Source organism: Amphiura filiformis, chromosome 19 (assembly GCF_039555335.1).
Source record: "Amphiura filiformis chromosome 19, Afil_fr2py, whole genome shotgun sequence".
Taxonomy (NCBI): Eukaryota; Metazoa; Echinodermata; class Ophiuroidea; order Amphilepidida; family Amphiuridae; genus Amphiura; species Amphiura filiformis.
The window spans coordinates 32,531,136-32,603,224 of NC_092646.1; the positions used below are offsets into that span (position 1 = coordinate 32,531,136).

Here is a 72,089-nt window from a genome sequence, read left to right on the forward strand (position 1 = left end):
CAAAGGTCGTGGTGAATTCTACTGTAGACATGACTGCATCATGAGTATATTTTGGAAAAAATATGTAGAACATACATTGGCCCATGGCTTTCTACCTCATGTCAACCAATGATTGAATCCTTTCCTCCCCCGAACAAGCAATCAAAAACCCACCCTGGATAACCGACAGAGGCAAAAACATTTTAACATACACATTAAAAAAAAAATTATGAAAAAAAGCGTGTGTGCTGCATGGTGCTACCAACCTGAAGTGTCAACCAAACACTAACACGCCCCAACACACACCCTAGTCATTCATTATGACGTAACATAAAGAAAAAATATACGAAAATTCGCTCAAACACACATATTTTCATTTACCTTCATAGCCAGCTGAGCAGCCAAACAAATCAAGCTGAGTATTTCCTCTTCATTCATTACTTTACTGGTTGTTGTATCTTTTGTCACTTGGCACAGCTTCTCTATGCATTCTATTGCTGTAAAAATACAGGCAAATATGATATAGAAGTGAGGAACAGTTCAGATCACTTTACACTGACACAGAGTGAGATTACATGTGCATAATGTAACTTGCAAAATGCAGGTCTGGTGTCCAAGTTCCCACACAGGTAAGTATGTCCAGAGTTTTTCTCTGGCTTATCTGCCTATGGGTGTGAAATGGCACAGTCACGCGCAACCAGCTACTCCTTGAGTGGGCGGGTACCTAGCCGCAATGCGGAAAGGAGGGTCTTACATCATAAATCCCTACCTTGGTACTGTATAGCTTAAGGACTGTGCAAATGTCTAGTTCCTTCCTCCAAGTGGTGCACCCCGGTAACTGCTCACCAAAGAGCAGGCAGATAGGGAGAGACGACTGGGTTCCGCTTGCTCAGGATAATTTATATAGCGGTTGGGCGTGGGGTTAGCTACCCTGCCCTGTGAAAAATCTTTTGGCTACAGAAAGCGTTAACAAGTGAACTTAGAGAAACTATCTTGGAAGAGGAAGGTTCTCCAACTGGAAGATTTATGGCTGCGTAGTGAAAGCTGGAAGTATCCGGAAGCTGCACGGTTGATTCCCTTCTCTCAACCAGGAACACAATTAATATTGGAACATGGAATGTTCAGACTATGTATCAGACTGGCAAAACAGCTCAAATAGCAGCAGAAATGCAAAACTATAAGATCACATTGCTTGGTTTAAGTGAAACCAGATGGATTCAATCAGGACAGAAAAGACTGATAAGCGGGGAACTACTGCTCTACTCAGGGCATGAAAATGATGATGCCCATCACACAGAGGGCGTTGGATTTATGCTTTCTAAACAGGCTCAGAACTCACTAATAGGTTGGGAAGCTCATGGATCAAGAATTATCAGGGCTGCATTCAGGACAACAGAGAAGAAAATCAAGTTGAATGTTATACAGTGTTACTCACCAACGAATGAGAGTGAGGACGAAGTCAAGGAAGAATTTTATGATCATATGCAGAGTGTCCTAGACAAGTGCTCAGAGAAAGATGTCAACATCATCATGGGAGATTTTAATGCAAAAATTGGAAATGACAACACTGGTTATGAGGATATTATGGGAAGACATGGAATTGGAGATATGAGCGAAAATGGAGAGAGGTTTCTCAACACATGTGCATTAAATAAATTTGTAATAGGAGGCAGCGTCTTTCCACACAAGAGAATCCACAAGGCAACATGGGTATCACCAGACCACAAGACTGAAAATCAAATTGACCACTTCTGCATTGGCAAGAAGTTTAGAAGATCATTACAAGATGTAAGAGTGAAAAGAGGGGCAGATGTAGCATCAGATCATCACTTACTGATTGCCAAAATACAACTCAAGTTAAAGAAGCACAAGGAAACAACTATAAAGAGACAGAAGTACAATGTAGACCTCCTGAAAGATGAACAAACAAGAAAAGACTTTGGCTTGAAACTTTCCAACAGGTTTCAGGCATTGCAGGATTTACACCATGAAGAAGAAAATACCGTTGAAAACCAGTGGCAAAGCATCAAAGAGACAATAACATCTACTTGTAAAGAAGTAGTGGGACACAAGAAGCATCAGCAGAAAGACTGGATTACAGCGCAAACACTTAAGAAGCTAGAAGTAAGGAAACAGAAGAAATCAGTTGTGAATAATAGCCGTACTAGACAGTCAAAGGCTTTGGCAAAGGAAGAATATGCAAGGGCAAACAGGGAGGTTAAGAAAAGCATCAAAGCTGATAAGAGGAAGTACATAGATAAGATGGCAGATGAAGCAGAGGCTGCAGCAAACAATGGAAATATGAAACATCTTTATGACACTACAAGAAGGTTGGCAGGCAAATATAGTAAACCGGAACGACCAGTGAAAGACAAGACAGGGACAAAAATTTTGGACAAGGAACAGCAACTGGACAGATGGGCTGAACATTTTGAGGAGTTGCTCAACAGACCAACACCACCAAATCCACCAGACATTGAACCAGCAAAATCAGATCTCAACATCAACTGTGAAAGACCAAGTAAATTTGAAATCAGAAAGGCAATCCTCCATCTGAAAAATGGTAAAGCAACAGGACCTGATGATATCCCTGCTGAAGCACTCAAGGCAGATATTGACACCACAACTGAGCTATTGTACACACTGTTTGGAAAAATCTGGGATGAAGACAAAGTTCCATCAGACTGGAAGGAAGGCTACCTCATCAAACTCCCAAAGAAAGGAGATCTCAGTAATTGCGCTAACTACAGAGGAATTACACTCCTGTCAGTGCCTGGAAAAGTTTTCAACAGAGTCATCCTCGAAAGAATTAAAAATGCAGTGGATCCACAACTTAGAGATCAACAAGCAGGTTTTCGCAAGAACCGATCTTGTATAGACCAGATTGCAACTCTTGGTATCATAATAGAGCAATCCTTAGAATGGAATTCATCAATATATGTAAACTTTGTTGATTACGAGAAAGCATTTGACAGTGTGAACAGAGAGACTCTTTGGCAACTTCTACGACACTATGGCATACCCACCAAACTAGTCAATCTAATAAAAAATAGCTATGATGGTATTCGCTGCAGGGTCTTACACGAAGGGCAGTTCACCAGACAATTTGAAGTGAAAACTGGTGTCAGGCAAGGATGTCTGCTCTCCCCTTTCCTGTTTCTTCTAGTCATCGACTGGATAATGAAGACAACAACGAAACAGAAAAGAAATGGAGTTCAGTGGACATTGTGGGAACAACTAGAGGACCTGGATTTTGCTGATGACCTGGCATTACTGTCGCATACTAGACATCAGATGCAAGATAAGACCAACACACTTGCAGCCATCTCACATTCAACAGGACTCAATATACACAAAGGGAAAACAAAAGTAATGAAAGTAAATGCAAGTAGTACTGAACCAGTTACATTGGAGGGTGCTGCTCTGGAAGAGGTAGAGTCATTTACATACCTTGGCAGCATCATTGATAAGAAAGGAGGCTCAGATGCCGATGTTAAGGCTAGGATTGGAAAGGCAAGAACATCATTCATGCAGCTTAAAAATATCTGGAACTCAAAACTATTGTCTGGCGCAAAACTCAGGCTTTTCAATGCAATAGTCAAATCAGTACTGTTGTATGGTGCGGAGACATGGAGAATGACGAAGAGCAATACACACAAAGTGCAGACATTTATACATAGGTGATTAAGACGACTTGTCCAGATACATTGGCCAGACAAGATCAGTAATTCTGACTTGTGGAAGAAATCCCATCAAGAACCAGTGAAAGAAACAATAGGCAGAAGGAGATGGAGTTGGATAGGACATACGCTTAGGAAACCAAGAAGTAACACAACAAGACAGGCACTCACCTGGAACCCTCAGGGAAAGCGGAGTATAGGCCGACCAAGAAACAGTTGGCGAAGGGACTTACAGACTGACACTAAAAAGATGGGATACAGCTGGAGTGAGATTGAAGTCAAAGCCCAAGACAGGCAGATCTGGAGAACACTTGTTGGCGGCCTATACCCCGGGAAGGGGTGAAAGGCGATAAGTAATAAGTAAGTTATCTGCCTATGTTGCTATGTTTGCATTCCAAGGCCTAAATAAAAATTCCTTTAAAAAAGGAATGTGGCGCCCAATGTGAGCTGGACGGGATATGGTGAATTCCATGGTGATTAGATTTGGTATTATAATGATTTTTTAGGGAAGAGTAGAAGATGATCAAATCTGAGAGAAATGCTTCATGGAATGAAGCTTTCGTGTCAATTTGCGATTATGTGTGGTCGGAGTTCTGTTTTGGGACCTAGTGAGGATATTGCTTTGGATATTGAATATTGTTGAATTTCGTTATGCAGGGCCTAGGGTATATGATGGATAACTAGAAGACACAAATAAGTAAGCTTCCCCCTAGTCATCTATACACTCATTCTTGTCACACGACGAATTTCGACAAAGTCATGTAAACGTAATTTCGTTTTTTCACCCGACCTGCGTCCAGAAACAATCCTGAAATGTTGAAAACTTGGGGTCGGCGCACTCATGCCAGTTTATCCTAAGGTATACTCTGTGTCTTTTGTAGCCAACCATGTGGCTAAGAGAGGCTAGGAAATACTTAAGCTAATACAAAACAATCATACCCTCCTTTCATATCAAACAATACCAAGAAATTGACAGGCCTGTTAAATCAAGGGTAAGATCGATCGTTATTCTTCATGAAACGGGCACTGCCCATTTTTATGTTATTAATTCTGCTAAAAATTAATTAATAAATAACAAAATTACGTCATGGAACTCTATTTTAAACAGACAAAATAGCCAGTGGGGTTTCTTTCACTTAACCTTGCTAGGAAACCTTCCCAGCAGTTAGGCATTACAATGAATATTATTTTTGCAAATACACTTCTGACCTTCAACACAGTCATGTCTTCCGAATTTATTCCTTTCTCTGCTGACCAGAACTGATTTTCGTTAATTAATGTTTTTTATCAGAGATAGTCACCACAAAGATACTGAGCTTCTAATATCTTTGGTCACAATCAGTTAGCAGTCGATTCAAGCACATAAAGACATAAACCAATTAGTGATTTCATGATTGGTCAGTGGTTGTGTTGGTCAACTATAATTAATTGGTGTTGGTTTAAGGATTAGGTGCACCGTGTGCAATCACTATGGACCACAATGGCCTCATTCCAGTGGCATATTATCAATAACCTCAATTAAACAATCATAGTGCAAAATTTGACCTTAAGTTGCAAAGTATGACTTTTTGTACTCACATTTTCAAAGGTCATTCAATGAATGCACAAATGTATTGGGGTTAAAGAACTGTGCCCTGATAGATGAGCATGTTGTAGATTCTTCACACTGTAAACAACTAGTTCATGTGCAAACATGTTCAAAACATACATAATTAGAATGGTCAAATGTCACCGTCTATCGCGTTCTAAGAGGCGGTAAACTGGTTTAAACCATACAAAGGTCACGGGTTATTTGGTGTTTTTATAAGTCCATTAATTTTGTATTTTAAACAAAGAATATACACACATCATTTTATCCCGTGCATATCAGAAAACAATAATAAAATAAAATCCTAGCATATTGTGGTTTTATTTCTGAGCTGGGCATAATTTTAGCAAAACAATTAAGGAGTAAATCTAGCAAGAGTGAAATTAGAAGCTTTTCACAAAGTACATGCCTATATGTGGCCCCTCCGTGAGGCCACAAAAAATATTTTCTTATTTTTTGCAAAAATATTAATTTTAAAAATTAAAAAAAAAAAAAGAAAATTAAAAAAAAAAAAATCAAAGGCCTTTATCATACGCAATTTACAGCTTAAACCGACCTATCCTAATTTCTTTTTTATGTTACACCAATTTTTTAGGTCTAATTTCATGTTAAAGTGTTCTAATGTGCAATGCATGGTTCTTCTTTCCCCTGTGTATCAGGTCATAGTCATATGAGCATGGTAAGGGCATAGGGAAAATCTTTAGTGCCCATTTTCAGACCTGAAACTTATAAAAAGAGGGAAAAAGCTGAAAATGCTCCAAAAATGCTGGAAAAACAGTGTACAATTTGGGGAAAATGGATCAAATTGGGCTGAAAATAAAAGAAAATGTGTAAATTTTAGGACTAAAAAAAGAGGGAATCAGCTAAAAAGGGGAAAAGTTTCAGGTCTGCATTTTCTTTGGTTGCACGGGTTAGCATGACTTGCTCTGGAAATTCTTTTTTACAATTTTGCAAATGTGTTTTGAAAAATGACTTCTTTCTTGTCTATTTTGCAAATCGCGTTTCATCAACATACATCACCCCATATTTCGTGAGGTATCTGACGAGCATGAATACACACGGACACATGGAACCAGTGCAGGGGTACGAGAGCTGCCGAGTCGAGCTACCATCACTTGCACAGAAAATGATAACAGAAATAATTATATACTTTAATGATATACCCACAGACAACTAGACCAATCTCAACCAGCCAAAGTCCCTGTGTTTTGCATGCTGTGAATTCTCATATATTCAAGAGAGCCGATTGTTCCATCTTCGCGTATATGCAATAGAGCTTTGCATGCAAAGTAATTAGACTGGAGGTACGAGAATAATCATTTCAGTAAAATGCCTGTGTAAATGCTTCTTTGGTGCGCCAACTGCTGCCCGATTTGAACTTGCTGAGTGCACCACGCTCTTTATGCACCACATTTTTAATACGCAGTACGTACGTGACGCAAAGCATCAACCCCCGATGCCACAGATTTACTTTGTACTTCTGAGTTGACGGACTATAGCAGTTTTGCCTGTTGCATTTCATGGAACAATCGGCCCTCATTATCGGGTAATGCTGAGATTTGACTGATTGCAATTGGTCTGTTATCTTTTTCGTTCATGGACACACCTCTCTCATCATGCTTTCTATGCATTGCCACTTTGAAGCACATATACTGTGTCAAGGCACTGTCAGGATCATGCTTCTCTGCTTCTTGCGCTGCCTCTTCTGCCTAGTTTATTACGAAAAAGAAAACACAAAATAAGTAATTTGGGGGACTCATTTGAGAGATTCCCATGAAGACCATCTAGAAATTAAAAATCATGTTTTCTATGCATTGCCACTTTGAAGCACATAAACAAAAAAGATCTTATGGGGATAAATCTTTTTCTGTTCAAGGACCTAGGTTATGGAACAATTTGCCTACCAATTTGCGCAAGATTCCTAATGTGCAATCTTTTAAGAAACTTTTAAAAACGTATCTTTTTCCAAAATATTAGGTCTTTGTTATGTTTTTTGGTTTTTTACCATTTTGTATTTTCATAGACCTCTTTATAGATATTCACCCAGCAAACACAAAACGTTTTCGACATCATTCGCAAAAGGTTATAAAAGGTTGTCAGAAAACGTTTAAATGTCGGGTTATATAAAGGGTATCTTAAGAGTATCAAACGTTTTCTTTACCTTAAAAAACATTTTTTGATAATCTACTGCTCAGCAAACAGAAATAATTTATAGAAAACGTTTAAATGTCGGGTTATATAAAGGGTATAAAAACGTTTTAACGCGGCTGTGTACTCTAGACATGGTTTCTTTCGCAAAATTGAGCTTTTTTGATAAGTTTGTACTTTGTTATGTTTTTTATAAATACAAGGAATGAAAATCCAGATTTGTAAACTCCAACTGCAATATTTTAAGGATTTTATTTCACTATTCCACTCGTATTTGAAATTGAAAAGGAAAGAAAATCTTTGTTGTACCAGCAGGGTACACGCAGCAGCATAACCAGCGCATCGCGTTCGCGTGTCGCGCAATTTGTTAACGCACAAATCGCTACATATGCATAGCAGCGTATCTACATCTTGTGGCGCATCTTATGGAAGCTTTCCACGGAAGCACTGATTTCACAAAAACCTAGCGGTCAAATGGCTCCGTTTTAGCTGATAAAATGTGGGTTTTTTTCAAGTTCTTTCCCCCGATTTAAATATCAAGTTATGAATGGATTTACTCAAACCTCTCAAGGGCTGTGGATTTACCCGATGTTCACGTTATATAAGGTAGAAAAAGCGAAAACTGCCGCATTCTCCTGTAAGATTCGATGAAAGTGCATAATGTGACCACTTTAAACTTCAACGGCCATTATTTCAATGTTCATTTTCTCGGTAAAATGACGATTTAGGTACACGATAACTCAATAAATACAACATCTATAGGTAAGCAAATATGATCATCGTAAAAAGCATGATCGGCTCAAGAAACGGTTTTCTCATTTTTTTATATTTTGGTCTATTTATGATTTTAGGCATCATTTTGTGCAAATAGGCGTTTGTTAATTTTAAAAAGTTCAATTTGATGCCTTATATGGTCAATATCTCAAAAAATAAGGCCAATATCAAAAAAATAAAAAACCGTTTTTTGGAATGGAGCCTCAAGATTGAGCTAAAAACAAAATAAAATATTTTGGAAAGAGTGTTTTTTGTTATGATGTACCTAACAAATATTGCCAAAAACTCACTTTTTGTGATTTTCTTCATAATTGTTGTTTTTACCCCAAATCTGTATTTATATTAAGATTTATTGATGTCTTGCCTTCATAAAAATGTATACTTTTACATATCTTGCGCGAATAATTACAAAGTTATTGCACTTTTACTACATGCATATCTGAGAGTACACAGCCACCTTAATAACATTCCAAAAACATTCTTGAAAACTTGATACAAAACATTCTAAACAGAATGTTATTTTGGGGAGTTGAAAAAATATTTTATGCGAAAAATGTTTGCCCAAAATATTTGCAATAACGTTTTAAAAACGTTTTCATGACCTTTATATAACCCAACATTTAAATGTTATTAAAAGATTTTGAAAAGAACATTTTAAGAACATTTCTGTGTTTGCTGGGTTCAAATATTTTAACATAATGTTATTTAAGTATTGACAAAATATTTTGGCGAAAATGTTTGCAAAAATAGTTTAAAATAACATTTTTTGAAAACATTTAAAAAATATTGTTGTAGTGTGTTTTCATACAAAACGTTTTAAAACGTTATCATGACCTTTATATAACCCGACATTTTAATATTATTAAAACGTATTTACCTAAACCAAAAGCCAAAATATAACTTATTTAAAACATTTTTAAAACGTTTTTGTGTTTGCTGGGTCACTCCTGTTGTGTACAGATAGTAATATGTATTTTATAATGATATATGTCCCTAATTGGGTTCAAGTGTCTTTTTAACTATTCTAATTGTGCTTCAGATTGCTGCGCGTATCGGTTTTAATCAAATTTTTTGATGTAATTAGGAATATATTTTACCACGTTGTGATATATTGCCATGCTGTGTATTTTTGGTATTGACACTGTGTATTTTTAATTATTCTAATTGTGCTTCAGATTGCTGCGCATATCTGTTTTAATCAAATTTTTGAAGTAATTAGGAGTATATTTTACCACATTGTGTTATATTGTTGTTCTTAATGCCATGCTGTGTATTTTTGATGTATTTTTATTTTCTTTGTACAGCGCATTGGTCCATGGGAAATGCACTTTATTAAGTTCTTTGAAATAATAATATTAATAAAAATAATAAATGTTTCATAATATTTTCTTCAGCCAATATGTGACCATCCACCACGAAATGGTAGTAAAGTCGGCTCTAGGTCATTTTCTGTTTATTGCAGATTTTGAAAGAATGCATTTTCAGCTTTAAAATGACACCTCAACAAGCTTCATCGGACATTATGGTTCATCAAAGGTCAAATTCCTGATATATTTTACATAGAAATCCATTACTGTTTTTGATTGTATCTCAAAATGGAAAATGCTGACTTTACGACCAGTTTGTGGTGTATGGGCACATATAAGCAAGATTTTTGAACAAAACTACCCTAGCCTGTGTAAAATCATAATTTTTGTCGACAGAGAATGTCTTCACCAGATGCTTTCACCTGTACTTAAAGCATGTGTGGCCCACATAATTTGCTAAAAGAATATATTTTAGATATATAGATGGATGAGGATGATACTCTCAAAATGACAGATGCATTATGTGACCTTATCTGGTCCATGGGGGCCAAAGGCGGCAAATTTGAAACTAAGATAAAGGTAAAAATATGGAGTAAAAAACAACAAAATACATAAGAAAATAGACATTAAAAAACTTCGTAACTTTAGAACCAAGTATGCCAGACCTTTGGTGTTTTCAGTAAATGATCGCCTATTGTATGTATAATGTAATAATTACAGTAACTCAATTTTCAAAGATGCCTCCTTTGGCCCCATGGACCAGATCGTGTCACATATTAAGTTTCATAATTTCATTAATCACTCTCGTTCAAATAAAAAAGTAAAAAAAAAAAAAAACAGAGAAAAAACAACAAAGGTTCAAATTTTGTATGCCTTGTTTCCTGACAAGTGTGTCTGCCAAATGGCAAATTAATTCATATAATTTGAAAATACCGGGCCAGCTGGAATTTTGACAATAATTAAGCCTTGAACAAAGGAAGCTGAAATAGTTCCTATTTGTTGGCACATTGGCACTACCGTAAAAACTCGATGGTTAGATGCTTACTATCGAGCACTTTCGAAACGTGTAAACATGAAGAGCCCATCCACAAAAGTGTAACTAACAAGTTTTGAGCAAATCATTGATATTTATAAACGAACAAATAACCTGCAAATTTGTGTCTCAATGCAATTAGCTCAGTTGGTAAAGAGTCGGACTTTGGTACAAATTCATGTTTTCAAAAGCGCATAATAGTAAGCACTAAATTTTTACGGTTTTGCAAAGAACTCACCCACTTTTGAAGTGTACATATTTATTGAACATACCTTTTCTAGCTGATCCAAGTTAAGAAAGCAGGACGCTCTATTGCGCTGTAATTTTGCATAGTTTTCTGCATCTGTAATGTCCCCATTATCTTCACTTGTGAAAAGGTTAAGAGAGAAGTTGTACCAGATGAGAGCCTCTGCACTATCATTGTTCTGTAATGTAATTTGGACCAATGGAAACAGATTTGAAATTTAGCATAATGTGGACTGTAAAATAGGTTCAAAGTGTCACATGGATATGGACCGTTTTGACATTACAAATTGCCCTTTTCAGCCCTATCACCATTCTTACCATGTTGCTGATTGGCTTAAGAAGGTAGTACTCATGGGTTAATTGACCCTTTTAGTAAACCCCATAATTCATGCAGTTAGACCCCAGATGTTATCATTTGGCGTCACATTGACTTGCCATGCGCAGTAACAATGTTTGCTAAATGATGTGCGCATGCATCAGCGTGACATCATATGAAGGCATCTGGGGTCTCACCGCAAGAAATTATGAGATTTATTAAAATGGTCAATTAACCCACAAGTAATACCTGCTGATCGGTTACATGAAGAGCTATGCAGGCTATTATCATATATCAAGCCTATCAACAACATGGTTAGAATGATGGTAGGGCTGAAAAGGATTGAGCTTATATGAAGAGCTTATTTCCAAACCGTGTTAAGTCCACAAGATTCACTTTGAAGAAAATCAGGAATTTTCTTTATGGCAATGAAAAAAAGTTCGATTTCTATAAAATTACAGTGAAGTTAAGGTGACATATATAGGACCATAAAAACATGTTAAGTTAAAATCTAGAGACTTTTGATTTTTTTTAATGAATTAATTTGTTTTAAAAATAGCATGGACTTAACACGTTTTGACACAAAAGCGCAATTTCTGGCATGGACTTAACACATTTTGACACAAAACATAGTATCTGTAACACAGAACTAACCATATTTTTCTCAAACTAGTCTTAAAAGATAACAAATTTATTAGAAACATACAAAATGTGATTCTCTCTACTATAAAACACAATTTTGCCACAAAACACCTTGCACCTCGAACCCCCTCCTGCTGCCCATTTTTTAACCAAAATTCTACGTTTAAAATAGTTCAAAATTCAAAACTTAGTTGAATTGCATTTCTCAGAATTAAATAAACATCATTTCACTGACAATAAGTGATGACCTGAAATATCCACTTGTTTTAACACATTATCACAAATATTTCCCCCTCCCCATGCTGCCACCCTAATCTCATATTGACAGTCGTAAGTTTTTAAGTCCTAAGTTTTTTATACCTTTAACTTTAAAATTATACCTTGAATTTAGTAGCACATTTTGATAATCATACAAAATAATAATATCAAAAACTAACTCTACCACCATCCTAAACATAAATTCTACCATCACAGCCTCTCCCTCTTCCCCTTCCCAACCTATTCATGTCTTTCTGGAGGTATCTATCAAATATTTCAGAAATCCCATACAAACTAAGCCTACTAATATAAAACAAAAACAACAACAACAACTTTTTATGCAGACCAAATTCATGTATACTAGTCTCAGGACCAAACAAGAAAGTTGGCGATTAACTATTGGAAGCCCTATGCCGTGCTACTTGCCTACAAGCTGCCCATAAGGGCAGTGTTCGTGGACTTAACACAGTTTGCTACAAAACTGGATTGGACTTAACACGTTTTGGAAAAAAATCGATACTTTGTGTGTCAATATTTCTGAACTTGACTAATTTTGGGAAAAAACAAACACATTGCTGGATAGCCCTAGTTACTCAATACCCATTTTCATCAAAATCTCAATTTTGAAGGTGGGTGGACTTAACACGGTTTGGAAATAAGCTCTTCATATATAGGCTGTGTTTTAATTGGTCAATCAGATGAATGTATCGCATTATAGAGGCCCTGCATGCTTTTATTGATTGGCTCCAAAAGATTTGAGCCGGTGTCCTTCACCGTAATTATGGCGCAGTGCAGTCCATTCAATCAAATGTTGTCATCAACATATTTGATCGTAGTGCATTTGTTATGTGTGTGAGACGAACTGTCGTGGTAGATTGCAATCATGCTTTTGTTGAATGCATTTGAGTAGTTCGCCATATTTACGGTATGATACGTCATATGCACAACCTCTATTAACAGAAATGCTGTATGATTGTAACTGTTGCAAAATAAAGTTTTCTAACTCGTGAAACAGTTAGACAACCAATTTGACCCCAAGTAGAGATACTTCCGGGTCGTATTTTGTCAGACCGGAATTCCCCGGGATTTTCCATGGTTGCGATTTTAGCATCGTAGTTTCAGCCAATGAGAGCGATCCTTTCATATGGGTTTGCCCACGGAGATCGCAGATTTTGATCATTGCATTTGTTGACCAGCAACCGGGAGGACGTAAAAAATTTATTTGCACAAATAATATTCTCCATCGTTTAAGCTTTAAGAAAAAAGGGAAGCTTACACCATTCACAAGTACGTGTATAAGACGCAAAGCCATGGGGAAAAGGAAGTCGTCAACTATAAATAGAAAGGCCAAAAAACAGGCAAATTTGAGAACAATTAACACTGCACCGGCGGTAGTGGCGAGTGTTAAATCGGGGAATGCCGTGAGGCAAGCGAGAGCGCAGGCAGCTGCGATAAGGAATTTGATAAACCCAAACCAGCCTGAGCACGTTAACCAGCCTATACCGGGACCTATACCAGTCATGAATACAGAACGTGATGGTGAGGAGGAAGTTGAAATTGAAATTAACCAAGACCATGGCCAAGGTGAACAAGTTGTACCTCCAGTACAGCACCAGCAAATGTTGTTGGATCAGGCGAGAGCAGCTCAAGGCATGTCAACAGCGGACAGGCTGCTAACAGGTAACGGAACAGTGGGGCTGAGTAATAATCACATAAGTGAGAATGCTAATATGCCAGTACATGCCAATAATGCTAATTCGTAGGAATGTTTATGTAAATGTCAATAATCCAATACCAATGCAGTCAAATATTCCTTTGTCACAATCACAATCAATAAATGTACCGATGCAAGTGCAAACAACAAATGGTAATTCATTTGCATCAAATATCCCAATGCCTATTCCCTCGGCAAGTGTTCCAATGCAAAGCGGGTTGGGTCTCAATACGGTAAATGCAAGCGCGGCTTGTACATTTACGCCAATGGCTCAAAACTTAGCAAATTTGCCAGTTGATTCTAATTTTGTAGCTAACACATCAGCTGCTATGGCAGACAAAGTTTATCAGCAGCAACTGGGGTTTACTCCTCTTACTTCAGTTTGCAGTCCTTTGGGATGTACGGTCCCGCAAACAATGAAAACCAAGGTTATAAATGGCGAGTATGTAGACTTAGCTCAACTTTTGTACAAAAGTGATCCAAGCAACCTAATGGATGATGACAAGGGTATGTCATTATGATAAGGATAATGAACTGAGTGCAATGCATTAGTCAAGATAATCGCACGCGCCGTGGAGTTATTGCATTTAGCTCGAGAGCCGATGAGGCTCGAGAGCTAAATCTAATAACTCACGGCAAGTGCAATATCTTGACGAATGCATTTGCACGTGTACATATCCGTCATACACTTTGAGTGTATTAAAACAATAGGCAATATTAATTGCTGCATTCATTATATTAGTTTTAATATTAGGGAAAATATCTTACATTTTAAAAACACCGTCAGGTCATTGACCAGCTAGGTAAAATTTAACTGGTAAAGAAAATCAATCCCTGTATAAGTTAACTATCAATGGTATCGATTAAATCATCGTCATACTTTAGTAACTTATTCACGCATGGTTTGTAACCAATTGACTTTATGTTGTGATCATTTAATATCGTGGTTTCGAACACAGAGAGCACTGAACCAGTTCACCTGGAAGCGATCAATTTAGATGTCCGACTAGTACTACGGTGAATTGAGATGAGAAAAAAAACATATCAACTGGACTTTATAGCTCTATAATTTGAACTTTAAAAAATCTACTTATATTAAAACACACGACATTGGGATTTTACAATTTGTTCAGTATTATAAAGCATGATCATGATATTATGCGCTAGTGTGTTTTTCGGGCCCGGCCATGTTATTTTAGATATAGGCCTACATGTATTTCATTTATAAAATGCTTAATTTTTTTTTTTTGGTGTCATCTTGTATAATTATGATCCACTTGTTTTTGGCCCTTTTAATTAATAGAAGCTCGATTATTCTCATTTGATGTTTGATTTATTTGAGGTCATTTATCATAATTTATGACAATGATATTTGCAAAATAGAACACCGTTTGTAACTATACCATTTTAACACCACAGAATGTATATTCGTACTTTTTTGATGGTATATATGAAGAGCTTATTTCCAAACCGTGTTAAGTCCACCCACCTTCAAAATTGAGATTTTGATGAAAATGGGTAGTGAGTAACTAGGGCTATCCAGCAATGTGTTTGTTTTTTCCCAAAATTAGTCAAGTTCCGAAATATTGACACACAAAGTATCGATTTTTTTCCAAAACATGTTAAGTCCAATCCAGTTTTGTAGCAAACTGTGTTAAGTCCATGAACACTACCCTTGTGGGCAGCTTGTAGGCAAGTAGCACGGCATAGGGCTTCCAATAGTTAATCGCCAACGTTCTTGTTTGGTCCTGAGACTAGTATACATGAATTTGGTCTGCATAAAAAGTTGTTGTTTTTGTTTTATATTAGTAGGCTTAGTTTGTATGGGATTTCTGAAATATTTGATAGATACCTCCAGAAAGACATGAATAGGGTGGGAAGGGGGAGAGGGAGAGGCTGTGATGGTAGAATTAATGTTAGAGGATGGTGGTAGAGTTAGTTTTTGATACTATTATTTTGTATGATTATCAAAATGTGCTACTAAATTCAAGGTATAATTTTAAAGTTAAAGGTATAAAAAAACTTAGGACTTAAAAACTTACGACTGTCAATATGAGATTAGGGTGGCAGCATGGGGGACGGAGGAAATATTTGTGATAATGTCTTAAAACAAGTGGATATTTCAGGTCATCACTTATTGTCAGTGAAATGATGTTTATTTAATTCTGAGAAATGCAATTCAACTAAGTTTTGAATTTTGAACTATTTTAAACGTCGAATTTTGGTAAAAAATGGGCAACAGGAGGGGTTCAAATGCAAGGTGTTTTGTGGCAAAATTGTGTTTTATAGTAGAGAGAATCACATTTTGTATGTTTCTAATAAATTTGTTATCTTTTAAGACTAGTTTGAGAAAAATATGGTTAGTTCTGTGTTACAGATACTATGTTTTGTGTCAAAATGTGTTAAGTCCATGCCAGAAATTGCGTTTTGTGTCAAAACGTTTTAAGTCCATGCTATTTTTAAAACAAATTAATTCATTAAAAAAAATCAAAAGTCTCTAGATTTTAACTTAACATGTTTTTATGGTCCTATATATGTCACCTTCACTTCACTGTAATTTTATAGAAATCGAACTTTGTTTCATTGCCATAAAGAAAATTCCTGATTTTCTTCAAAGTGAATCTTGTGGACTTAACACGGTTTGGAAATAAGCTCTTCATATACCGAACAGACAATTATATAGTTATGTGACCTCTGTGTTGAAAGTGCCACCTAACTCTACTATATAGTTATGTGAAAGTAGTATTTCTAGTATTTGAGCGTGCACGTATTATCTAGAATCTATTGTTTAGCGTGCAGGTTTTAGATAATGCATTGTTTAGCGTGCAGGTTTATATAATTCGGGCTATGAAGGGTAGTTCGCAAAAATAATGCACGGGAGAAGAATACATATCGATGAATAGAAACAGGCACTAGAAGTGTATCAGTGGATAAAGAAGGCCAGATATGCTGGAAAACTACAAAGCATAAATTAGTTATCACTTCAATCCATTCTTGGACTTTGGCCTTTTTAATTTATAGTGCCATATTTTTGCAAGCTCACCCAGATCGTGTCCAAGAGTTTTTGAAATATACAGAGATAATAAGGACAGCAGCCTATAGATTATAAAGATTCCCTTTTTTGGGTTGTAGTGATATCATTTTCACTCTTTGGATTCCGCGTTTTACAGTCGGCTGCATGCTGTAGAATTTAAATTGGGTCCAGTATTCTCACTTGCGCTCTGGAATCCTCCATTTTGATTGTTATGGGATTGGGATTCACGTTCCTCAGTCGGGTGGTCGCTGTAGAATAGAAATTGGGTTGAGCCTTTTCGCTCTTACTTTTGAATCTCCCCTTTTGTCTGTTTTTTCTGGGTTGTGCATAAACCCTGTGCTTTTATGCTTAATGGCTGGAATCTTTAATGGAAAAGTGCATGAAATAAATTTATTGTCTATCCCGATGGTCAATAAGTGGTCCTAAGATATTGCATTCTGTGTGTTTCCTTGTCTCTGTCTGGGGTTAACTCAATATTTATAGATGTGGTTACTCAGTCCACCCAGATTATATTTCGGGTTCCCACAGACATTTTAGGCTTTAAATTGCATGACATTTCCATGACCAAATTATAAAATGTCAACCAGACAGACAGATGACAACTCACTGAGTCAACATTGCATTTTTCTTTTACTTTTTTACACCAGAAATGCCACTCAGTTTCACTAAAAAACACACCGGGTTGAAAATGAATAAAAACGTGGGAATTTGGACTCACAAAAAACTAAAATCTGATTAGTGGCATCTCTGTTACACACATTTTTACACATTTTGCATTCTAATTCATCTTTATACAGAATTGCATGACTTCTAAGGACTTTTAACCTGTCTTAAATTTCAATGAACATTATCTAGAGTCCATGACTTTCTCACAACTTTTGCCATTTTTCAAAATTCCATTACTTTTCAAGAATATGTGCATGTGGAAACCTTGATATTGTTTCTAACTTCCCAAATTCAAACTGGAGTTTGGCAACAGATTATATTGAAAAAAAGATGGCTTAAAAACAAATACAAAAAAATTCAAAATCTTGGACATAAAAAAAGCATGCATCCTCCATAACAACTCCTTGAAATTACCTCAAAGGTCTTTGCTGCTTGCTCCCAAAGCATTGTGTGGATTTGTCTTCTTGAGTCAACATCCAATGCTATTAGACCTGCAGAAAGAATACAACACTTAATGTTATATGTGTCCTGGTTCCACAATAACAGAAAAATGACACAAAAAATATTTATATACATTTTTGACCCATCATTCCAACTTCTAGAATGGGTATGGTATGCACAAGAAAAGCTCTCTTCATACAGCAAATAACAACACAATGCTGTGTGTGTCCCATTAATGCCATAATGTACGATCTTATAATATGAAATTGGTTAATTTTTTTCAAACCTGATTTTTTTGTATATTTGTAATGTTTACACATGTCCCAACTTGCACCTAAATGGAATCGGCCAAATTTGTTGTCTTTGTAGGTCAACAGAGCAAAGTTCGACATATTATCATAATTTAAAAATCAAGATAATATGTCCTCCCATAGAACTGCGTGTTAAATGGCCAAAATAACCAGTGGGGTTTCTTTCACTTTACCTTGTCAGTTATTACTAATATTATTTCAACATTTTGAATAAAGAATAACAAAATCAAAATTTGACGGAAATCGTACATTAAGGCTTTAATTAATCCCCCAACTCATTTTTGGAGGGGGGTTAATCACTTTGCAGCACTTTCAGTATCTCCTATGTCTTTTTGGAGGGCTCTTGAGGGCAAAAAATATTGTTTGTCTGCCCTCCATCGACTGACCCAAAATTGGCCAAAATCAGGATTGGCCCTTTAAAACAATGTTGTTGTTTTTTTAGTTTTTAGTTTTTAGTTTATAATTTTAATGGTTTTTACTACATTTTCTGTGCATAAATTTCATTTCAATGCTTGAGTGCAAGCAAACAATTTTTTGGGGCATGATATTATGAGATAATATCGCAAAGTTTGACATTTTTATGTTGAATCCTAAATGGCCAGAGTGCAAAGCATTATGGATTATGATGTAGTGAAATACAGAGTAACATTGTCCATTACCTGCAGCACAGTCCTCCAGCAACACTTTGGCCTGTTGTGTCCTCTTGTTTCTGATCAGCAAATCTAAATGCAGGACGTACAGCTTGCCCACATCTTTGGTCATTGAGAATCGACGGGTCAGTTGGTGACAAGTCTGGCATGCAATGTCAAGTCTAGAAAAAAATATACAAATTTAGAAGGTATGGAGTGTATGCAATAAACAAACCGGAACGGTATAACAATTGAAATGGCAGCCATGCTAGAGGACAGTTCTAAGATAACTTAAGATGACAGAGGGACAGGTCTCTAGATCGATTCCACAAACATTCATACCTATCACACATTTTATTGTATTATCATGTGAATTTTCCCATGGTACCTTATGGAGGACAGAATTTTATTTAAATGAGGATGACTCTGTTATGAGTGACGTCGTATTGCATACCCTCTATATGGAATCCTTCATCTACCGGAGGAGCCAGCTAGAAAATATGCTCTCTACGTATACAAACTAATGGCAAAAGAAGTCCGGTTGCATTATTACAAGCCGACGACAAAGTCGGCTTGTTCTGTCTTCCGTCAATTCTTTCTTTCTTTCTGGCAACCAGCCTCTTCTTCTACAAACAAAATATGCCAAAGCTCTAATTAATACATGTTGGTCACTAGTGGCATGGGTATTCAGGGTGTTCACAGCTTGACCATTGCTTGACCTTTGACCCCGTATGCAATACAAACTAAATTTGAACAACATGAAATGTCAAATCTTAGTGCTGCATATGATAGACCTTAGTAAAACAAAACAAAAAGTCAATGGTGACCTCCTTGTACAATGTTTACTTTGGGGTCAAAAGGTCAAAATGTGTAAAATTTCAAACAACGAGGTAGGGCAAATCTGAGTGCTGTATATGATAGACCTTGGTGAGACAAAACAAAAAGTCAATGGTGACATCTTTGTACAGTGTTTACTTTGGGGTCAAAAGGTCAAAATGTGTAAAATTTCAAACAACCAGGTATGGCAAATCTGAGTGCTGCATATGATAGACCTTAGTGAGACAAAACAAAAAGTCAATGGTGACCTCTTTGTACTTGGGGTCAAAATGTGTAAAATTTCAAACAGCGAGGTATGGCAAATCTAAGTGCTGCATATGATAGACCTTAGTGAGACAAACCAAAAAGTCAATGGTGACGGACAAAGTTTAGGGGTCGAAGGTCAAATTTTGAAATTGGTCAAAATTGACCCATTAACGTTATATTTACTGCCGGCGGCTTGTACTCAGAATCTATTGACTCTAGTTACATTTTACTTCTTATTTCGCTATTGTGTATCCTATGTATTTGAGGTCAAGCCTGGGGAAGGGTCAAACTTGAGTGACCAAATAAGAAAATCTGGACCTTCTACATCAATATCCATATAACCAGAGACAGTCCAAGGGGCAGGGGGAACACTTGCCCTCCCAAAACTTGTTTTCTCCCCACTCCCCTGAGATCCACTGGTTGCCCATCCCACTCAAATCAATAAAAAAAAACCACTATTTTCGGCATAAAAACCCTCAAAATGTAAGCATCATTGCTCCCCCACCATTTCCCCCTGGAAAACGATTGATAGTGCTACCACTGCATAACTTTTTAACTGTTTTATGTCTGAAATATGCAGAGCATTACAGAACTATTATAAACTATACGTTTTACTTACTTGTCATGTTGTACAAGTAATCTGACTGTCTCTGATGCTATGTCCACACTTAAGTCAGGGTGTTCAGTCAATTCATCCACAGCTAATAAGAAAATCAAAAAAATATGCATTATGCATTGAGTTTAAACTTTGCAAACAAGATCAAATGTTTCAGTTTCAGTTTATTTTCAGCATACAATAGTACTCAACAATTAATACTATAGGCTTGTTTGTACTCATTTTAATGCATTTTTCATGCTGATTCCAAATATGGTCATGAAAATTTACATTTCTGAAATTTTTGAATTTTAAAAACATTTTTGAAACATGTCGTCTTCAGTCGACACTCGTGTGAAGAGAGTTAAAAGAGCAAGGCTCGAAATGTATGGTCAAATGAGAAAACATTGCCTTATTTTGATAGATTGAATACTCAGAGCGCCAACTGAGCAGTAATTTAGAGAGAAAATCTGTAATCATGAAAATGAAAGTTTTGAGTCTGTGCTGACTGAAATTCAATGCTTTTCGCCAGCGCATAGGGCGCTGGTACCTAATTCTGAGATGGGGTTTGTGTTCACTAAAGATTAGCTAAGATTATAGCCTTCTTCTATTGGTATGAATTATTTTTTTTACTTCTCGTGGTGGAAATGTTTTTGATGTCTGCTAAGTCGATTTGCAAGGAAAAGAATGTATGTTTTGCCGTTTCAACGAATCTAAAACGATTGAGTATTGCCAAAGTTATGTTTGAATTAATTATGACTTAAAAAGTTATCATAGGTTAGGCCTACACATATAAACATAAACTTGTTCAGCAATCAGCATATCAAAAAAAATGACATGGTCAAAGCGGGGAATGATCACGAGGTCATATCAGTGGACTACTGATAGCATGATGTTTGGTTGCCTGTGAGTGCATAATTGATATGTTGATAACAGATCTAATAATGTTGTGGAATCAAAATCTTCATTTTATGGACCACATTGAAGTCAAAGTAATTATCTATCCTATCCTGTATCGTTTTATGGATAAAATTGACTCAAAATGTTATTGATGATATTATTGCTATCTTTAACATCAGTTTTGTCTTTTCAACGGAAAAATCCGATTGAAAATAAAGTTTTTAGGGGCTAGCTATAATATTGAACAATATATCCCATATTTTGACATGCACTTATAGAAAATAAATAAATTATTGTCTTACTTTATAAATGATAAATAGGGTAAATTGGGGTAAATGGAACGCTTAAGCAATAAATCACTTTCTGTGGTCAGGAGGGTATCCATATATGATTTTTGTTTGTTTCAATAAGTAGATAATATGTGTACATCCATATCAAAAGGATGCACTTGTCGGCTGCTACATGTGACCCTTTTTACATAATAGCTAGGAATAAAATACCAGACTCATCTCAAGTAAATATCACTTAAATTCATCCGCAAGTCACATGCTGGTTTAGGTTTGTTCTCTGTATTCCTAAACCATGGCTTGGGGATGATTTGAAGTGACCTGCACTTGAGATAAGTCTGGCATTTATTACTACCTGTTATGTTAAAAGAGACACATGTAGCAGCCGACAAGTGCATCCTTTTGATATGGATGTACACATATGTTTTTACAACTTGTTTTAACAGATACACTCCCATTTTATGGCTTTGTTTCTTGTATCGGTCCAAATACATGCATGGTCATGGTGTTCCAGTTACCCCAACAAATTGGGGTAAATGGAACAGTGGGTTGGGTAATTGGAACAAGGGGCATTACTTGCAAGGAGCCTACATTCATAGCTATATTTACATTGAAAAGACATCAGAATAATTTATTTAACATATATTTTGTGACTAAACAAAAGATTAACAAAAATAATTTTGTTTTCATGTTTTTTATAAACATGGTAAATACCACGTAAAAAAACACTTTCTCTCGGTACATAACAGAAAAAAATGGTTTTCATATTTTAAAAAAATCAATAGGAGGCCTAATCTACCACGAATTAGTTATTTGTAATATATAATTTCATAATAATTAAACCAATTAGTAAAAAAAATATTAACATGTTATATATATTTGAAGTCAGTCAACCGTGTTCCATTTACCCCAAGTGGATCTGTTGTGGGGTAAATGGAACACCAAACTAATTAATTAGCTAATTAGCATATTAATTTGCATAATTTCATCATTAAAATCTGCTATTTTATTGTTTAAAACATTTATGTTATTGTAGATAACAAACATATTGCCAATATTGTAAGACAACTCTCAGCACAACATTCAAATATTTAGGACTCAATACCCTTAAATTAGTAATGTTCACTGAACCGTAGCACCACTTCAAGGTCAGTGATAACATTTGAGATTTTCTTCCACTCAAATATCGAGTAAACCCACGCTTGGGGTATGAAACGAAAGCAGAACGTATGGCGTTGGGGTAAATGGAACAGTCGGTATGATTTTGCCCAATTTTTTTCTTGATTGAGGGAATTGTATTCTCAGCGTTCCATTTACCCCACCGTTCCATTTACCCCAATTTACCCTACTGTAAAATGACACATAACTAAAGTGAGGCCAATTTCTATCTTTTTTATTTGATTCATAAAATTACATTCAACAAAATGATTGAAGACTGAGAAAACACACAATGCAGACTACAGAATGGAGTAGGTAAGATGCCATGTCCATAGCTTTGCAGGAGTTTCGGACTAACAATCAACACATTCAAAAAATACAGTTTAAAAGTGAAGATTGTAGTGAATGATCAGTCCTTTATCATGTGCTTGCCACTATCTACTTTATAGTAAACTATACATTGCGAAATAATATAAAATTATTTTAAAATAAAATGTGCATGTAAGTTGAGTTAACATAGCGAATTAACTAACAACTGCAGTGTATTTCCTGATTTTTATAATAAGCATGGGTAAAAAGCAGTAAAGACAAAAATACAGAACAATTTGGAGTAATGAATTAAAGAGTTGACAGGAGTTATAGGAGTTAATGTGTTTTGCTGTTTCAGTGTGCATGTTCTCACCATTGATGGTTTGGTGAACTGTCATGTAACATGGATGTAAGCGTGATCCTAAAAATGCCTTTCACGGTGACCCAAACTATTTACAAGACCTCTTCTGCATTGGCGCTGGCCTTCCCTTTTAAAGGGAATTTTTATTGTAACTAAATGCAGCATTACAAAGCCAGTCGATCGTGCAATAGTTTGGCCAAATTACTAGAATCGGGTTGCATATTTTTGGTGCTAAAACAGAAGAAACGGGGTGGGGGGGGGTATGATCACCAAGTGCCCGCTTATTTTTTCCCAAGAACAAATTTTTCAAAGATGATGTGAACCCTATATTATGTAAGATTTTGAGTAAAAATGCACCTTGATTTCAATACCCTTTCCATGTTACGTATGTGATGTACATACATGTAGCTGATATTGAAAGAAGACCCTATTTACCGGTATTTTTATTCAATGAAAATCCCAGGGGGACCACTCATATAAAAAGTTGTAAGCATGCGTGTGAACAAAAACGCGGAATATGGGTGGTTTTTTCTACTGCAACACGGGCCCGCACGGGCCCGTGTTAAGGGTCTCAAAATCATTGATTATAGCAAATAAGGGTGTCATTTTTGACACCATGTGTCCGTGCTAAGGGTAGTTAAATCTAATCCTACCCCTACAATATACATAATAAAATACACTGCCCTAATAATGCAGGTGATAATTATGTTGAACAATGATAACTGAGTAGGCCTAAGCCTACCAAATCCAGTTAGGAAGTATCCAATTAGAGTATAATAATCAAGGAAATAAGAAACCTTGAAAGTTGATGTCTTTTACTTTTTTCTTCAAAATTGATCATGCATCCTTGCTAAGGGTTGGATTTAATCCACTTGTAACTTTGTCCTTGTTAAGGGTATGGTTAACAAACCATTATCCTTGTTAAGGTTCACTTTGAAGACACAATGGTTGTCCTTGTTAAGGGTGCTTTTCTGAAGTGCATTCACACGCATGCTTACAACTTTTATATATGAGTGGCCCCCCTGGGATGAAAATACGCACTTGTCAATACAGAAATGTGCTCCCCCGGAAAAAATATTTAAATAAGTATACCAAATTGAAGTGACCATGAAATGCTATTTGGTCAGGCATTTCGTGATCCACAGCATCATCCCCTCACTTTTCTCAAAAAAAGTTGAGATTTTTATACCACTTGAAATCTCTGGCTACATAATGTTTATGTACAAAAAGATTTTGCAGATTAATTTGTTTTTATATCATGAAATTTGAATTACGTTCTGGTACACCAATACGCGGATTTAGGGTTTCTCTACCGGAAGTCAATTTGTGCCGAAATTCCTTCCCACAATGCAATATGCGTATTGCATAACAAAGAATATTGATTAACCTCCTAACTGTATCTATTGTTAGGAGGTTAATCAATATTCTTTCTTATGCAATACGCATATTGCATTGTGGGAAGGAATTTCAGCACAATTGACTTCCGTAGAGAAACCCTAAATCACAGATACCCTCTCCCCCACTTCAATGTTGATGAAAGCACTTTTCTCATTGGGCTCTCCAGTCTCCCCAACATTTAATTTGTTTGAGGGGGAATGGGGGAGGGAAGGGGAAAGGGAAGGTTTGTACTTCTCATAAAACATAGTTATACTAATTTCACTGAACTCTCGGAGCAGCAATGAAGAGTTCCAACATACTGTCAAAGTGGGCCAACTATTTATTTCTTTGATTGTAGGCCGGTGTTTCACAACATAGTTCTAAAAACTACAACTTAAATCTACTGCACCTTAAATCTACACATGATGAACAATACAAATAGCTAGGCCTGAGCAAAATCAGTGAGTCAGTGGCATAGCCAGCACTGTTTCAAGGGGGGCAAGGCAAATTTTAAGGCCCCTTAAACATCGTCGACGAAAATGGCAAAAAATGGGCTAAAAATACAAAAAAGGCCTAAAAATCTTAAATATCGGGGAGGTCACCATCCCAAATAGGGGGTAAGACTTTTCACAGGGGGCAGCTGCCCTCTTGTCTATACCACTAGATCAAGTTGACCTCAAATGACTTGATCTCAGTATCGCCCCAGTTTTTACACAACTGTTTTGGTCACTAATTTCCGCGATATTCCGGCAGCGACATCTGCCGTTTCTCATTGACCAATTCAATGTGGGATGCGGCTGGAGGTCACCAGCATTCATTATAAGTCAGAGTTTGGTCAAAGGGCAGTGGCGTAGCATGGGTCATCATATTGGGGGGGGGCACCAACCATGATTGGGGGCACCGGGTCTGATTGGGGGCACAAGCCGTTTTTTGACCATTTTCCTATATGGGATTTTCTAAATTTTGCAATCGATTGGGGGGCCACATGTTCCCTGTGCCCCTATGACGCTACGCACCTGTCAAAGGGTGATCGTGGAAAGCAGTGACCAGCCATAAACCATGGAAAACGAAGCATGCAAGGTCAAATTGAAATTTTATACGATCAGGGCTGGGTAAGTGTGTTAAGGGTGTGGATATATTCTTACCTGATTGTAGCTTTGTATCTCCAGACTCACTGTACATGAGAATCTTGATTTTTAGATGAATGCCAAATGGATGATTATGTTCCTAGGGGATAAAAAGAGAAACAAGTGCATTTTAGGTAATGCTAGGATCCTATAGGCTCAGGGTGCTCAACTTTTATGGGCTAGAGGGCTACATTGTCAATTTCATAGAGTTTGTTGAGCCACATAATTGCCTTATTGGGCTATTCCAAATAAAATCCACACTGCCCTTGTTGAAGATTTAGATTAAGTGTTCTACAAAGGGAGTATGAGGTTTGCCAATTGGGTAACTTCTATTTGAAATACTCACTTCAGTTGTAGAAGCTATAGGTGAACTGGTGAAGCCATAATACAGGGGGAGTTATAGGTTTCAGAATGATTAACCCTGACCAATTCCATTTGAAAATGTGGGTTTCAACTGGAATAGCCCATTATTAACTTAATGCCACTCCTGTCAATTATACACCCTCAGATTCATTTTGAGAAATAAAGCACAGCTTGTTGGTGGCATACCAGTTCAGAAGTATGTTACTGAGGGGAAGCGACCATTGACCCTGTCATCGCGTATCCAGAAACTACCGGTCGCGTAGACGCACTTGAATGCGCCCTATACACGTTATTGATCGCGTAGGACGCTTGTGCTGGCGACGCATTCGTTAGCACCACAGCGACCCCCCGCGTTGTCATTTTGTGGTTCGCAGGATTTTTTTCAGGCTCTGTAGCGTGCAAATTTGGCTTGTGCGATTTTTACAGTGGGGGATCTGGGCATACCTTATTTTAAACCTAGCCGTTTTATATATTCATGCCATTATTTTTCGTAAGAAAAGGCTTTGCGGGTCGCATTGGACATATTTGAGGGACACAAATGACCCACAAGTGGCAGGTTGGCCATCTCTGAATAGGGTATTCCAGTTGAAATCCATACATCCCACATGGAAGACATGGCCTCAGGTGTATATTTCAAATGGAGTCACCCATTCAGGTAACCCTATTTGAAATTCACACAGATTAAGGTCATGTCTTCCATATATGGGAAGTATGGATTTCAACTAGTATAGCCCACTATTGGTGTTGTTCATATTCAGTTTACCTTGATATTTGGAACAACACATCTCAATTTACTGTTGACATGATGTTGAAATCTATTGATTGCCTTTTATCATATTTACCATCAGACTTTCAGTGTAATAACAAGTATTATATCACTCATACATAAATTCTAGACAGTTCATTGGTTGATTACCATTTGCCATTTTTACCATCACCCTCTCCGTGTGATAGTCTTTACTATCATAGTGCTCTGTCAGTAAAGCGCCCTGCGCCAAGCCGTCGCGCTGACTCTTGGACTCGCCGATTTAGTTATGGGTTGGGCCCCAAAATGTGAAGTATATCACAGCAAAACATGGTGTTATGTTGATGAAAAATGTATTTCCTACCTTAAATAGTATTTTAGTAATAGAATTTATGCATGAGTGATATAAAACAAATATTAACTGTCTTAAATTTGTGTAATGGTGAAATATAATCACGAGGTGAAAGATGTATTGTTCCATTCCACTCGCCGTTCCGGCTTGTGGAATGGAACAATCCATCTTTCACCTCGTGATTATATTTCGACCATCACACTCATAGACAGTTAATATTTGTATACCATCACAGTGCTGCGACATAGTACACTTTCCTCAGGCCTTGCACTGACTCTAAGACTCACCAATTTAGTTTACTGGAGTTAAACCTATGTTATGTGACACAAAACACTGACAAATAAAAGTTAAGCTTTGTGAAGAAACTTTTATATATAGTAATGCATGATCCTTAACTTAGTTAGAGAAACTACAACTGACGGGTATAATGACGGCGATAATACCATGAATTATACAAACTTTTTGCTGAACAAGGTGTACGGTCAGGTCAACACTAATTGAATTAGTCTTAGACCTCCAGTCTTTTTGTTAACCTATACAGTTATGGGATGGACCCCAAAAAGTGAGCCAAGGCAAAACACAGTGTTATATTATTGAAAATATTTATTGTTAATAGAATGTATGTACAAGTGATATAAAAATATTAAGTGTCTTAAATTTGAGTCATTTGTTGAAATATAATCACTTTGTGAAAGATGTATTGTTCTATTCCACTCACTGTTCTGGCTTGTATTGTTCTATTCCACTCACTGTTCTGGCTTCTGGTTTGTGGAATGGAACAATGCAACTCTCACCTCGTATTTTTATTTCGACCATCACACTATTAGACAGTTAATAATTGTATAAAATGCTATAATCAGTAGGTAGCATGCTGGTATCTTCAGTAAATAGTATGCTAGTATCTTCAGTAAATAACATGCTGGTATCTTCAGTAGATAGCATGATGATAGTATCTTTAGTAGATAGCATGCTGGTATCTTCAGTATAAAGCATGCTGCTATCTTAAGTAGATAGCATGCTGGTATCTTCAGTAGATAGCATGTTGGTATTTTCAGTAGATAGCATGCTGGTATCTTCAGTAGATAGCATGCTGATATCTTCAGTAGATAGCATGCTGGTATCTTCAGTAGATAGCATGCTGGCCAGTATCTTCAATAGATAGCATGCTGGTATCTTCAGTAGATACCATGCTGGTATCTTCAGTAGATAGCATGTTGGTATCTGCAGTAGATAGCATGCTGGCCAGTATCATCAATAGACAGCATGCTAGTATCTTCAGTAGATCTCATCAGTGTGGGGTTTTTGTTTCATATCTTCCTGGGAATGGTGAAGAAACTACATACATAGTAAGTTGTACAACTGCAAAAATTGATCAAGTTTTGATCTTAGACTAGTATAAATGTATTTTTAAGTTTGTAAAGGTTATCCAGGATATGACTTTGGTTAGGTCCCCATTACAATATTTGCCCTAATTAGCATTCCTCTCTTAAAATGTGCCCCCTACAGAATTTTTCTACTGACAAATGTTCATTTTCCCCCTTTGAAATGCACGTATACAACAAAATTCCATCAAATGTATTCCATAAATTCAAAACCTTCCTCTTTTGGATTATGGATAATTTTAATTTCACAAGGAGTGACTTAAGTTAAAACCACTCGGGGTGGGGTGGGGGTGGGGGACACTAATGAGGTCGAATATGGTATATAATTCATGACATCCTCGCTGGTACCTTAATTTTACTGACACCTTTTCATTTTGATGGTACTCTTTCGTAGAGCTTGATCTCTTTTTCTGCTAGTTCCAGCATGGGAGCTTGCCCACAAAATGAAGACACTCTCTAATACTCTATTAGGATTAATATTATAAAACAGTTTGAAAGGAATAGAGAGTCAACTTAAATTTGACAATTTAAGAATAACAAAATTTTGAAAGTATTTGCTGACGGAAAAAAATATTTATTGACGGAAACGTTTGCAATAATATCAAAAGTTTACCAAAATAGACAATTTTTCTGCACAATCTGATATCGTTTACCACCTTTGCATTCAAAATGTACAGTACGGTTTTTGATGTTATCATTTATTAATGTTTCAATTGTAACAAAACATTACATAATGTTCAATTTGAGATCTTTACCAACAGCTATCACACTAATATACACATATATTTTTTAGCTATTTTTAACTTAGATTTTATTTTCTTTATCAAATTTTTCATCTTTTTCTGCCCTTTTGTGGTAATTTTATACACTTGTGTGCAAATTGAGGGCACTATTTACATATTTTATGTTTAATTTATCCTAATAACTTGAGATATATTTCATGATAAAAAGTACTTTAAAAAATTATTATATTTTGTTATATGTTACTAATTTTAAGTTTTAATGAACAAACAAGATCATCATTAAGATAAATAGCACCATTCAGTACGTGTTCAACTTTCCTTAAAAATGAATAGTTTTGCATGCTATCAAAAAACTGTGACAGGAAAAACACCTGAATGAAACTTCAAGATGTCCTGTCTACAAGCTGTTATTGGCAGTTAACCATTTTCAAATTTTAATATCCTATTCCGAGTTTCTACAGTATAATTTTAACTTTTGCAGAAACACACCACAATCTTTCCTTAGAAATCCTTCGTTGACAATGCTATACACAAATGGATTCACTGCATAATTAATGATAAAAAGATCCGAAAAAAATGAGTAAAACTTTTGACCAAGAAGAAATCTTGATAGAGAAAGCATTCCAAATGTGATTACACATATTACACTGGCTATGAACAGCATCGATGTAACTTTGCCAATTAGGCAGTATTTTGGCTGTTTCTGTGGTTCTGTAACCAATTCAGGAATTTGTGGAGTTACCCGATCATCATCATTTGGGGGACACGAAGACGACATTGGACTATGTGCCCCATTACGCGTGCTTACATAATTGACCCCACTGTCATCGGTATTGTCTGAAACTACACCTGGAATTTGATGCCAGTTGTCAATGTACCTTTCACCATGACAAAGTGAACTTGATGATTGTATGTTGCTGAGACAACGACCCTTTCTATCAGTTTCAAAGTTTGCGACATTGTTAAGATCTGTGAAATCCAGCTGTACTGAATTGGTACCCATCCATCTCTTTTTGGAGGTAGTTTGTTCTTTCAAAATACTAAGGCTGTGACCTATCGGGTAATGACGTATTCGGGTACCCGAGGTAAATTTCGGGCGGGTAACCGGGTACCCGAAATTGCAAAAAAAAAAATTATTTATTTATTTATTTATTTTTTTTTTTCAAAGTTTTTTTTCGGTTTTGTATTTTCTCTGGACCTAGACCTAAATGCTAGGATCATGGTTGACCTAAAAAAAAAATTGAATTTTGCACATTGTTTTGTAATTTTAATATGAAAATTGATACATAGTTTTCATGTCATACTCTATTAATGATATCAAAATGCATTGAAATTGAAATTTTAGGTCCAGAGACCCTGCAAAACCGAAAAAAAAAAACTTTGAAAATTTTTTTTTTTTTTTTTTTTTTTTTGAATTCGGGTAATCCGTAAATGGAATTTGTATCCGGGTAGGGAAAAACGGGCGGGTACCCGAATATCCGGGCTTGAGTCACTGCCTTACAAAATACCACTCAATTCTAGAATATGATCCTTGGATCCAGTATGTTCCTCACACTGCTTCCCTTGTGAGCTCTGATTCTCTGGAGACCGATTTGAATCCTGGTCTTGTCCGGAAGTTAGATCAGGTGATGTTCTCTTTCGTAACATAAGTGCAATTTTAACATACAGAATTAGCAAGAAAGCGGTAAACACTGTAAGTGGAATAATAATAACTATTACCTCTCCCGGTGTCATTTTTTCGGTATAAGCAATGGAAGTGCAATTTATTACATCATCATCACTTTTAATTACACCCATTACTGCACGAATAAAAGTAAGAATAATGGCGGTAAAGGTACAAAAACCAACTAGTCTAAATGCTCTCCGTCTGCCAACAAGCTCCTTGCGATCAAAAGTTTTCACCGATTGATACCTTTCAAAAGCTGCCAACACAAGTAGAAACAATTCCCAGTAGGTGGCGTATAGAAATACCCCTTTTGCCAACGCATACCACACGATGGGCATAGGTTTTGTGATGTAGCTGTGTTGATGCGTTACTATGTATCGATGAGGCAACTGGATGCAACCAAAGAGATCCGCTATTGCGAGCCAAAATATGACAATCTGAGTTGGCTTCATCTTAGCTGTGGAGGTGTAAAGAGTCATTAGTATTAAGATGTTCCCTGGTATACCGATGACACCAACAACACCATACCAAATACCGGTAATGGTACTGCTATGATCCCACATGCAGTCAACATTAATAGGTAAATTTTCACGGGAAAATTTTCTGGACACGTGACCAATGCGTATCAATGTAAGTGTAACCTCGAGCCTGATCCCTGACCCCCGGCGGTGACCTCGCTATTCAAGTCTTTGTTATTTTGAATTGGAATAGTATTTTTGGCCGCAGTTTCGATAGAAATTGTGCATTGCAAAATTATTGAAAATGGTGCAAACTTGATTTCTTCACAATATCATCAAAACGACATTTCAAAAATATTTATCACGGAAAAAATATTTATCTACGGAAACTCTTGTTATAACATTATTAAGTTCCGACAAGTAACTTATTTTGCATCCAAGGAGAAATTCTTCCTATTCAAATATATTTTTCAAGACCACCCGCTGTGCTCGGGGTCACATTCCATAATGCTAATATGTCTGCGCCCATGGGTGTCACGTGTCCAGAAAATTTTCCCGTGAAAATTTTCCTATTAATCTTGACTGGTATACTGGTTTCAAGACATGAAGTCAGTGGTGATGCATGACTTGTGCACAGAAACCTCAGACTAGCAAAGGGAAGCAGATGAGGGTCACAGTCCCACAATGATATGCAGAAGAACGATGTGGTTCAATTTTCAGCTTCATCATCTTTCACATAGATCTAATAAAATTTACTTAAAGCAGTATGTCTTCTACATGCATGTAACCATCCTGCCGAACAAGAGAACACATAGTTTTAGTATACACCCTTAATAAAGAGATATGCCTCATGTAGTTCATCTGCAGTTTAAAAAAAAATTTCAGTACTAAGTCACAACAATTGGCTTTCCAGGCAGCAGTGAATGCCGCAGGCTGCAGTAGTTCTATTTTGAGCAACTCCATAAAAAGCAACACTGGGTATTTGGGCGGGAGAGCACTTGGACGACAGAATTTCTGGTACTCATGGTTATACAAAACACAATCATTGTCATTGCGAATGTACTTCTAATAGCAGAATGTTAATCAGATTGTTTCGTATTTACTACTAATACCGGTCTGAAAACAAAGGTCAGTAAGTGTCAGTCTAACAATCCATCAATTCACTTGTCAAGCAATTCCATTGCTGCTTGTTTTACATGGCTATTACTCCAACACTTCATTCCTTATTTTCAAATGAAGCATACATTATTATGCATACCTCATTAGATTTGCAGGGGTATTAGAGGCCACATGTCAATCATCTAGCATATAGCAGACTATCTCTTGAATTTCTTCTTTTTTCCATTATTTTTTCCCTTTCATTTTTTTCTTTCAAAGCTATATTTCTCTCAATAGCTAATAAATACATGCAAAGAACTTCCACAATTTTAATTCTGGCTGTCATGGTCATAGCTATATAGAGTTATTTGTGTACTGCAAAAGTGGAATTTTTTGCGCTTTTTGGATTCGAAGCTGCTACCGTGAAAATAACAATGCGTGAATACATTCATTTTGTGTATAGGTCAATGTACGAAACTTGGAATCACAAATTTAAAAACAAGGGAAACAGTTCAAAATTGGAAAAGTGCGAAAAATTAATTGCACAAAAATTTCCACTTTTACAGTATACAGTTATTTTAATTTATATTTCATGATGTAAAATAAAGACTTTTCAGCTTTGTATTATGGTTGGTGAGTGCACAGATCACGAAGCGTGCACGGCCGTGAAGCAGCCTTAGAACGCATGGATTTTGTAATGTCAGAGAGCGCCTGTCATGATCCCCTTCCCACTGAACAAGTGGTAAGTTGTATTACATGTGTGTTTGTGAAGTGGATGGGGTGTGGGTTTGTGGAGGGCTTGTGGGTTGTATACACATTGGGTACCTGAAGAGGTTTGTGGATGTGTGGATTTTTGTGTGAGGGGGCAATGGGGTGTTGTGTTATGAGCTGGTGAGTGGGTGTTACTGTGACTTTTAATGCAATTAGGTGATTAGGTCTTCTAAGACTGTACATTAAATATTGATTTGTACATGTAATTGTGAGTAACTTCACACAGGGACTAACTTATCTGCAACTTCCCTATAACTTGCCCCAACAATGTCTTAGCTAGTCACCCATCCACCTGTCATTTGGGATGGGCAGTTTGCTCCTGGGACAGGCAAGATTAATGCCTGTGGCATATGTTAAATTTTAAAAATAATGCTTGAATAAGTTCTGTGAACTCAAAATAAGACAAGACTAATAAGATAACAATAGATACTTGAACTGAACCTCCTAAAGGTGCAGAGATCTGGTTTATGTTTTCAAGATTATAAGCATGTATGCCATTCTATATCAATACAAAATGTTATACGTCTCATTTTTTTCGGCAATTACAAGCAGAATAATCTATATGATAAGGTCTGTATGCACAAAAGAGTTAGACCGGGTATAAAGTTAAGTCTAAGGGGTGGAATTTAGTACCAGGAGAAAAGACAATTTTCCTTTACACTTTCTTAAGTTAACTTGTATTATTTTTGAACTTTGCATTTAAATCTTTAGAATTTGCTAGCTACTCTAGGAAGGAAATAAGAGTAAAGGCCCATTCCTGATGGAACTAAATTCCACTTTAACCAGGTCTAACTTTAGACTCGGTCTAACTCTTTTGTGCATACGGACCTAAGGGTTTTAAATTTATACTATACTTACAGTATTGGCCAGACCCACAGAATTGAGTGCCTGTTGACAATATTGTACTGGATCCCACTGAATATATGCTGTGGCGAGAAGTCTCAGAGAACGTGCCTATAAAACATAACAAGAGATATTATTCATGAGCAAAATGTTACGAAAATGCCGGGGGTCACTCACTGTGTAACTTGCTACACACTTATGTCCAAAAATGTTTCACAAAATGCCCCATCTCCAATGTTGGCATGCTTCAGACCTGCCAACCTACCAAAGTCAGAAAGAAGGACATTTGAGGCCAAAACCTTGTACATGTACACAAACCAGGGACCGACAAATTCAAAGACTTGAGGTGTGCAATACTTTCAGAATTCAGAGGTTTTGCAGGTCTAAATTTATCTCAATAGACTAAGGGGGCTGGCATTTTCTTCGGAAGGGGGGGGTCACAAATATGTCGGTGACCGAGTCAATTTTTTATGACCCCCTATCGCTGGGCAAAAAATGTTTACGACCCCCCTATCGCTGGTCGAAAAATTTTATGACCCCCCTTCCAACTACATAGACTCAAGAAAAATTATTCATTGCGAACTAAGGCGCCGAGCGCAAAACTTAAAAGTGAAGAAAGTGTGTGGAGCGTGGTAAAATTTTTATTGTAAGTGTAAAGAAGGCGCGCGTGAAGCGTGTACAAATTTTGCATAGATTGTATGCACATTTCGACTCATGGTTAAAGAATGCGAAAGAAGCCGCTGAAAATTTTAAGTCACCAGCCCTTAATAATTCTATAACCCCCCTATTTTGGGTGTTAAAAAATTATAACCCCCTATTTTTGGTCTGAAAATTCTATGACCCCCACAGTATTTTTGTGACCCCCCCTTCCGAAGAAAATGCCAGCCCCTAAAGAGAATGCTATGGCAAAATTTTGCATCATTTTCTGCTGTTCTTACATTAAATTTGCCATCATTGAAATTTTTAGAAAGCAAGCAGGACTGTCCCTCACTTTCACTTTGGAAAACCCCAAATGAGGGACAGTCCCTCAAAATGAGGGACAGTTGGCAGGCCTGATGCTTTGTCTTACTCTATGCTAATATCGATCTATTACTCCACATGATCAGGATGATTCTTTTTGAGGTACAAATAAAAAGGCACTGGGCTGGCTTAACATTATTTTTGCTTCAACCTGCCCTTCCACCCAACAGTCAACTTATTTTTTGACAGCTCTAGCATCATCCCAACCCCTTGTTGACAGGTCTGGTCTATACTTATCTGTTAGTTTTATACAGGGGGAGGGGGTCTTGTAGCTTCTATGATGTCAATTTCTTGGGTTCAAATAAAAGGCTCTGGCTGGCATACTATTGCCTGTCTTATCTCAAGTTGAGAGTAACGCCATGTTGGATTTTGCAGTGGCAGATTCAAATTGCGCGCAAAACTAACCCTGTAAGGCGAATATAAACACATAGTTAGAGCTAAACACAGCCAAAAAAGAAAGTCTCCAGTAGTTCCATCCCCATTTAATCAGAGTCTGATGAGTTTATGGCAAAATAATTTATATAATAGTTTTCTATACACTTTCCTTCAAACGTTGATACCAAATTTGATATAAAAAGTTTAATCATCATGAGTATAGGAGCCGTTGTTTGGAAATTCGTGCAATTTTAAAAATGACAAATTACGAATTGACCACGCAAAATCCAGTGCATGGTATCAGCTTATTATGTAGCCTGAAGCAACCCGTACAGGAATCATTGCACACTTGCCTGCGCACAATTGAAAGAGCGTGGTATTTGATTTGCATTTTGACATGCATGGGTAAACCTTTAACCTGCCGGCCTATTCAGGCGACGTAATTCTTGGCACTCACGCTAGCTCTGCTACGTGATACAGTTCCCTATGTCATTTTTAAAATTGCGCGAATATCCAAACACCGGTTTCAATGCTCACGATGATTAAACTTTTGATATCAAATTTGGTATCAACCTTTGAAGGAAAGTGTATAGAAAACTATTATATAAATTATTTTGCCATAACCTCATCAGACTCTGATTAAATGGGGATGGAACTACTGGAGACTTTCTTTTTTGGCTGTGTTTATATGCTGGGGATGCAACTGCATAACACACTAATTTGAATCTGCCACTGCAAAATCCAACATGGCGTTATGCGGCTGTCAGTTGCAGCCCATGCTCCCTGGGATCCGGGGATCGCGGGGACTTAGGCGGGGATGTAATTTTGGCAACTGTTACAAACATGTAACAGTCCCCGCTAAGTCCCTGCGGGGAGGGGCAATATTTTCTTGTACATCCCCGGCCAAGTCCCTGCCTCTAACCCCGGGGCAACCGCCGAAAAGATCACAAAATGTGCATGAATTCCGAGACTCAAATCATAATATCAAAGAATAGTAGTTTTGCTTCAACCCCACATTTCCCAACCCCCTTGTTGGCAGGTCTGGTCTATACTTATCTCTTGGTCTTAAAACTATGATATCCATTTCTTGGGTTCAAATAAAAGGCCCTGACTGGCTTAGGGAGGACAGTTTTTATGGTCTACTTAGCTCAGCAATGCTCTGCTGTCTTCGATAGCGCATTGTATCGGAGAGGTACCTGGCTTTTATCGAAGCCCAAACCCATAAAAGCTTGTAGCAAACTCTGTCAGACTCCGCTCAATTGTACACTATGCTCCGATACCACGCGTTGACCAAAATATCGATTGAATCAATTTTACGACCATGCTTGAATTAACAACCACTTGAAACCCAATTACACCACTTTGTGTAAACATAAACTTACACGCATTATTGACTTTCTATTGACCGGAGACATGACCCCAGACATGCTTATTTAATGACCACTTGAGAAGGTGATGAGTGGGTCGTCATGTACTTACTGAACACAAAGGAAATTGATTATTGTTTTGCCATCGACTGTGTTTATAATCCTGCTGCTCTGCTGAGCGCTCCGATAGATATCAGCAAACTCGTATACTGTTCGCTTGTTCCTATCGAACGCTCTAGCGTACATGAACCATTATCGAAGACAGCAAAGCATTGCTGAGCTAAGCTTGTAGTAGACCATAAAAACTGTCCTCCCTTAATAGTAGGTTTGCTTCAACCCTGCAATTCCCCAAATCTCCACCCCACCCCCACCCCTTTGTTGATAGGTCTGGTCTATACTCATCTACCAGTCTTATAGCTTCTGTGATATCCATTTCTTGGGTTCATATAAAAGGCCTTGACTGGCTTACCTGTAGTTTTGCTTCAACCTGGTGCCTTCCTTTGCCAATCTCAAGACTTTCCCTAAATTGTAAATAAACATGTTATGGGATTAGACCAGTATATTGGGCTAGTATTCCATTTAAAATCCACACTACCCCTGTGCAAGATTTAGCTAAAAGTCTTCCACAGAGGGAGTATGAGTTTCAAATAGAATAGACAGTTGGGCAACTTCTATTTGAAATACTCACTCCAGTTGTGGAATATATAGGTAAAACCATAATACAGGGGGAGTATGGGTTTCAAAATTATTATTCCTGACCAATCGGGGGCCAAGATTGACTGAATTTTGGCGTCGTCATTGGTTTTACACATAAACATGAAAATGTCTCAAATAATTCCAAAAGGGTATGCATGTTATTAAGCACTATTTTATCAGTCTAAATCCGTTGAGGTTCGACAGTGAACCTCATTGTAAAGTACTGTTTTTTGAATGTTTTGTATGAATAACGCACAATATGTTTATGATATATACTAAAAATTTCTTCCGTCGTGTACCAATGTTAGCGTGGTCTAGCGGTAAGGTCTTCGCCTCCCACGCAGAGGGTCCCGAGATCGATTCCCACTCCCGGCTATAATAGTCACATTCATTTTGTATACATTGCACTGAGAAATATATTTTGTGCATTTTTTTTCTGTAACGGGGGCAATAGAACTAAAAACGCACCTCGGCACGGGCGTCCAACGTGCAGGCAGTGTTGCCGTCATATTGTCTGTTTTGTTTACGCTATTGGCTGTTGCCACATGAATAATGTCGGCCACCGTCGTCTGTGACCAATTACATTTGAAAAACATACTCCCTCTATGGAAGATATTTCCAAACTCTTCCACAAATTGTAACCATTCAGCTAAAATTTTGAAAAACTTCTGAATTTTTGTGTCCAGTGAACTAAAATAGGCTAAATCATAGATTGCGGAGCTAAAAAAATTCAAAAAATTTCTAAATTTGGAATTTCAGTTCAGAAACCCCTATTTTGCCCAAAAATCAGTTAGCAGTTGGTGAAGCCAGCCAAGGCTTTGGTTCAGTATGTTAAGGCATCATTATTCATAGCATGAACTTGAGCAAGTCATATTTGGTTAAGTTTGTTTGGCTTGCATAATTGAAGGAAAAAATGAGACTTGTAACATTGTGTATTGATATAGAATGGCGTGCATGCAGTGAAGGGGGCAAGCAATTGGGATGGTGCGCACTTATGTGATTTTACGCAAGTGTAAGGTCGGACTTTATTAACATGTGCAGTAACAAGAAACAAATAATTTCTGTAAACTTAAATGTGCTTAAACAAAGTACTTCACAGAACAAAACAGAAAAGCACAGATTCAAAATATGGTATGGCCAGCAGTACCATAGCCATCTGGGTGGGGGGAAGAGTGCCCACTCTGACCCCACAAAAATTGAAAGAGAAAAGTACCCCTCTGACAAAAAATGAAAGAGAAAATTAGGAAGGCAAAAGAAAGGAAAAGGGGCAAATAGCCTGTTTTCCACCAAAATTCACCCCGCTCATGGGCCAAAATAGTGTAAAATACCAAATTGTTGCAATAAAGCCATTTTGACCCCAATCATGTGCAATTTTGGTGTGCTACGCATGCACATTGTCCCAATAAAGAATTTTCTGTACAGTTTCCACTGATAATACATGTACAGTTTCCACTGATAATGCCATGTCAAAATAATGCAACCATCATTTTTTTTTTAGTCAGTGCCCTCAATTCCCAACCCTCCCCAAAAAAAAGCTGGCTATACGCCCCTGATGTCAAGGCATAAACTCACAAGTGTCATCACATTTACAGGGGCACAAAAGTGAACACAGGCCCGAATGCAGGGTCCCCTAAAGGTTCACTTTTTGCTACTGTTCTTTTTTTCAATAAAAAACTCAAAAGGTGTCCACTTTTTGGTGATAAGGCATTACAAAAATACCACTAAATGAGCAATTTTCAGGCAGTTTAGGTCCACTTTTCACAACAAAATCTGTGCAAGTGCACTTTTTGTGCATGTCCACTTTTGGAAGTCCTGCACCCCCCAAAAAAAAAAAAAGAATATAATGGTAAACACAATTAAATAGTCTTACCTAAGCCATGCTACAGCACTTTCATACTTCTCTTTCTGCATAGCTTCGCAGGCAATGTTGTAACATAGCATAGCCAAATATGGGCCCTGTACAAACAAGAGAATTACATCATAATAATAGACTACAAATCTATGACTCCATTTACATAGAGAGTAGTCAACTTCAACTGCAACATTGAATTCAGATTGCGACTAAGGATTAGCATAAATTATTTCTTTACAGGGATTTACAGGGTAGTCAAATTTAAAACAAATTGTGAATTCAACTTTTATGACATCCCTTGATGATGCTTCTAATAGCTATTATGAAGTTGACTTCTAATTATGTGTTTGTTTACACTGCAAAAGTCAAGTTTTAAGTCGACTTTGAATTCGACAAATGTTGCCCTGGGTTGTCATTTGAAGTCAAGTTTAAAATGTGGCGACCCTGTTTACACACAAATGAAGTCAAGTGTAAACGGGGTCTATGTTATGAGAAAGGTTTTTTATGAGAAAGGTTTTAAAGACAAGTTTCCACATACATAAATGACAAAAAATTCACTGATCATCCAGGATTTGAATCCGGGAATTTCAGATCACCGGACCAATGCTCTACCAACTGAGCCAATAAGAACATTACTGTGTATTACTTGTTGACAGATTGAAATAAAATGAATCAATATGATATGATGAAATGAATAATTCTGCGTATGGGGCCTCAAGTGCAATATTAGTTTAGTTATTTTGAGTTGTAAAATTTTTTTTTTAATGTTTTTTGCCAAAAATGTCAAAATAATAGTACAAACTTCATGTATCAGTGCCCAATCAGACCCGGTACCCACCCCCCAATATGATGACCCACGCTACGCCACTGGAATATTACAAAAGATGCACTGTACTATCTTGATGCTCTGGGATAAAAATGCCATATTTCCGTAGTGACTTTTAGTCCCAAAAAGTGATTTTTACACAGGCAGGGATGCAAGTGGGTAATTGCTAAATTTCACTGGAAATCAAGCACTTATGCGCATCATCTAACATTTATGGGAGTTTGCCCGGGGAATAGGCTGGGGGTATTACCCCTCCCTAAAATAAATGTTTTTGCTCTTTTTATGATGAAATAGAAACTTGCATCCCTGCACATGGGATTTTTTTCACAAATTAAGATATTTGAATAATACCATTGTATTGTTTTTGATGTGAGCATAAAAAGTCAATTATAACATCTGTCTGCGTCCAACAGTTGTTGAAGTATGACCCCCTGAAAGTCAAAGGTCAGTACTTTTTGGCCATTTTACTAAAATAGGAACTTTTTAATCAATTTTATTGGTTGTTTTTTCAAGTTACAGTTGTCACATTTTACAGCTTCATTGACATCAGAATTGACTAAAACATGGCCAAAAATGATGTTGCTATGGTAATTGTCCAATCTGTGGCTTGTACGAATGCCCTCAAATTTGATGTCAAGAGCATCAATTGTATTAAAAACTTTCAACATAACTATGAGAATGAGAAGTGGATATATCTTAGAGGCACAAATGTTCTGTTTTCACGGCAAATTCCGTTTCGTGAATTGCAATACCAGTTTCCATCAGTTTTCAAATGTGACATGATCTGGTCCATGGGGGCCAAAGGAGGCATTTTTGACAATTTAGTTACTAGCATCATTACCATATACAAACATTAGGCTATCATATACTGAAAACACCAAAGGTCTAGCATACTTGGTTCTAAAGTTATGAAAATTTGTGATCTCTATTTTCTTATGTGTTTTATTGTTTTTTTACTCCATATTTTTGCCTTTATCTCAATTTCAAATTTGCCGCCTTTGGCCCCCGTGGACCAGATCGTGTCACAAATTGTTAAATATTGCACCCTCATCATAGGCAGACCATTATTTTGTTAGCATGAATTTAGAGTGTTAAGGGAACTGGAATGAGCGTTTTGAGCGTTTCGACAGTATTTTTTGTGGGACATGAGAGCAGCACATCAGACCTATCGAATTGCATTCTGAATACGAAGAATGTCTTTCTGATATCAAATAATTTTCATTTTGTGAAATTCACGATATAATACAAATTGTATGACAAATTATTAAAATTTGATTGTTTTTTCACATTTTTGAGATATAACAGTCCTCGAAGTAAATTTTATAAATCTAATGATATAGTTTTAAAGTGTATGTAGCTGGAAGGAAAAGCCGACGATCAATTGAAAATTTTGACCTTTCATATTGAAGATATGGATTTTTTCCCAAAAGACCTAATTTTTTTTTGGTGTTTTGGGAAAAAATCCATATCTTCAATAATGAAAGGTCAAAATTTTCAATTGATCGTCGGCTTTTCATCCCACCTACTTACACTTAAAATATAAATCATCAGATTTATTAAGTTTACTTCGAGTACTGTTAAATATCCAAAATATCAATTTTTAATGATTTGCCATAAAATGTGCATTACATTGCGAATTTCAAAAAATCATTTTATTTGATATCAGAAGGACATTCTTCGTATTCAGAATGCAATTGATATGTCTGATGTGCTCTAATGTCCCACAATAAATACTGTCCAAACGCTCATACCCCTTCCCTTAATAAAAGCTTAAAATTTCATTGATTAGCGCTAGCATGACAAAGTCTTCTCCAAGAAGTTATGAAATAAACTGGTTTTCCACCACAGCACTGAACTCCGTTTTATATACCTGTAAAATGGAAAACTTTTGGCTTTATGTATAATGGCTGTAAACTTGCACCTACCTCAGTCGGTATCTTGGTAAGCAGTGGCTTGGCTTTTTCTATCCAGAGTGAAGCTTCTTCCCACTGATCTTGGCGTGTTAACTATGTAATGGTATTGAAAAGAACAAGGGAGAAAAGTTAATGATTCAACCCAAAGAGTACAGACTGCCCCATCTTTGTGTGTCGCTCATGGAAAGTAAAATGTACTATGAATTATTTTCCATGCTCCTGGTAAACTTTCCTTTAAAGCGTGTGTACAATTTGCGAGCAACACCTTTTTACACACAGGCTTGAAGATCTAGATGCATATTATTATTCAATATTGTTTTTTTTCTTTCAATAAATGCCAGAGGGGCAAGTGGGGGCAAGGCTTCTCACAAGAGGGCAGGGAAGCTGCCCCTTTGCCCACCACTGGGTAAATTGACTTCAAAACAAAAGTGAATTTGACTTTTGTTGGTGGGGTCTGCTTTTTTTTTCTGGCAGAGTATAAATGACCCTATAAAATCACTAAACTTTGACAAATCTGATAAAAATCTAATCAGTCAAAATCAATTCACTTCAGCTGTTTTTAAATGCATAACAGCTACAAAAAAAATCTTTTTTTCTATTTATTATTATTATTTTTTTATTTTGGCGTTTTCCCTTTTAAATACGCCATACGTGTACAGAGCCCTCTCTTTATAACTGTACTCATATGCCGTTATTTTTCATAATTGTAATACTTGTCAAGAGAGGGCTCTCTTTATGTTACCGCAAGATTCAGACGATGGTGGACGACATTATTCATGTGGCAACAGCCAATATCGTAAACAAAACAGACAATACGACGGCAACACTGCCTGGACATTGGACGCCCCGTGCCGAGTTGTGTTTTTAGCTTTATTGGCCCCGTTACAGAAAAAAAATGCACAAAATATATTTCTCAGTGAATATACATTTTCACATAAAAATAAATATTTTTGGATTCAAAATGAATGTGAAAAAAAAAAATTTATAGCCGGGACTGAACGGGACTCGATCTCGGGACCCTCTGCATCGCAGGCGACAACTTTACCATTACACCACGCTAACCGTGATACACATGGGCGCAAATTTTAGGTATATATCATAAACATACTGTGCGTTATTCATACAAAACATTCAAAAAACAGTACTTACAATGAGGTTCACTGTCGAACCTCAACGGATTTAGACTGTAAAACCAATGACGACGTCAAAATTCAGCCAATCTTGGCCGGCCCCCCCTGGCAAGATTTGAGTTCGGTCAGTTCGCTCCCGGCTCATCAATCGATATTTTTCGGGAAGGGCGGTCACTGGGTTGGGAGCAAACTCAAATTTAACAGTAACAGTAAAAGGAGCCCTCTCTCACGGGGACATTTGTGGGGAAACAATTTACTTATAATTGGGAGCGCTATAGCAGTGTGTTGGTGATTTTGCAATGCAGACAGTGGTATCCGAGAGCGATATAGATCCAGATTGAATGAATTGAAAATAAGCAGTGATTAATACTTGCCAAGATCAGACAAAATAATGCAGAGATCACACAAAATAAAGTGAAGAATAAAAAATAAAAAAAGACCAAATATCGACTATGGCATAGTCTATAGTTTCCCCCGCTTAATTCAGGCCTGAGAGTGTGTCTTTGAAAAAAAATCAGTTTTTGGTGAACATAGAGTCTGGAACAGCTAAAAAAATCATAGGTTATTTAAACCATACATACTTTTGTACACAACAAGTGTAGAAAAAAATCTGGAAGTTGAAAAAAAAATCTGGAACAGATTAAAATCTATTGAAACAGATTCATCAGGATCGTTCATAGTTCATAAGATTGATAAAGGTTCTTTTTCAGATCCAATAAACTGATACTACTCACTCAGAAATATTTCAATTCCTATCAGGAATCTTGTTCACTCTGGTACTGGTGTTTCTAGATGTTTTTAGAACCGGCAACACTTCTGTCTGGTTTTGATGACGTCACCAAACTTTCTTGTTGCCGAGAATTTATGACCTGGTCATAAACTTACATCGGTGAAACGGGTCGCTTGTTTGAGACTAGGCTAACAGAACATAAATCAGAAAGTGAGAAAGTGAGCGCCAAGAGCTTTACCAGGTCACAAAGAAAAGCATCAGCTTCAGAAATCCACAAATCGGCTATTGCAGAACATGTTGCACACAAAAATCACGTGATTGGGTGGGACGAGGCCCAGGTCATTGATCAAGAATCAGACAAAACAACACGCTGGCTAAAGGAAGCAATCTGGATTAGAAGCAGAGGGAAAGACACCATGAACAAGGACGAGGGGGCTTACAGACTGAACAAAATTTATGACCAGGTCATAAATTCTCGGCAACAAGAAAGTTTGGTGACGTCATCAAAACCAGACAGAAGTGTTGCCGGTTCTAAAAACATCTAGAAACACCAGTACCAGAGTGAACAAGATTCCTGATAGGAATTGAAATATTTCTGAGTGAGTAGTATCAGTTTATTGGATCTGAAAAAGAACCTTTATCAATCTTAAGATTAAAATCTAGTCTCTCACACCCCTGTTAATTCAACTTACTGCTTCAGATTTACAACAGTAAATTTTAAACTCCTCCTTGGTCAGGTCTCTTGTTTGCTGTCTGAATGCACTGCCTTCACCAACCATGGTATCCCCAAGGTTCTCCACCAACGTCTTAATCTTGGACAAACCCTGCCAGAGAAAATCAACAAAATGTTAATCAAGCCTGAAGAACTTTGAACTGTAACTCAACATGAAAAGTAAAACATTTAATATACTGACCAATTATTATTTAAGAGCATATGCTAAAATATGTTCCATGAGTGCACACCTGTGAATAGGAATCTCCTCATACAAAAAATTAGCATTTTGAAAAATGTAAATGTGGTATGTTATAAGAAATATGCTAGAAATTGATAGTGATGATTCATTCTATCAAAAATGAGCATGTTTCCATTTCTTTTGAAGTACCCTACCTACTGTTTGTAACTACTCTTACCTCCAGTGCAAGCTCCAGAGATTGGTCTGCCATTGATGGATTGTTACAATCTAGCCATGTCCGGCCGGTTTTAGTAGCCATCTGAAAAATGACAATCATCAATTAATGTTTCATGCAAGGATCTATCATATACTTAATACTCTGCACCTGCAAAGGTGGACAAATGTTAAATCGTGGGAGGTCCACAGTTCTTTTCATGAGCAAAAGACAAGAAAAAATGTAAAAATGCATATAATGTTAAGTTCCCCATTAGTAGGAACTATTATACAATAGTCCACTGTTGCTATGTAATATTTCATTTTGTGTTTATCAATACACACAAAGCTGCAAAATTATTATGGTCCTCGGTCATGTCTGGCGATTAAAAACTACACACACACACACACACCATTTGCATAGCAATGTACATGGTCCATGTTTATGCATTATTATATCAATATGGGTAGGGGTCTGTGCATGTCCGGTGTCTGTGTTTGCCTGCAAACAAGGATCCACACAATATTTTTCACTCTGCAACAGAGGCCAGTCCTTGGTATCAAACTGCTGCAATATACCTCAAATGCATGCTGCTCAAAACCGCAGACCATGTGTGTAAAGATACAGTCAGCAGTTGATGGCTAAAATTCTGTTAATGTATCATGCACACAAAAACTGTTCCCTCTACCTACCAGCATTTTGCAAACAATGTAAAAATGCATATAAGTCTATGACTCATATGCCAGTGTAGGATAGAGTCTGATCTGGATAGTAAAAAGTAGGATGGTCCTCATGTTAGGTACGAAAAAGTTGTAGGTCCTCATTTTCACAGGTACTTACCTCAATCAGCCTCTTTGTAGAAGCAAAATTAGTCCTTGTTGGACTTGCTGTGAATGCCAAATTGCATGCTAGGTGTCGCACTGGAAAGATAATGTAAGCCAAATTTTTTTTACAAGAAAAAGACTGGCACTTATATGATACGTCAAAACGGTCCAGTTTTTGTGACAGATTCCGGTTATAACATGTATAATAAAAGTCGGGTATAAAAAAAATAGTTAATTTTTTGACATCCCTGTTAATAAAAGTTTGCTGGGACAAGCTTATTTTAGGCCTATTTCACCCACTCAGTCCCCTCCTTGTAGTTATTTTATTTTATTTTATTTTATTAGATCTTATTTTGCCTGGGGAACAAACTCAGTGGTCCACACTGATTTCCAGTCTGGCCCAGGGGTCAAACAAAATACATCAAAATACAAATGAATTACATATCATGGATTTAACTAATACATCATATATGAAACACACCAAGGAAGCGTATCTGTGCTGGCCGGCTGCAGTGCGGCAATGTCAGCAGGCTGTGACAGAGTCCACACCGCAGCCGACCATTATGCAACAACCTGAATAATTAAATAATTAAATTGCACATCGCTTTGAAATGGCCTAGTGTAGGAGGTAGTGGAACTTTAACCTGGGTTGGCAATGAATTAAAAGAGACCACGCCTCTGGATGTAAATTTTCGCTTAACCGACTTGCTCTTACTAGGGGGGATGACCAGATTACCTTGTGACCCTGCTCTAGTCTGATGGTCGTGACTAGAAGCAACTGTGTGGAATATATTGCACAGGGGAGATGGGAGTAAGTTAGAAAGGCTTTTGTACACCATTATATTTAGATGGAAATTTCGGCGGCAATCCAGTTTATCCCATTTCAGGTTGTTGAGAAGTACTTCGGTGGGATATCTGTGTGGGAGCCCCAGAATGATCTTACCAGCTGCATTTTGAAGTTTATCGAGTCAACTGAGGGATGTTTTAGCAGCGTTGCCCCACACAGTATCGCAATAATCAAGTTGCGGGATGATGAGAGTTTTATACAAAAGAATGAGAGTTTCCTTAAGCAAGATGTTTCTCAGCCTTCTTAGCAAACCATTACGTTTAGAAACAGCTTGAAATCTTCTCAATGTGAGAAGACCAAGTGAGGGACGGGTCCAGCCAAACACCTAAGTATTTGAACTTTTCAACTTTCTCGATGACATAATGTAAACCTCAAGCTCCATGTCTTTCCGAACAAATTTTTGGGCAGTACCTAAAATCATCCCTTTGGTTTTTTAACAATGAGTGTGAGGAAGTTGTCAGCAACATGGGTGAGTTCATAGTTTAGAATGTCATTAATGGCCCTGATAGTTTTAGCTCTGACAAAAATAGCAGTGTCATCAGCATATAATGCTATCTTGGAGTCAGGATAGGTAATAACACTTGATAAATTATTGACGTACAGGGTAAAGAGGAGAGGCCCCAGTATAGATCCCTGCGGGACTCCAAAGTTTACTGGAGCAGGACTGGAAACCATGTCACCAATTTTAATGGGAACAAATATGCCACAAGGTTATTATCAGTACATTTATTCCATTCCCAACATTGATCCATTGTATTTTTGTCACACATATTGAGAATTTCAATTGAGCTTTGCCTTTCACAGCCAAGATATCTATCTGCACATGTTTGTGCATACCTTTTTCATATGAATGACAAACCCTTCTTACGTTATTATACACTGTAGAAATGACGTCATAATCGGATTAACTACCATACCAATAGACAAATACACTTTTTGAATATACCGCGCTGCACTGCAGCAGGTTGCACTCATCACCTGTCATCAATCATATACAATACCGCTCTTTTCAAAGAGACTAATCTTACAGGTGCAAGTGATTAGCATTTCTTTGACATCTATGATTCAATGTATCGGTACCGCATGAACGTTGTAGTGCGGGGCGATATAGCCAAAATTGTATTCATCTATTGCTATGGTAGTTAATCCGATTAACTACGTCACTTCTATACATTCCAACTATGACACCTAGTGACATCACACTGGACAAATTCCTTTCACTGTCAGAGGAGGTATGTGGGTATGAATGCAACACACCGTCATCATCCCTATATCTTCGTGTCAAAAATTGCTGTGATAGTACGGCGAATCCTCTCGTTTTTCAATAGCTACGCATGGCGATTTTGTTCGAGATAGGCCGAGCGACTCAGGCTAAGCATAGTACGACTATCATATGAGATACCATCAAGTTCTATTCTACACATTATTACGATTTGCGCATGCTCTAGTATCACATATGGTGATACTATTACAAGGAAATTTGATTTGTTTTGAGGTAAAACCAAGGTTTTGTTTTAAATACACTAACTTGAAATTAAATACACTAATTAGCGGCCATCACTGTTTGCACTGGATACATTTTTACTGCATTTTTGGCGTAACGATTTTTAAAACGAAAGTTAAAATTGTGATATATTTAATTTTGAGAATTACAATTAGATAAAGGAACACATTTATGATCCAGGTGCGTGTATAATAGAAAATTCGATCACACGTGTATATCACAATGCATATGTAAACTTTCTTTATCTGTGTCAACAATAGAATATTGATCACCAACGGAGCATGGAGCTTTATGAAAAAAAAAATTTATAATATAGCGTGTTGACACTGTGTGCAATGGAGGAAATAAGTTCAAATAAATCTACACTCAATACAGCATTGATTTGCTAAGAATTGAACACAGCACCTTTGCATCAAACCACTTTATATAGTTCATGCAATTGCAAAGATTCTTGTCATTTGATTGGTCAATTACTGTTGCTTATTTTTGCTATTCTTAGAAAAAGACTATTGCAATCCGCGCAAGTGCAATAGTCAAATTTTCCATTGCACTCACACGCAATTACCATGCCAACGCTCGCGCGGTGATCACCGCGACTCGCCAATTATAGGTATGGGTGTTGCTTTAAAAATTAATATAGTTTATATATTAATTTTGTTTTTCTGATGATTTATAAAAATTAAGTGGAAAAAGAAATTTATATATTGTCGTTGGGCAGGAAAAACCTCCTGTGTGCTTGTGGCTCCTGAACATGTTTAAAACAAAACTGCCAACAGGTTACATAGGAGGTTTTGCTTTAAACATGTTCAGGGGTCAATGACACATAGGAGGTTTTTCCTGCCCAACCACGATATGAGTTATATACAACAAATATTGAATGCTTTTATTTGTTCAATGGAAAGAATTAATATTTTCATTCAGTGAAATATGAACAGTTCCATTGAACCTCATTGAATGGAACAGTCCATATTTTACCTCATGAAAATATTCTTACCATTGTATTCATAAACATTCAATATTTGTATACTAATACCTCTTTGAAAGTGACAGAGGTGTCATCAAATCTGGAACAGATAATAGACATACAGGGTGTCCCAGAAAAAATTACCAGGCGAATGAATTTGGACGTAAGTCGAGAAATAGACATCAGAATCCAAATATCTAAAATTCAGCGTGTAGCCCATCTTATTCTGCATCGATTGCGAAGAAATGAGCGATTCCATAACACATGCGTCAATTCACTTCATTCCAAGTTTGAAAGAAAGATCATTCAACACAATGCGCACTAGTGGTTAATAACTGTCAATGGGCTTCATATTTTGTTCGGTGAAATCCTTTTCGCTCTTTATAAAGAATCTGTTTTAAGCAAAACATTTAATTAGGTTTTGTTCAAATTTGAAAACCTGCACAATATTGAAAATGATGCATGTAAGATGATGCCCGGTACTTGTAAATATATTTTTTCGTTAATGTTGATATAAACGTTGCATAAAAATTATTGCATGGAGAATTTCTGCTGGAATATGTCCAAGAAATTGTAATGCAAAGTTTAAATCTTTTAAAACTTTTAATGTTGTATGGTATCAAAAATCACACGCAAAGCTGGAAGCCCTTGATCGTTGTCATTCTTGGCTCAAATGTTCTTTGGAAAGTTAAAATATAACATATTTGCACAACCTTAAGAATTAAAGTTGGAAAGCTTCCAATTGCAGAAATCAAAGTTTTCTAGGACAAACTGTTATTCATCTTCAGTGAAAGCATAAATAACATAACACCGTCGGATTATAAACTAGATAATGTGGACTAAATTTAATGAGATACACAAACTTTCGGAAGCGGTGAGCCAGTATGAAAAAAAGTGCCTGTTGATCAAACTTGGAATGAACTGCATTGATGGGCGCATTATGTAATCGTTAATTTCTTCGCAACCAGTCAACCGAATCAAATATTTTCGTATGTGATGCACAATACAATAGGCTATACGCTACATTTTAAATTTTGTGATTCTGATGTCTATTTCTCGACTTACGTTCAATTTTATTCACTCGGTAATTTTTTCTGGGACACCCTGTACTTACATTTAGCATTGAGTTGTTGGTGGATGTTTCCTCCAGTGCTTTTTGCCACAGCAATATTCCACAAGGAAACAGCGCAATTCCATAACTAGTAAAAAGCGAAAACAGCAAAATATTTATACACCATCAGATTCAAACCCTATTCCCCTATTTCAAATAGGGCCTTCTCACTCCCATTGGAACCACTGCAGCAGGTGTGGCCACTTTTCAGCCTTAATAACAATCAACTAAATAAGCAACATCATGCAGTTATTGTTAACTACATGTATGCACACAACACAGGGGCACTCACAATAGGCAATTGAACCCTACTGGTAGCGCTGTGTTGTAGCTATAGGGATGAACTAGTTAGCATCATATATCAAAAGTATAAAAGCTATGATTTTAGTACTTGCTCTATGTTTCAATTACTTATTCTTTTCCAAATATCTGAATCTTCAACCCGGTACAAGCTTTAATAACGGGGAACGTACATTTTATTAAAAAGAAATCCTACCATCTATCCAAACTCGCCGTGTTATTCCAATGCACATTTTGCTTCACCGGGCAGCCATAGCTTGGTCGTATTTGGAAGATTGGTGTCATAAAACCGTCATAGGTACAAATTTAGTACTTTCTGTCAATCAAGTATGGCTTATTCTCTACATGTCAATCTTTAAATAATTGTCATAGTCCTTATAATAACGGTGGTCCACCTTGATGAGTAAATGACAGCAAACAGCTGCAAACCAGTGAAAAATACCCCAAAACTCGGTCAGTGGAGCTCCGCTCGTACTTTGACTTTGACGAAATACTCCGCAACGCCTCTTCTGAAGTTAATGATGTTGTTAGGCAGGGTATTCCATTCATTAATTGTTTTTGGAAAAAATGAGTCTCTGAGACAGTTCTTGTTGGCTCGTGGTCTGTTAAATGCCTTAACGTTTTGACGGCGAGTGGGGCGGGTGACTGGTATGAGAAATTTTTGAGCCGGTATGGCGACCTGACCTGTGGTGGTTTTGTGTAGCAGAGTGAGGCGACTAGCTTGTCGACGCAGTTGTAGTGAGTCCCATTCCAGTTGTGTCAACATTTTAGTGACACTACTATATTGGTCGTAATTTCTGCAGGCAAATCTTGCAGCTTTGCGTTGCACCGCCTCCAATTTAAGTATGTGTTCTTTAGTTGCCTGATCCCATACGGTTCCGCAATAGTCTAAGTGCGGCCGCACTAATGCCTTATAGGCAGTTGATTTGAGTTCAGTGGTGCACGGATGCAAATTTCTACGCACTACCCCTAGAACTCGATTGGCTTTTGAGATGGCATGATTGATGTGGTTATCCCATTTTAAGATTATTTGTTATTTGAATACCCAGATATGAGTGTGAGTCCGTTTCTTGCAACACAGACTGCCCTAGTTTGTACTGATGGGTAGTCTTACTTCTAGAATGTGACAATTTAAGTGTGAAACACTTACTGGCATTAAATTGCATTTGCCAGTTGTTTTGCCACATATGCAAGGTATCAAGATCAGATTGAAGGCGAGAAACATCAGAGTTGTCGTGGATGGGGCGATATATTACACAGTCATCAGCAAATAAACGAACCTCCAACGAGATGTTACCAGGGAGGTCGTTTATATATGCTAAGAACAATAAGGGGCCGAGGACGGTGCCTTGGGGAACGCCTGATCTAACTGGCACCCACTGTGAATGATCACCATCCACGACAACTCTCTGTTTCCGCTGTGTTAAAACAATTTTTACCCATGTATGAGTCCTGTCGGTTATACCATATTTTTTTAACTTGTAAAGCAGCCTCTGGTGAGGAACCGTGTCGAACGCCTTGCTGAAGTCCATGATTACCATATCGACAGATGTTTTGGAATCAAGGGCTTCAGCAAGGTCGTTGACAGTAAGGATTAATTGGCTCTCACACGAGTGACCACGGCGGAAGCCGTGTTGCCTGTCCGATAGGACATTGAAATTATTAAAGTGGTGCATAATTTGGCTATGAAGTATGTGTTCTAACATGTCAATAGCATCATTATCGATTGGATTAGTCGTCCGTAGCGGACAGTTCGGTCGCTCATTGGATTAATATTATCAGGTGGTAATAAATTTGCATTGGACAATAGATTACTATATAATGGTTTAGTACTGCATATATCGGTTTAATCTTCAATAAGCGGGTTTATGGCTGGAAAGGTCAAACTGAATTTGCCGTGGACGTACATGTAACTGCACTATGAATTGACACAAAAAAAAATTAACTTTCAATGTCATAGTTTTGCAGTTTAGTTATATTTGAAACTTACCATTAAAATTGTACATTTATTTTCAAAAGTGCCTGGGCTTTGCATGAGGGGCTCTGCACCTTCAAACCCTGCAGGGGGTTTCACCCTAAGACCCCCGCTTTTGGCAGCACCACTTTAAAATTTGTTTCAACAGGCCTGGGCCTTCTTGCACTGACCCCCAATATATGAAATGTTCCAGCAAAAAGTGATAAAATACCTTGCTTTAGAAAATTAGGTTTGGTTTTGAAGTTATGGTGAATTTAGCCAATATTTCTTTTATGTTTTTCTCTATTTTTCAAGCTTAGTTAAGATTGAGGATCCACACTCATTTACAACCTTGCTCTAGTTAAGTGGATTATGGTAAAATATGTCAAAGCAACTGTAAGATGATCCAATTTAACAAACATGTTGACCTTTCGATGTGGTACACACATGTACTACTAACCCAGATTTGCACATGTATACAGCATATGGGTGTATAAACCTGGGATTGTTCTGCAGGTATAGACTCTAACCTGGTTTACCCTGCAGGTCTGGATACTAACCTGTAACAGGTTTGCTCTGCAGGTCTGGATACTAGAGTTTACTCTGTAGGTCTGGATACAATATGGTTTACCCTGCAGGTCTGGATACTAACCTGAGTTTACTCTGCAGGTCTGGATCCTAAATTGGGTTTGGAGATCTGTATTTCTAACCCAGATTTGTGCTGCAGGTCTGGATACTAAATGAGAGTTTACTCTGCAGGTCTGGATACTAACATGGTTTATCCAGCAGGTCTGGATCCTAAATTGGGTTTGGAGATCTGTAAACTAACCCAGATTTGCGCTGAAGGTCTGGATACTAAATGAGAGTTTACTCTGCAGGTCTGGATACTAACATGGTTTACTCTGCAGGTCAGGATACTAACCTGGGTTTGCTCTGCAGGTCTAGATACTAACCTGGGTTTGCTCTGCAGGTTCTGCAGGTGTCTCCCCTGTTCTTTGCAAGAGTGACTGGGAGAAGTCCAACAGTTGATCAGCAATGGACTCGCACTTGGAACCATCCTGCTCTTCACAAAGTTTTCTCACCAAGTCTATAAATGCATGTACAAAACCCAGAAAAGGTTATTTTAGTTGGTTGATATTAAAATATTATAGATGAATTTGCAGTATTGTGAATTGCATAAAGTTGGCTGATATCAGTGGTGACACCGAGGGCAATGGGGAAAGTGCTGGTGTGGCATAGGGGGCCTAAATCTGAAATTTGTTATCCCCAAGAAAGTTTTCAATGATTTATGTCAACAACATAGCGAATGCGAATAAACATGCAGGTTTGTGCCACGCCATGCAATAAGAATTGCTCACTCAGCTCTTTCCGGATCAATTCATAAAAGTTTGTTTTCATTCATAAATTCACCCCTACTTTTTTTCAGATGGTTGCTGAGTCTAGGTGGACTGGCTGGTGTCAATTGGGTTGTGCACTGGTACCATTGCTGGTCTATGTAATATTGTTCCCGGTAACTTCTAAGGCAACTTCAAACAATGGCAATGGAACAAGTTTGTGGGGGGTAATTAAAAGTTGTTTATAACAATCACATAATCACATGTTTATTCATAAGAGAGAAGTATGGTCAAATATCAAATAACAATATATAATTATAAATAATACAACAATGATCATAAAAACCACACAAGCCAGCCATTTTAGATACAACAATACGTGATTTAGACAATGGTATATTGAAGATGATTTTGCTTCACTGCGCAGTCGCGCCAGAAACACTAGCGGTGACCATGCAGATATATCGATCACTCCACTTGCCGTGGCAACAGCACCGCTGGGAGTTGAGTTCAAGTGAACTCGGACCGGTGCCGTTCTGACGTATGAGAACAAAATGAGCGGTGCCGAGTGGCAAGTCAGGCTTTCAGAGTCATGCCGCTGACACTCGGCGGTGTGCCGCTCTGCTTGCAGACAAGTGCAAGCGGCATTATGAAGCGTCGCGCCACTCAGTGGCAAGCGGCAGAAAGTATGAAACCAGCATTAATCACTTACCTGATAGTTCCTGTGCAGAACTTGGTTTATCTTGTCCAGACTCAGGTCCCATTATTGTATAGTGTGTAACACCTTACTAATACTATTCGAAGCTATGAAAATAGGAACATTAACAGTCAAGATTAATAGGTACATTTTCACGGGAAAATTTTTTGGACACGTGACCAATGCGTATCAATGTGAGTGTAACCTCGAGCCTGATCCCTGACCCCCGGCGGTGACCTCGCTATTCAAGTCTTAGTTATTTTGAATTGAAATAGTATTTTTGGCCGCAGTTTCGATAGAAATTCGTGCATTGCAAAATTATTGAAAATGGTGTAAACTTGATTTCTTCACAATATCATCAAAACGTAATTTCACAAATATGTATCTACGGAAAAAAATATTTATCTACGGAAACTCTTGTTATAACATTATGAAGTTCCGACAAGTAACTTATTTTGCATCCAAGGAGAAATTCTTCCTATTCAAATACATTGGAAAACCACCTGCTGTTCTCGGGGTCACATTCCATAATGCTAATATGTCTGCGCCCATGGGTGTCGCGTGTCCAGAAAATATTCCCGTGAAAATTTTCCTATTAATCTTGACTGATTAATAAGAACAATAAAATAGAAAACGGTTATAAAACTATAACTATGCCACATTTGATTTACCATTCGAGGATGGAAATTAAAATTAAATTGCCCATCAATGGTGACTTTTGTTCCCAGGTGCCAGTGGCATAGCCGGGGGGGGGGGGATCTTCCCCTGTGAGAAGTCTTGCCCCCCCTTTTTCTCCCTGTGGGATGCTTTTTGTACTTTTTAGCCCATTTTTGTCAAATTGGCCCCCTCTGAAAAAGTGCTGGCTACGGCACTGCCAAGCGCACATCACCGAGAAAATTTTTTCACCTGAGTAACATTTCACAAAATATTGTGAGCATGATGCACAATAGGGCATAACTCAGGCAGGAAGTGCCAACTTGCTTTCAAGTTAAAATTAATAGTGGTCATGGTTTGTTTATAAGTTCATTCACAAAAAACAAAATAATTTTCATATTATTTATACACTGTGATGTATTCAGGGAAGTCACTTTGTCAGTCAGCACTACTCGTGTACTCGGCCAAAGCCAGCACTCTGAGTGAGTCTCACAATGTTGGACATTTGATTCCATTTGGTGTGCAGTGCTGTACGGTGCAACCATTTTAGGCGCATTGGCGACTAGATTTTTGTTGATGGCGACTAAATATTCAATCCCTGGCGCCAATGGCGACCAACTGCTGAAGCTTTTAATCGCCAAAAACAAAACATGTATGTAATGTAGCATTCAAGAATACGAATGTATGCTATGAATATGCATTTATCATGATGTCTCAATGGGGACTTCCTGGAAAACATAAAGGCCTACACTGTACATGCTACGTATGAAGTATGTAGCATTCAATGGGAATATGTAGATCAGAGTACAGCAGCTATGAACATTCAACACACATGGCTGTTCAGTTGGCACCTCAGATTTTTTACCTGGGAGCAAAATTTGGGCGCCTAAGTTTATAAAGTTAGGAGCCATTGGCTCCTCAATCAGTTTTTGCACCGTACAGCACTGGGTGTAGGCCAAAGTTTGAAAATGTAAACATTACAATTTACAAACAACCCTTTTCACAATTTCGGAAAGAGAGATGAACATTGAGGACTCACTGTGTACAGAATTTCAGCTTGCCTCTGGCTCCCTCCACTGCTTACCTCACTGATATGCCCTTAAATCTGTGGCCGCTTATAGGCAGGCCAAATTATAAAAGTATGTCTGACTCTGGACCAGGAGCTAAAATGAGTTCCTGGTCCCAAAGATGGCCCCTGGTCCTATAGTTTTGTAGTGTAAAATATTGGATACACCAGGAACCAAAACTGGGCAACCATGGGTTTAAAAGCCGTCAGCCCTATGTACATGTACGCAATGTGCACGTTAAACAACATCGTGACTCGTGCAGGCTATTCGTAAAGAGCATGAAGAGCAGGGGATCGTTCCGGTACTGTTGACTGTCATGACTCTAATTAGTACCCCGGTACTAAAGAAACACACTCATCTACTCCAAGGCATTAGCCAGAGGGGTGTCCAGGTGTCATTTGAACACCCTGTTTTCAATTTGGACACCCTAAAATTCTGATTTTTATAATGGAGTGAATAGGAAGTGGACACCCTGATTTTATAGAATCAGGTATTTTTGACCATTTTGGACACCCCAAAGACACCTCTCTGGCTAATGCCTTGATCTACTCTATAGTCAAAACAACAAATTCTCGATCATGAGACGATGTACCTTCTGCGCCAGCGCATTTTCATAGAATAACACAATCGCGCGACCTGAATGACTGAACCTTGACCTTGCCTAGCAACGACCGTGTGATTGGTTCTCAGTAAGCTGTGTTTGCGCCATAAGCGCCGGTATTTGCATAGTACGCTTGACGCAAATAATTGTGTGTACCCAAGTTGGCTCTCATGATCGAGAATTAATTATTTTGGCTACAGGTTCCAGAGTAAATATAACTACAGCTTGTCTGTACGCAGTGCGACAATAGGCCTACTCAGTCAATATGATCCAAGGCCTGCACTGATGATTGAGAATGAAAAAGAGGAAGAATAATCCAAACAACAACCAAAATGTGTATTTTTACCCACACTATACCGTAACTGATATTGTTATGCCAATAACTCAATTTCGGTCAGAGAAGGACGTTAAGCCCTTTTGCATCTCTCAGACTAAGCTCTATATGCACAAACAAAGTAGGTATGATAGGTGAATTCAAATTTGCCATCAAACTGCATCATTTTATATCAAATTAAAGCCCTTGAGTAACAAAGCCAAAACTGAAAACCTTTTTTTCATAGCACTTTCCGTAGCAAAGTTACATCTTTTCAAAGATTGACTTTCATCAAACAATGTCAAAAAGATTCAGCTACCAAAATTCCCCAAAACGGCATTTCGGGGGTGTTTCTAGATCTTAGTCAGCTTTTTTTAATGGAACTGCTATCAAAATCCCTCTAAAATTCCATGTGCGAGTGACTTATCACCATAAAAAAATCATATATTTGGGTCAAATGAAGTACCGGTATAGAAAACATATTTATGTAGGTTTCCTTCTTCGCGGCCAGTTGTTTCAAATTTCTATGTAAAAATGCATTGACATTGTCGGCGAATTTGGCTGACTAATCATGTGTTTGCCTGGCATACCCGGTACCTAAACAAAGCTCTAGTCTATTCATGCTATTCATGTAGGTATGACAGGGAAACCTCAGTTAACACAATTGTTAGTCAGTCAAAATGGCCTAAACCGGCAATACAAATTTACATTGAAATTAAAAAGAAGCTTTTTAAGGGCGTACTACACCCATGTATTGGTTTGATTGGTCTAAAAAAATATTTTTCCATTTATAGCTAGGCGATATATGCACGGATCATGTGAAATAAAAAGATTATGAAAACACATCGTGAAAGTGTAATTTTTCACCTATTTGTCTTAAAGTTGACAGGTTGTTAAGGGGCGCTTATTTTTGTAGCGATCCACGTAGTCTTCTTCACAACCGGTTTCTGCCGTTACTCACACGTATTAGACTCGCTCCCAGTCCTATAATACGTCTATGTCAATCTCCATAGGGAAGGGCGATACCAGCTTTTGTTACCGATTGTCGATCCAGAGCAGTCAGGGAGTGGGGCCGAATTTTTAGAAAAAATTAAATAAAATGAGGATGTTCCCCCCTCAGAAGTAAGAAACTTGTGCAAAATTAAGATCTAATTGAAGCGATTTGGTGGACAATTTTAGCAATTGTTTTAAACATAAATCGGCGAAAGCCCCCTTTCTCTTCTCTTCGGGCCAGTCGGCGCTCCCCTGAATCCGCGCCTGAAATGAGTCGGGATGTGCTTGTTCAGGGGATGCGGGTGCGTGGCTGGCTGTAGGCCTACCACATTAACGAACTAAACTTACTCTTCGTGGGATTACGAATCGTAAACACAAACAACACAGGTGATAATAAAACCAGTATAGCAAACATCACTTTAATCAACTAGATGCAACAAGTTTACAACTTTCTTTTTAATTAAAGCCTTAATGTACGATCGCTTTAAATTTTAGATTTTTTTTTTTCTTCCAAAATGATAAAATAGTTAAAAGGCCCATTCAGTGATTTGCTCATCCAGACGATCGTAAAAATCATCAAAATTCAGATTTCGGTACCTTTGTCATTGTCATAGAAGTGCGAAACATAGCCTATGCGAGTGGTTCAGCCGAAAGACATTTTACAATTTAGATACTGATAGTATCTAAATTAGCTGCTGTGTATTTGAATGGGGCTTCAACCAGTGGCGTAGCTGGGATTTTTTTCGGGGCAAGCCTGTATGGGGCGGGGCCCAAATCCACCAAACAAAAATTTAGCCGCCCCGTCCTCAACAGCCCGAAAAGGTTGACCCAATTTTTTTCCGGTGGTTTGAGAAAGTGAAGAGAGAGAGAGAGAGAAAAGAGATTATAGGTGCTAGCGCCCTAAAAGCAACACATTTTGATATTATATAGTACCATTCTCCCCCCCCACTCCTCTCCCTTTTTTCCTCTCTCTCTCTCTCTCTCTCTTTTTCCTCTTTTTCCTTGAGCTAGGGGGCGAGGGCCCAAATAGCGCCAGGGGGCGGGGGCCCAAACAGGCAATTTTGGCAGCTACGCCACTGGCTTCAACTTCGTCAGTACTGCTGTTTTTTTGTTCGTTTTTTTGCCAAATTTGTCATTTCAAAAATACCAAATGACAATTTGAATGACTTATCCTTCAAACAATTTTAATTTTTTTACACTTGCGCTGGGATCACTGAATGGGTCTTTAATATGCAATCATTATGAAAGTTCCCAATACATTTGGAGGCGAAAAACATTGGAAATTTGCAAAAAAAACAACATCATAAACTTCACCTCTATCACTAGAAATATCTCGCACATATCATGCATGGTATGCTGCTGAGTATATCCCATAGACCATTCCGGGGACAATCCTTGGAATTACATCACTATACCACACAATTTATTCGCTACCTGAAGTCCCGGGGGCACTTCAATATGAAATGGATTATAGGTGTAGGGCTGGCACTTTCGCACTAAGGGGCATTCGGTGAGAGCAAAATGTAAAAAATATGGGGTCATTGGGTGAGAACATGACCTTATTTTTAAATGGAATATTTGGGTGAGAGCCGGAACAGCGACGCAAAAACATCGAAAATCGATTTCTAGTTCTAAATAGCTTCAAATTTCATTGTTTTGTTTTTTTCAAAATAAGTAACAAAATCAGTGATGAATGAAAGTTGCTGTTCAAATTGAACTTGTAAGGGTCTTTGGGTGACAGATCAAATGGAAAAATCAGGTGGTGGTCGCATTGCATTCTCTAAATTCAGTAAATTTTCATCTTCAACCGTGTAATTGAATGGGATTAATTTGAAATTTTAAAACGATTGAAATATCACAAACAAATAGGCCTATGTTAATAAATAATATAAATACAAGCTAAACCGTTGGGGTTCGATAATGAACCCCACAAAACTAACCAAGTAGCGGTATATGGAAAATGCCATACGGCCGGGCGGTTTCACAAGTTGCCGGCTCGATCATGCCATTCGCCGCCTGGGGAAAATAGGGGTCTTCGGGTGACAGAGCATGTGTTTGTAAAAAAATATGGGGTCTTTGGGTGATAGCGATGCTGAAAAAGGGGGTCTTATCCAGCCCTACATATGCGTCACCTCCAAAGTTGCCGAGTGCCCCCCCCCCCACGCGTGAAGTCGTGAATGAAAGATTAGAATATTTGCTTATAATTATTTGTTTTCAATTTTCGAATATTTTTGTTTTCAATACGTTTCATAATAATACATTTTATTTTTTCTATATTCTGTCAAAAGTAGCCTACCGGTATCGTATGGCGATACCAATTAATCGTATCGACCCACAGTACCGATCGGCGGTATCAAAGTATCAAGTATCGCCCAACCCCAAAATACAAAATTATAATGGCGACCTCCACAAACTCGAATTCAGTATCATCTGGCCGGAATTATTTCAAGTGAAATAGACAGGATTGTCTTCTCTGATGTAAGTAAAAATGGTGGCATATTAATTATGCTCCAACATACATTGTGAACGTTCCCACTTTAGTTGATTTTGTGCAACAAGTTGCGACAAATTAACATTTTTGTGCCAAACACATGTACTTGTGATAGCGTTTACATTGTATTCAGTGTTTGTCTTTTACTGAGATGGCGACCTAAAAATCGCTTAGAACTAAAAAAAAACAAGCATTATCTTATCATTATGATTAAGATTTTACTGTTTCAAACCTGAAACAGATGTGCTGGCTAGCGAACACAAATTTTGCATATCATTGTCAACTGGAAGGGGAAAAAAGAAGTTTATTTTCTTTAATAATGATAAGTGATGCCAAGCATGTGTTTTCAAAGCTGTGCATAATTAATGCATTTCCAAAAAATATATATTTTGGTACTTTTAGGTCTGACATTAATGCTTAATTTGTGCGTGTGACTGGTTTCACGGTAGCAATTCTGAAATTTTAGATATACTCCAATTTGTAAAAGTGCCCCATGTACCGCTTTTGGGCATGCCCTTTAAAAGCATGTAAGCTACATTGATACCGATGCCACCAATAGAACGGGAAGATTTGCCCCTTCATTTTGCATACCACTTTGTCCAATTTTTTTCTCATTTCTTCACAAAATGCAAAAACCCATAAAAAAATGCGATGGGTGTAGTATAGTACCCCCTTAAGAAGGAAACCTTCATAAATATAAATAAAGAAAGTGAAGAGAGAGAGAGAGAGAAAAAAGAGATTATAGGTGCTAGCGCCCTAAAAGCAACACATTTTGATATTATATAGTACCATTCTCCCCCCCCACTCCTCTCCCTTTTTTTTCCTCTCTCTCTCTCTCTCTCCTTTTTCCTCTTTTTTCCTTGAGCTTAGCGCTAGGGGGCGGGGGCCCAAACAGGCAATTTTGGCAGCTACGCCACTGGCTTCAACTTCGTCAGTACTGCAGTTTTTTGGTTTTTTTGCCAAATTTGTCATTTCAAAAATACCAAATGACAATTTGAATGAGTTATCCTTCAAACAATTTTAATTTTTTACACTTATGCTGGGATCACTGAATGGGTCTTTAATATGCAATCATTATGAAAGTTCCCAATACATTTGGAGGCTAAAAACATTGGAAATTTGCAAAAAAACAACATCATAAACTTCACCTCTATCACTCGAAATATCTCGCACATATCATGCATGGTATGCTGCTGAGTATATCCCATAGACAATTCCGGGGACAATCCATTGGAATTAAATCACTATACCACACAATTTATTCGCTACCTGAAGTCCCGGGGGGGGGGGGCACTTCAATATGAAATGGATTATAGGTGTAGGGCTGGCACTTTCGCACTAAGGGGCATTCGGTGAGAGCAAAATGTAAAAATATGGGGTCATTGGGTGAGAACATGACCTTATTTTTAAATGGAATATTTGGGTGAGAGCCGAAACAGCGCTGCAAAAACCTCGAAAATCGAATTTCTAGTTCTAAATAGCTTCAAATTTCATTGTTTTGTTTTTTTCAAAATAAGTAACAAAATCAGTGATGAATGAAAGTTGCTGTTCAAATTGAACTTGCAAGGGTCTTTGGGTGACAGATCAAATGGAAAAATCAGGTGGTGGTCGCATTGCATTCTCTAAATTCAGTAAATTTTCATCTTCAACCGTGTAATTGAATGGGATTAATTTGAAATTTTAAAACGATTGAAATATCACAAACAAATAGGCCTATGTTAATAAATAATATAAATACAAGCTAAACCGTTGGGGTTCGATAATGAACCCCACAAAACTAACCAAGTAGCGGTATATGGAAAATGCCATACGGCCGGGCGGTTTCACAAGTTGCCGGCTCGATCATGCCATTCGCCGCCTGGGGAAAATAGGGGGTCTTCGGGTGACAGAGCATGTGTTTGTAAAAAAATATGGGGTCTTTGGGTGATAGCGATGCTGAAAAAGGGGGTCTTATCCAGCCCTACATATGTGTCACCTCCAAAGTTGCCGAGTGCCCCCCCCCCCCCACGGCGTGAAGTCGTGAATGAAAGATTAGAATATTTGCTTATAATTATTTGTTTTCAATTTTCGAATATTTTTGTTTTCAATACGTTTCATAATAATACATTTTATTTTTTCTATATTCTGTCAAAAGTAGCCTACCGCTATCTTATGACCGCTACCAATTGATAGTAGCGACCCACAGTACCGATCGGCGGTATCAAAGTATCAAGTATCGCCCAACCCCAAAATACAAAATTATAATGGCGACCTCCACAAACTCGGAATTCATCTTGCACTTATTGTCCACTTTCCCTATTCACTGCCCACACAACCCACTCAATAGGCCCGTGACCTCTGCTGGTGCCCACACAGGTTAAGTATAGGGCTTCCACTAGTGAGCATCACTGTGCAAAAAATAACCAGCCGATTATTTTCGTAGGCGCTCACATGTTTAATTATATTATCATCTGATTGTGGTTCAAATTTCATTCAAAATGTAGAAAGGAAAGCTGCAACAAGTACATTTTTGCAACTCAATTCTATACTTTTCCGAAACAGAGGTCCCTGTGTTATTTCAATACAAACAAAAATGCCAGTGATCATAGCACAGAATGCCTTATACTCAGGGGCATGCCCCGCCCAAACCCTTTGAGCTACACTCTTCGTAGGAGCTGTCAATCAAGATTTTCTAACAATCTCATTGGTGTCCAAATTTGATTGGCATACAGGACAGGGAAAAATGCGAACAGCCTCTTCCAAATAAGGGTTTCCAACCCAGTGTTTTCAGCTCCTTGGGCATGTTCAGTGGGACCAGCCAGGGATTCTCAAGTGGGTATTATTGATTGGTTTGTGTGGTTAGTGAAGAGTGATCAGTTATAGAACTTGCTGATTGGTTGAGCGTAAAGAAGTGGAAAATGGCCCATTCATAAACCCAATTGGTGTAGTTGTTGACTAGGGTTAGCATTCACAAAGGTCAAGATGTATTTTATGTGGACCATAAGTGCACTATGTATCATCTGGCCGGAATTATTTCAAGTGAAATAGACAGGATTGTCTTCTCTGATGTAAGTAAAAATGGTGGCATATTAATTATGCTCCAACATACATTGTGAACGTTCCCACTTTAGTTGATTTTGTGCAACAAGTTGCGACAAATTAACATTTTTGTGCCAAACACATGTACTTGTGATAGCGTTTACATTGTATTCAGTGTTTGTCTTTTACTGAGATGGCGACCCTAAAAATCGCCTAGAACTAAAAAACAAGCATTATCTTATCATTATGATTAAGATTTTACTGTTTCAAACCTGAAACAGATGTGCTGGCTAGCGAACACAAATTTTGCATATCATTGTCAACTGGAAGGGGAAAGAAGAAGTTTATTTTCTTTAATAATGATAAGTGATGCCAAGCATGTGTTTTCAAAGCTGTGCATAATTAATGCATTTCCAAAAATATATATTTTGGTACTTTTAGGGTCTGACATTAATGCTTAATTTGTGCGTGTGACTGGTTTCACGGTAGCAATTCTGAAATTTTAGATATACTCCAATTTGTAAAAGTGCCCCCATGTACCGCTTTTGGGCATGCCCCTTTAAAAGCATGTAAGCTACATCGATACCGATGCCACCAATAGAACGAGAAGATTTGCCCCTTCATTTTGCATACCACTTTGACCAATTTTTTTTTCTCATTTCTTCACAAAATGCAAAAAACCCGCAAAAAAAAATGCGATGGGTGTAGTATAGTACCCCCTTAAGAAGGAAACCTTCATAAATATAAATAAAGAAAGTGAAGAGAGAGAGAGAAAAAAAGAGAGATTATAGGTGCTAGCGCCTAAAAGCAACACATTTTGATATTATATAGTACCATTCTCCCCCCCCACTCCTCTCCCTTTTTTTTCTTTTTCTCTCTCTCTCTCTCTCCTGGCAGCTACGCCACTGGCTTCAACTTCGTCAGTACTGCTGTTTTTTTTTTTCGTTTTTTTGCCAAATTTGTCATTTCAAAAATACCAAATGACAATTTGAATGACTTATCCTTCAAACAATTTTAATTTTTTTACACTTGCGCTGGGATCACTGAATGGGTCTTTAATATGCAATCATTATGAAAGTTCCCAATACATTTGGAGGCGAAAAACATTGGAAATTTGCAAAAAAACAACATCATAAACTTCACCTCTATCACTCGAAATATCTCGCACATATCATGCATGGTATGCTGCTGAGTATATCCCATAGACAATTCCGGGGACAATCCATTGGAATTAAATCACTATACCACACAATTTATTCGCAACCTGAAGTCCCGGGGGGGGGCACTTCAATATGAAATGGATTATAGGTGTAGGGCTGGCACTTTCGCACTAAGGGGCATTCGGTGAGAGCAAAATGTAAAAAATATGGGGTCATTGGGTGAGAACATGACCTTATTTTTAAATGGAATATTTGGGTGAGAGCCGAAACAGCGCTGCAAAAACCTCGAAAATCGAATTTCTAGTTCTAAATAGCTTCAAATTTCATTGTTTTGTTTTTTTCAAAATAAGTAACAAAATCAGTGATGAATGAAAGTTGCTGTTCAAATTGAACTTGTAAGGGTCTTTGGGTGACAGATCAAATGGAAAAATCAGGTGGTGGTCGCATTGCATTCTCTAAATTCAGTAAATTTTCATCTTCAACCGTGTAATTGAATGGGATTAATTTGAAATTTTAAAACGATTGAAATATCACAAACAAATAGGCCTATGTTAATAAATAATATAAATACAAGCTAAACCGTTGGGGTTCGATAATGAACCCCACAAAACTAACCAAGTAGCGGTATATGGAAAATGCCATACGGCCGGGCGGTTTCACAAGTTGCCGGCTCGATCATGCCATTCGCCGCCTGGGGAAAATAGGGGGTCTTCGGGTGACAGAGCATGTGTTTGTAAAAAAATATGGGGTCTTTGGGTGATAGCGATGCTGAAAAAGGGGGTCTTATCCAGCCCTACATATGCGTCACCTCCAAAGTTGCCGAGTGCCCCCACCCCCCACGGCGTGAAGTCGTGAATGAAAGATTAGAATATTTGCTTATAATTATTTGTTTTCAATTTTCAATATTTTGTTTTCAATACGTTTCATAATACTACATTTTATTTTTTCTATATTCTGTCAAAAGTAGCCTACCGGTATCGTATGGCGATACCAATTAATCGTGTCGACCCACAGTACCGATCGGGCGGTATCAAAGTATCAAGTATCGCCCAAACCCCAAAATACAAAATTATAATGGCGACCTCCACAAACTCGAATTCAGTATCATCTGGCGGAATTATTTCAAGTGAAATAGACAGGATTGTCTTCTCTGATGTAAGTAAAAATGGTGGCATATTAATTATGCTCCAACATACATTGTGAACGTTCCCACTTTAGTTGATTTTGTGCAACAAGTTGCGACAAATTAACATTTTTGTGCCAAACACATGTACTTGTGATAGCGTTTACATTGTATTCAGTGTTTGTCTTTTACTGAGATGGCGACCCTAAAAATCGCCTAGAACTAAAAAACAAGCATTATCTTATCATTATGATTAAGATTTTACTGTTTCAAACCTGAAACAGATGTGCTGGCTAGCGAACACAAATTTTGCATATCATTGTCAACTGGAAGGGGAAAAAAGAAGTTTATTTTCTTTAATAATGATAAGTGATGCCAAGCATGTGTTTTCAAAGCTGTGCATAATTAATGCATTTCCAAAAATATATATTTTGGTACTTTTAGGGTCTGACATTAATGCTTAATTTGTGCGTGTGACTGGTTTCACGGTAGCAATTCTGAAATTTTAGATATACTCCAATTTGTAAAAGTGCCCCCATGTACCGCTTTTGGGCATGCCCTTTAAAAGCATGTAAGCTACATCGATACCGATGCCACCAATAGAACGAGAAGATTTGCCCCTTCATTTTGCATACCACTTTGACCAATTTTTTTTCTCATTTCTTCACAAAATGCAAAAAACCCGCAAAAAAATGCGATGGGTGTAGTATAGTACCCCCTTAAGAAGGAAACCTTCATAAATATGTTGTCTATACGGTATACCGGTACTTCACTTGACCCAAATATATGATTTTTATGGTGATGAGAGACTCGCACATGGAATTTTCAACTTCAACTTCAAGGTGTAGAAGGGAACCCTAATGTCACAAAAAAGAGTTAATTAGAAATATAATTGGTTTTGTTTGGAAGCAGTGGTTTAAAAACTCTGAAAAGTGCCCAAAGTTACCCCATTTTACGGTAGTTTTCTATTGAATAAGTATGTAGACCTATATCCATAGGTGTAAATCCTGGGGGGATGGGGGGGGGGGGATAAATCCCCCTAATATTTTGCCAGGGGGGATGGTCCATACAATCATCCCCTCATATATTTTGGGGAATTTTGCAAGCAGAATCTTTTTGATGAAAGTCAATCTTTGACAAGATGTAACTTTGCTACGGAAAGTGCTATGACAAAAAAGGTTTTCAGTGTTGGCTTTCTTTACTCAAGGCCAGGGCTTTAATTTGATATATAAAATGATGCAGTTTGATGGCAAATTTGAATTCACCTGGCATACCTATTTTCATTCATGGACATGGCCTTTTGCCTAAGCGGCTGCAAATGCAATGCATGAATGCCTTGACATGATTTTCTTTCTTTCTTCCTTATAAGTTGACGTGATGCGGGAACCCGCTTTGTTGGAGTATTGAACCAGAAGTGCCTCCCTCATATGGTCGCATGTCATGAATTGGTCATCTTTTGTGTAACATGATGTAAAATGAGAAAAATATCACCAATTTTGATTCAATTCAATACAACTTTTAATGAATACATTTTAGACCATTATAAGTATATATTTCTGGAAATTTTACATTACAAGGATGCCAAATCAACAAAGCATAACATCATAATACAGGGTGGGTGAGAAATATACAGGGTGGAACAACAACAAAATTAGCATCTTTCTTGTCATGGTGAACCCCATATTTTTCCTTTTCTGAAAGCTATGTAGTTCAAAATAAATATGTATTCAGAAAGACAGTACATGGGTCCTTCAAACAAATTAGGAAGAAAGAGTTTAGTATCCCTTGCGTTAAACATACAGGGTGGTCAAAAATTGGTAAAATAATTTCACAATTTTTATGACATTTTTCAATCAAAACTTTTTTCCTCCATTTCTGGCACTAAAACTAATAGCATAATTGAATTCCTCATCAAAGTTCCTTTAAAATATGTGTTCTTTTGAATAACTAGGGTGACTCGGGCAAGAGATGGTCCATTTAGAAATGTCGGAGCATAGTATGCACACTTTGTACAGTAACATATAGGGAAAACTGTCTTAATTAGCATTTAATTAGGCAATTAATTGGTTACATCTTTTGTTACAGCTGATGTACTATGAGGTAGATCTACAATCCAGGATGATATGTGCAATTTGAGGTCCATGCTAGTTGTACTTTTCAAGATACAAAGGTTTGAAGTTTGCCATATTTTCACAATTTTGTGTATAACCCTATGGGGCTCTCCCGAACCGGCTCTCCCGAACCGGCTGCTCCATTGACACATCTTACATATTGCGGTATAAATCTCAAAGTACTTGTCCAATTGACTTGGAGTTTTTTGTATTTGACAAAGAACATAATCATCTACAAAATGACACCAAACTTTCTACAATAGGTATTATACTTTTAGAATAAACCTAACTTGAAGTGTGAAGAAAGCGTTTTCATGTTACGGCTGCTCCATTTTTGGGTGACCTATTTGTGACATGCGACCATATGTATCACACTGCGTACAGACAAGTTGTACTAATTTTAGTAACTCTGGAACCTCTGAGTAGATGATTGATAAGCTTACCATTTTATGTTTTGTTGTGTACTTAAAAATGATATATAGGGGGCTAAATGATGTGACATTTAGAAAACAAAGTTTGTTCTACTTGCGCTCTTTTGATACTTGATAGCTACTTCTCGCTTTTCACCTGGTTGAATTTTTACACTTGACGGACTGGTTTTTTTTTCGCCAGCCCAGCAGACATGAAATCCGATGAAATGCGACGCGACGATAGATGATTCCGATTGCACGTGGAGCACCTGGAATGAAAATGAATATCAGTCAAGGAACTACATGTAGGCCAATCTTATGTAGGTCTACGGTATTCCCTGTCTAGGCCTAATAAAAAAAAAACAGATTCAGTGTAAAACATTCACTTTGGAGAAAATCACAAAATCACATTTTTGCCTCAACTTTTTGTCAACTTACTATAAAAAAAACACAAATAGCCAAAATTTGGCTTCTGGACTAAAAATGACCTTGTCTATAAAAACGGTAAAAATTATTAATTATTAACTAATATTTTTGGCCTTATTTGGTCAATAATTCAAAAATACAGCCAATATGGAATGTCTAGATTGCAAAAAAAAAAAAAAACAGGAAAAAAACCCACAATAGCCAAATTTCTGATTTTTACTTTTTTACTTTTTCTGTAGGCCTTTAGGCGTAGGCCTAGTGTGTAAAAATAATGAAATACAAAATTCGTTGTGAAATATTGTAGGTCTAGGCCTATAGGTGGGGATGTGATTTTCTAGTTTTTGCACCAATTTTTTTTCTTAGCTTCCTTGATTAATTTGCTTAATATGTAGGCCTACTTTTATATATCTTGCATGAATAATTTAAGACAGTGCACTTTTGATTTTAAATGCATTATTTTCTGAGAGTGTAGGGGAAGGTGGGGCATAACGGACCCCCGGCACAAAACGGAACCACATGGAAAAATAGGCCTTGGCAATACTGCCGTCTATGCAAATTATATTGAGGAACACAAGTATGGCTACGAGGATTTACAACAAAAAATTTATCTGAAACAATCCACTGACATTCGAGCAAGATCGAGTCAAAAAATTACAACCCGTCTGGTGTAAGATATGTACCGTGGATGTTTAATGCGCTGAAATTTTACTTCATTAATATCGGTTTCCCAAATAATTATGTAGGCCTATATTGTAAACACGAAGGTACTAGCCATGAGCTGTATTAAGTGCATGGCCTATATGCTACGATGTACCGGTATTATATGCATGCAAGCTATTTCTAAAAAAACGGGTATGGGGCAAAACGGACCCCTAGGTGTGGGGCATAACGGAACAGGGTTCCGTTTTGCCCCGGGCGTTTTGTCCCACAGATGGGTTCCGTTTTGCCCCAATTGGACATAACACGTCTTCACTCAAGCAAATGTAGGCGTTAGGGGCCTACTCGAGCATGGTAAACACTTCGCTGAAACATAGACATAGGCCCTATAACTAGACCTAGACCTAGACCTACATATACATTACTCCACAGAGATGGTAGGCCTACTTAATATTTCTTTCTAATCAAATTTTGGATATAGGGCCTACATATTATAGGCCTACTAGGCCTATAAGAAGTTAACCACTCACTCCACAGAGATGGTAGGCCCACTTAATATAGTAACTGAATATAGACCTAGGCCTACATATAACTAGGCCTAGGGCCTACCGATGGAACAACTGATATAAGTTTGCACCCAGGGTGCCGTTTTGCCCCATAGGGTGGTTCCGTTTTGCCCCGATAGTGGGGCAAAAGGATTTTTTTTTGTTAAAAATATTTCTTCATTTTTATACAAAATTGTAAGATTCAAGTTATATTGGTTAGGCCTAATGGTACCGGTATATTAAAGGTAAATACAGACTTCAACTGAACATATCATTTTTACAGTCATATTACTTATGGTGACGTCACAGAGCATCCTCAAAGTTAAGTGTTCCGTTATGCCCCACCTTCCCCTATATGCTAGGCCCTACATTCCCTTATTGATAAAAATGAAACAAAAGATCTGGTGATCGACCTCATCACAACCGACGAACAGATGCACGCATTAGGCCTACTTTTGTCTATTAGTCCTATAGCCTAAAATATCAGCAGTAACTAGGCCTACTCGTAGGCTACTCACAGAATTGGTTTTAATTCTGTGGGCCTACTTCATCAACATTAGAAACTTGATCTACCGGTAGGCCCTACTTCATAAATACCAAAATTAGCGGTAGGCCAATTACTTCCCATTCCAGAAAAATGCAGCACTACCGGTAATTTTTCGGATCGTTCTGCCAAATGATTATATTTTTAATGTCAAAAAATGAGTGCTGTATTTTTCTGGAATGGGGAGTAGGCCCCCTAGAAACCGGTATTTCGTCAAAACTAAAATCAACATAATAGCAAATAGGCCTAGGCTTAACAGTAAACTACTTCTGAAACACATTAGGCCAATATCAGTATGCAGTATTTTCAACACCTAGCCTATTTACATTTCAGCGGAGCAGATACTTCATACCAATATCAGTGGGTATAGTAGATAGGCCTAGTGGCGTAGATTTCTTTTTGTCATTGGGGGGTAGGCCTATGGAGTTTTAAAAACTCTTGGAAGTAGGCCTATAGTCAATCCAGCACATTTTGGCGACAGAATAAGTTTGATGCACAAACGCGAAGCGCGTGAAAAAATTGCTATTTCGAAGCTAAACTGATGAAATATCGTGTAAAAGTAGAATAAAAGGTCTACATACTTATTCAATAGAAAACTACCATAAAATGGGGTAACTTTGGGCACTTTTCAGAGTTTTTAAACCACTGCTTCCAAACAAAACCAATTATATTTCTAATTAACTCTTTTTTGTGACATTAGGGTTCCCTTCTACACATTGAAGTTGAAAAAGATTTTTTAATAATTTTGTACGGGTGCCCTAGGGGTTAAAAATGACCTGACCAAAGTTACCCCGCCTTTGGGGCAACTTTGGTCACAGTATTACATTCCATGAAGGAAAAAAATCAAAAAAATTGATCTTCGCTGAATATGGGCAAGTTGTTGTTTTTTGTGACATTTGACACCTTGCAAAATTAATCAAACACACATCCTTGCTCACAAATATCGATTTCTATTTTTTCTGAAAAAAATGTAGAAAAATGCTGATTTTTGGTCAAAAATCCCGCTTTTTTCGTAAATTTCAAGGAAATTACACATGAGCG

General features: G+C 37.5%; 1 protein-coding gene across 1 annotated transcript; it reads right to left on the minus strand.

Annotated features, from left to right (window-relative positions):
- Positions 1-336: 336 nt before the first annotated feature.
- On the minus strand, positions 337-55,042 carry LOC140141615 (testis-expressed protein 11-like). The gene is made up of 17 exons (XM_072163527.1): positions 54,951-55,042; positions 53,858-53,991; positions 50,654-50,738; positions 46,241-46,320; positions 45,425-45,505; positions 44,986-45,117; positions 42,446-42,526; positions 39,713-39,798; positions 37,616-37,667; positions 34,400-34,495; positions 25,982-26,063; positions 20,469-20,550; positions 18,797-18,948; positions 17,800-17,876; positions 10,782-10,934; positions 6,854-6,956; positions 337-476 (listed from the first exon to the last, which is right to left on the minus strand). The coding sequence occupies exons 1-17, from the start codon at positions 55,000-55,002 to the stop codon at positions 337-339; spliced, it is 1,668 nt and encodes a 555-aa protein (XP_072019628.1). The 5' UTR covers positions 55,003-55,042.
- Positions 55,043-72,089: the final 17,047 nt, after the last annotated feature.

Coding starts and splice junctions, on each gene's coding strand:
- LOC140141615 (XM_072163527.1), bottom strand. CDS start 55,002: ATGGGACCTGAGTCTGGACAAGATAAACCAAGTTCTGCACAGGAACTA. Junction 53,992..54,950: donor TTCTGCACAGGAACTATCAG/GTAAGTGATTAA, acceptor ATGCATTTATAG/ACTTGGTGAGAAAACTTTGT. Junction 42,527..44,985: donor ACTGTTGTAAATCTGAAGCA/GTAAGTTGAATT, acceptor ACCATTACATAG/TTAACACGCCAAGATCAGTG.